The sequence below is a fragment of the Syngnathus scovelli genome, unplaced genomic scaffold, assembly GCF_024217435.2.
Source record: "Syngnathus scovelli strain Florida unplaced genomic scaffold, RoL_Ssco_1.2 HiC_scaffold_23, whole genome shotgun sequence".
Lineage (NCBI taxonomy): Eukaryota > Metazoa > Chordata > Actinopteri > Syngnathiformes > Syngnathidae > Syngnathus > Syngnathus scovelli.
This window is the reverse complement of record NW_026061323.1, coordinates 940,691-1,012,779: the sequence shown is the minus strand read 5'-3', so window position 1 is coordinate 1,012,779 and position 72,089 is coordinate 940,691. Positions and strand designations below refer to the sequence as shown.

The 72,089-nt window shown below is 45.3% G+C and overlaps 1 pseudogene; it reads right to left on the bottom strand.

Moving 5' to 3' along the window:
* Nucleotides 1-42,252: 42,252 nt before the first annotated feature.
* On the bottom strand, nucleotides 42,253-56,625 carry LOC125992669 (DNA (cytosine-5)-methyltransferase 3C-like; annotated as a pseudogene).
* Between the last annotated feature and the right edge of the window lie 15,464 nt (nucleotides 56,626-72,089).

Here is a 72,089-nt window from a genome sequence, read left to right as displayed (position 1 = left end):
CAAATTTACCAATTGTTTATTCCTGACAAAGCACACTAATACAGGCCTGGGTCCCGGGTCCCTCACTCTAAAACTCATGCGTTTTTGTGACCACCAAAAGACGACACATTCTTCCGGGTTGCCCAGTTTTAAAGAAACACAATATGAATATTGAAGCATGCAAAATATTGTGAGATGATTGGTCGTTGGCCATCTCCTCCCCATGTCGGTGTTATCGCTGAGGTCAGGTGGTTGGATTTCCCCGCGAAGCCGGGCCACATAGACGTGCTGTTGTTCTCGTTCCTCAACGACCTTGAGGTGTTCTCGTCCGGTACTCCCTGTCTGGGCCTATCCACAACACTTCAACGAAAACAAGTTCATGCAGTTTGCCTGCACATTCTTCGCCACCCACCAATCCACACGAGCACTCCAATACTAGATATTAATATGATTATAAGTTTAACACAACCTTAAAATATGTTTGCAAACTCCCGAAAGCACATTTCCCTTTATTCCCTCTCATGACCTCATTTATGAGGTCATCACCCGTTACCCTAGCAAACAGCTACCAGTGCGCTGTCGGTCCTTCCTTAGCCCCCCGCTGCTCATGTTGAGTCACCAGGGTATATTGGCCCATCGGTGGCAACGGGCCAACGGTTTTCTCGATCAACCGGACAGTGAGTGACCTAATACATGGAATACAACAACAATCGCATAAAATCATAATTGTAGTAAAAATAGCTACAGCAACAAGCACAGACATGATGAGGCCTTTCCAGCTTCCGAACGTTTTCATCCAATCAGACCAAATATCGGTGTGTAAGCCTGAATGATCTTTCATATTTTTGTTCAGTGTCCTTAGTCCTTCCAACGCCTTGGTCAGTCGGCCTCCTGGTGCCGTGTTGTTTGGGATGAAAGTACAACATGCATCACCAAACATTCCACACACACCATGTTCCTTAGCCAATAGCATGTCCAACACAATTCTATTTTGGAACGCCATTAACGACGTTGCAGCCAATTGTTCATGAACTGCAGCAAATTATTCAGCTGTATAATTACCCAGTCGTTGGACATTGTAATGAACGTAATTAATACGGTCTACATTTTTATTAGGGGTGATCCATAGGAAGATACTTTCGAATCCCGAGGACACTTGATTAATGAGTTTATACTTATCTGGCACACCCCGGGGCACTCCTATAGTGTCAATATATGTTGGATCGTCGTCGCTCAACCACGGGGGCAAAACGTCTCTTTTGGCTCGCTTCAGGAGCCCCGCCAGTGGGGACTCCAGGTTCCAATTGAGATTCTGTATTTCAATGGGGACAACCACCACAGGCATTATCAACGACACGAGGGCACAGATACCTGATGCATTCTTCGGCAAGCGATCCTATAATTTGTCATCGCCACACCACAACCAGATGTCACTGGTCTTCCTCTGCTCCTTCCATCACTGCTGGGTGAATTCTGGCATGTCCTGGCTTGAAAACAAGTGAATTTGGAAAAAAAAACTTTGTATATCACAATTACAAATTGAAACCTACTCACCCATTTCTATTTTACCACTCCCCCCTTTGACACATTCACCCAATGTGTCATTACGTAACAAAAGGAACCTGCAAAGCGTCCCCCCTCATCACCACACTCATTGTAGCCAGGCCCGCAGAACCTCTAGTTACCATCTGGGCCCCGGGACCATCACCCCAAGTCCTTGAAACTTGACTGTCCACCACACACACTCGGCAACACAAACAGAAATCATCGCACTCCTGTCAGTGAGCTTATAGCCCGGCTGACAGCGGACATTTGTACACACAAAAACAGACATCAAGTATCAAAATAAAAACAGTCATAAAATGAATCCTGGCGCCAGCGGATCATGTCCTGAAAACCACGTCATCAACAAGTTCATCATAAAAACCAAAAGGGCAAGGGTTAACATATTCTTGCAAAGCCAACACAAACTTTCCACGAACACAATCGACAACTTGCAAGAAGGAAAACAAGTTATGCAAGCAACGTGCAATCCGCTCCTTGGCTGGTGGATGATGCTGCAAAAAAAAAAAATAAAAAATCAAGTCACACAGAAAAACAAAGCAGAGCGTGCTATTGTCGCAAACACGTTCAAGCGTCAAACAATTGGTCACTGTCCACCTAGTCCGTCACCCCGTCAAAGGGTGAGCTCAAAGTCGTCACACGTCAAATCGTCCAAAGTCTTGCTGTTCGATACTAGTTCTGTCTTGTCTGACCATATCACTGAAATGGGCCTTCTCCATCACACCGTTTTGTTGTCGATGGTGCCCCTGATTGATCATTGAGCCATGGTTCCGGTCAGAACTCATCACTTACCAGTTCCAGACCCTCCAGTCTGTACCACCCCTTCAGGTGAGAGGAATTTTATCCTCAATTGCAAACACATCACCCCAACTTCAGACCTCTCTGGCCAATCATACTGCGCACACACAGTCATAGATGATCACATGCGCACGCACCCATCCACACACTCGCAGACACACACATCCGTCTCTATCCCTCAGCTCTCCTCCCACACTAAGCAAAGTTAGTATGTTAGTGTGCAGGCAAACATTGACTCCTAATAGTAACTCTTCACATTTGGACATACTTGTCAACATGACCTATTGTAAAATCTCCAATTCAATTTTCCATAAACTCGCCCATCAGATTCATCGCAAATTGTCATATATGTCTATCTGGGGGGGGGGGGGGGGGCGACTCTGGGACCCGCGTGTCAGGGGAGCCTCCATAACCTCAGATTGCTCCTACAAACTCGATCTCTATTAATTATCCTAATTAAATTCAATAAAGATGGGTCCGACTATTCCCTCTGGATCTTTACGTCATCACTTGGCTCTCCCCTTTTTTCCCGTTGTCTCGCTCAAATATGTTTCTCAGTCTGCTTCTCTTTATTGCCCCTCTTGGCGAGTCTCACTCCCCCCTTTTTTCTCTTCCTAAAAATCCTGCCTGTCACACCATCCAGCACCTCTCCCTGCTTCCTTAAATCGTCACCTATTTCCACTCCTTTCATCCACTCCCTCGCGCGGTCTGCCCCCCTCTGCAAAGCTGCAGCTCCACACAGGGAGCGCCAAGCCCTCTCCCTAGAATGGGCAGTTTTTAATGTAATTTACGTCATTGCTGTCCAAATCTTCTATCCTCAATCTCCCTTGCTGTCAATCCCTGTTAAAATGCCAAAATGCCCGTTTTCTTACCGTTTTAGCCTATTTGTTTTATCCAACTCTGTTCAATCTCTGGCTATGATGCTTTTCTCTGTAGCTCTACGCATTATTCAATTTTTTATCAAATCTCCTCAGTTCTGTCAAACTCAGTGCACAATGAAGCTCCTGTCCACCTTGACCCAAGCTCCACCCAGTTTGGTAACGCCACAGCAAGGAGTGCGATTTGGCCGTCGGACACTTCTTTTGCAGCACCTCACACTCTCAAGTTGGTGTTCTTTTGTGGTTGCTTCAGAGCCAACCCATCCATCACTTTCGAATGAGTCCATTGTTCAAATGAGTCCATTTTCATCTTTGTGATTTCCTCCGCTTCTCACTGTCTTTTCTCGTCCCCGATGATTTCGTCGTTCCTCCGGGGTGTACTTGCCCCCTCCAAGCACAACAACAGTCTTTCTTTGTCCTTGCCAAAGGTCAAAGGTGCCTCAAAGCCAGGCACCGTTTTGTAGTCGTCCACGGCTGCAGGCGGAGTCTCGGGATCGAGTTTCAGGGATCCTGGCACTGAGAGTGACAGACTGGGACATCAAACTTGTAAGACTATTTCCAAATGTAGCTGCTGCCATCAATTCACTAGTAACGTTTGTTTACCAAATGTCAAATTCTCCTAGTATCAGCGATCTCATCTTTATATTGTAAGTCCTGCAACTCATCCTATTTCCGAGCCACATTTATTCTATAGTTCCAATTTAATGCGACAGTACATTGTGTCTTCAGTATCATTATTCAAAATTAACTCATCGAGGTCTGCGCTCTACATCTTGCCCTGATCTATGTCTTGACCTCTCAAACGTTATTACTTGTGTCATGCTTGCTCAAAAATGTGCCTTAGAATATGGTGCTGTGAATTTCCAATCTCCCCGATCAAATTGGATCCCGCTTCTCAGCTCTTCTTTCTCATGCTCCTGTTAGCCTGCAATTGTCCAAATCAAAAATGTTATTTTCTTTTAACTGTCTTTCTTTTGAACCTCTAAATCGCTCGTTTTGCTAACCTAACCTAACCATAAAGAAAGGACAAACAGATTACTCCCAATAGCTCCTCATTATTTACGAGTTAGCCCCCCTTTCTTGAACATTCTCTGATCCATGCCGTCTTCCTCCTCACACGCCTGCACCCACACAGGGTGTGCACATAAACGCACACACCGAGCGCGCTCACAACCGCACGTACACACACACAGACAAAGGGATTCGAATCCATCCCTCATGTAGCTTCTTTGCCACTTTCTATCGGTCAATACCACTCACAATTTGCGCTTCCACATCAGCATATACATTCCTTCAATCTCACTGCTTCAAACATTCACTGAGAAACTCACACTGTCCCTGCCCCGCCCGGGCCATAGCCGTGCGAGGGGCGGTCGCGGCATCAATGTTGACCGGTTACAGGCTGGCCATTTCCTGCAACAATCATGATGCCGGCCCACCGCCCGCACGAGCATAGCACAGGCCCACGCGCACAGCCCAGACCCGCGACTACGCGCGAGTGCAGGCACGCTCATCAGTCTCAACCTCTCAAAGGGCAGGCCAACTTTGCTGTTGCGCCCTTCATCATGTTCACATTCGACATCTTTCAATGTTTTCTACACATTTGTTGTCTCTTATTCTCATCCTATCAAGCCACCGTTCTAGTAACTTTCTGTCACACGCCTTATTTTCTCTACTGCCGCACCTTGCTCATCTTAGTTTCTCTAACCAACTTAAACACACCATTGTCCACTTCTCAATTTCCCTATTATCGCTCAAAAGCCTCCTAAACATTCTCCATTACTGATTTCTTCCATAGAACATACATCTCATTCACACACACTCATATACACACCCACTCTGCGCGCACACACACTCTCCCCCCAATTTGATTCATTTTGGATATTTTAGCGGTCTGATCTCTCACAGGAGGAACTGTTACCACCGGATATTTTTTGAGGAGGCCTCATTTCCCCTCGGGGATCTCTAAAAAAACCCAGCTATTTGAATACGATCGTCACCGCACCCTTGTCCGCCACGACGAAGCACTAGGTTCCTGACCTATCCGTAGTACGCGTAAGTCCCTGACTTTACCGTACACGTTACACACGTAAGTTCCAAACTTATTCACCGTATGTATCTTAACTTCATGCACACCTTATTTGATCTGAACGACAGTCTCTTAAATTTCCTCTTTCAATTTGCAGCATTTCGACTTATAGTAACAGGTATTCTGCTTACCTTATCGGTGATGAGCTCAGGGTTGAGGAGACGTCGTACCAGCTCAACGTTGTGCGCTTATTCCAAACGGTTCGCCGACCGGGAGACAGTGTCCCTGACACTGTCCGGTGTCTTGGCTAAAGACCACGAGTTGTCAATTACCCTTCTCTTGACATCACGTCCGTGGTCACCAAGAAATTGTTAGGTTACGGATTTTAGTTATTGATCTGACTCCAAATTGCGATCAACACTTAACACATAAATTGCTATGTCCTAATCCATACACTGGCGCACCTAACAATTTTGCGAGTTCGTTCTGTCAAAGAGAAGACCAGTAGATCAATCAGACCAAATTTACCAATTGTTTATTCCTGACAAAGCGCACTAATACAGGCTTGGGTCCCGGGTCCCTCACACTAAAACGCGTGCGTTTTTGTGACCACCCAAAGACGACACATTCTTCCGGGTTGCCCAGTTTTAAAGAAACACAATATGAATATTAAAGCATGCAAAATATTGTGAGATGATTGGTCGATGGCCATCTCCTCCCCATGTCGGTGTTATCGCTGAGGTCAGGTGGTTGGATTTCCCCGCGAAGCCCGACCACATAGACGTGCTGTTGTTCTCGTTTCTCACCGACCTTGAGGTGTTCTCGTCCGGTACTCCCTGTCTGGGCCTATCCACAACACTTCAACGAAAACAAGTTCATGCAGTTTGCCTGCACATTCTTCGCCACCCACCAATCCACACGAGCACTCCAATACTAGATATTAATATGATTATAAGTTTAACACAACCTTAAAATATGTTTGCAAACTCCCGAAAGCACATTTCCCTTTAAAGTCTTGGATAGATGGGAGGTTGATTCCAATTATCTTTTCTGCAGTCCTTATTGTCCGTTGCATTCTGTGCTTGTCTTGTTTGGAGGCCGATCCAAACCAGACAGTGATGGAGGTGCAGAGGACAGACTGGATGATGGCAGTCTTCAGCAGCTCCCGCGGCAGGTTGAACTTCTTGAGCTGTCTCAGGAAGTACAGCCTCTGCTGGGCCTTCTTCCGGACAGAGTCTATGTGGCCGGTCCATTTCAGGTCCCGAGATTGTGGTTCCCAGGAACTTGAAGGTGTCTGATGAGAGAATAGTATTACTGCGGATAGTGAGGGGTGAAAGTGGTGAAGGGCCTCACCTGAAGGCCACTGTCATCTGCACGGTCTTGAGCGGGTTCAGGTCCAGGTGGTTTTGGCTGCACCAGTGGACCAGCCGCTCCACCTCCTGTCTGTACGCAGTCTCATGACCGTTCTGGATCAGTCCGATGAGAGTGGTGTCGTCTGCATACTTCAGGAGCTTCACAGAAGAGTAATTTGCGGAGAAATCATTGGTGTAGAGGGAGAAGAGCAGTGGGGAGAGGACGCACCCCTGAGGGGCTCCAGTATTGGTGGTCAGGGTGTCAGATGTGATGCTCCCCAGCCTCACACGCTGTCTCCTGTTGTCCAGGAAGCTGGTGATCCACTGACAGGTGGAGGCAGGCACCGCGACCTAGATGAGCTTCTGTTGGAGGATGTCAGGAGCGATGGTGTTGAACGCCGAGCTGAAGTCCACAAACAGGATCCTGGCGTACATTCCTGGGGTGTCCAGGTGTTGCAGGATGTAGTGCAGTCCCATGTTGACCGCATCATCCACCAACCTGTTTGCCCGGTAGGCAAACTGGAGGGGGTCCAGCAGGGGGCCCGTGACATCCTTCAGGTGGTTCAGCACTAACCTCTCGAAAGATTTCATGACCACAGATGTCAGTGCAACAGGTCTATTGCGAGTCATTCAGACCTGTGATGGCGGGCTTCTTGGCCACTGGAACGATGGTGGAGCTCTTCAAGATTCAAGAGATTCAAGATTCAAGAGTTTTTTATTCGCCATGTTTGAGCGTGCCAAACAAGGAATTTGACTTCGGTAAATCACAGCCTCTGTTCAACATTTAGGTGACTAACAACAACACTCAGGACATGTGAAAAACGAAATATATTCTCAAACATCCCCTGATCTTAAACTGATCTTAAACTCCCAAGAGGGCAAGGAAAAACTCAAAACTCCAGCTAGGGGAAATGAGAAACTTTGAGAAGAGACCACAGATGGGAGGGTCCCTCACTAGGATGACCAGGCTGCAGTGGATGCAGAGAGTACACATAGTACAAACAGTGTAAACAAAAAAGGTGTGGAAATCGGGATGTTATTGCACAGTAATGACTCTGAGACTCTAAGAGTGGTGTGAGTTCTTCAGAGCGACAGCCTGGGGGAAGAAGCTGTCTCTGTGTCTGCTGGTTTTGAAGCACGAGGGCACCTCACAGAGCTCCAGGGATTGGTTGAAGATCCGTGCAAAGGTGAGCGCCAGCTGCTCAGTGCAGACTTTCAAGCAGGAAGGTGACACGCCGTCTGGGCCCGGTGCCTTCCTGATCTTTTGTCTCCGGAACATCTGGTGCACTTCCTCCTCGCGGCTCTGGAGTGCGGGCGCGACCTCTGCAAGAGAGAGAGTCGGTGACCACGGTGATGGAGGTGTGGACAGAGCAGTTGTGGGGGGAGGTGAGTATGTAGATTGTGCTGCAGGAGGTCCCGTTGTGTGGGAGGACCGATCAAACCTGCATTAGAACCTGTTTAGCTGGTTAGCGAGCCTTGGGCTCTCCACAGGACGGGGTGTTCGTTTCTTGAAGCCCGTGATTCTCTGCAGACCTTTCCACACTGTTGAGGGATCAGGATTGGCAGAGAGGTGTCTCTCCAGGTTCTCCCCGTTACACCTCCTGGCTTTCCTGACCTCTCGGTTCAGTGTGTTTCTGGTCTGCTTGAACAGGTCCCGGTCACCGCTCCTGTAGGCCTCCTCCTTGACTTTGCGCAGCCTCCTAAGGTTCGGTGTAAACCAAGGTTTGTCATTGTTGTACGTGTAGAAGGTCTTAGTCTGCACACACAGATCCTCACAAAAACTGATGTATGATGTGACAGTGTCAGTGAGTTCATGCAGGTCTGAAGTTGCAGCTTCAAAAACTCTCCAATCGGTGCAGTCAAAGCAGGCTTAGAAGTCCTGCCTTGACTCCACTGTCCACTTCCTTACAGTCCTCACCACAGGCTTAGAAGTTTTTAGTTTCTGTCTGTAGGCCGGGATCAGATGAACTAGACAGTGGTCCGAGAGTCCTAAAGCTGCACGAGCCACAGAGTGGTATGCATCCTTAATTACGGTGTAGCAGTGGTCCAGTGTCTGTGCCCCTCTGGTGGGACACGTTATGTGCTGTCTGTATCTGAGGAGTTCGTGTGCGAGGTTCGCCCTGTTAAGATCACCCAGAACAATGATTAGTGAATTTGGTAGAAGTTTCTCCATGTCTGTCACCTGGTCAGCCAGCATCTGCGTGGCTTCACTCGCACGTGCGTGTGGTGGAATGTAAACAGCCGCCATGACGATCGAGGAGAACTCCCGTGGTGAATAGAACGGCCGGCAGTTTATGAAAAGTGTTTCTAGGAGAGTGCTGCAAAACTCTTTCAACACCATGACATCGGTACACCAACGTTCATTGATGTAGAAACAGAGACCACCTCCCTTTGATTTTCCGGAGATTTCCGCGCTGCGATCTGCACGCGTTAGCCGAAACCCAGCTAACTCCACGGCGTGGTGGGGGGTTCGTTCGCTAAGCCACGTCTCAACAAAACACAGCGCGGCGGATCTGCTGAAGTCCGTGTTCCTTGAAGTGAGGAGCAGCAGTTCGTCCATCTTGTTCGCCAGGGAGCGGACATTCGCCAGATGAATTGACGGTAGGGCAGAACGGAACACTCTCTGCCTCAGCTTTACGAGGGCTCCGGCTTGTTTTCCGCGTCGCCGCCGTCGCGCTACCTTGTATAGCACCGCCGCTCCGGCTAAAATCTCCGACAAACAGTCTGAATCAGAGAGAACAGGAGAGAAAATACCAGAAGAAGACTGACCGATGTTTAACAGTCCTTCTCTCGTAAAAGTGATCCGGGATGGACAGCAGAAGACACAGAAAACACACAAAATAAGACAAAGAAACAGAGAGCGACTCACCGTGGCGGCCATCCGCGGCGCCATCAGATGACATATGACATAATATATTGGATTGGGCTCATCACTGGTATAAGTATATTAATAATAGTAGGCTAAATAAAAGAAACATCTATCAATATAATGCTATACAGCTCACTCACATAACACACATAACATATAACATACATACATAAGATTTTTGTCTTTGTCATTTGAATTATTGTGATTATTATTAAAAGTAAACTAATGAAAATTGTTCCTGTGATTTGTTTCTTTTAATAAGTCATGTAACTTGGTATGATCCAAGGTTTTGAACAGGTGTGATGTTTGTGGTCACAGAGTGCACATCTGATGTTGCTCACAGTGGTACTCAGTGTGCTCAGGGACCTTTTGTGTGTGCCCAGACACATGAAAAATTAGAGGGAATATTGGCTACAAGGCAGTTAGTTACAAGGCTTGGCTAGATGTGGTTCAGCCACAGCTGAATACATTTCCGTCCCTTCTCAATAAACTCTGCTAAGTCCGGTGCTGTGCAGGGCGGCTAAGATTGTTCGTTTTGCAGAGGAGAACCCTTCGATGTTCACAGATAGAATTGCCAATGCTGGTCGTGAGGAGGTTCCTCGTTTCCAAGATCGACCTTTGTGTCTATCTCCAGGCATGATGTTGTTTTCTGTTCTGTAGCTTTGTGGCTTGTAGCTTTCGGCTTGTAGCGTAGCTTGCAGCTTTCGGCTTGTAGCGTAGCTTGCAGCGTAGCTTGTAGCGTAGCTTGTAGCGTAGCTTTGTAGCGTAGCTTATAGCTGTGTTGTAGCTTGTAACTTTGCTTAGCTTCATGAATTGGATTGACACCGATGGTTAGATAAACGTGTTATTTATGTAATAGTTATTTGAATAACTCTGAATGTTACGTCAGGCCCGTTCTCAGCTCCTCGTTTGTTAGCATTCCGTATCCTTTAGCCTGTTGTTGCTGGTTCATGTCTGTTCTTGGTGTTGGATTTTAACAAATACATTTGGCCCGAAAGTGCGACTTATACTCCGGTGTGACTTATATATGGTTTTTTTTTTCACTTTATTGTGCATTTTATGGCTGGGGTGACTTATACTCCGGAGCGACTTATAGTCAGAAAAATACGGTACATTAGTGTTTGGCCAAAAAATAACTCCACAAGTGGATCATAATAAAATATAATATCAACTCGCACGAAGGGTGGTTGAGGAAACTCGAGTTTCGGGTTATAAGCAATCACTTTTGTTTACGGTTCCAGTTCGTCTGGTAATAAAATCCAGGAAGAATCGCTGCGAGGATCCTTTTCTTCCAGTTGCATCGAATTGGAAACAGTCGACGCTGCTACAGAAAAAGAACATAACTTACTTTGTTGCGTTTTTCAAGCTGTAGCAGGATTCTTTGTTTCCATTAACTGAAAAAAACAATGCCTTTTTAAAAGTTACAAGCAGGGCCACCAAATGCAGCTTGAACCAGGGTTTATTGAAGGGAAGGGAGGTGGGCGAACAAAGACACAGAGGCTCACGGACAGCAGGCAGGGAACAGAAGTCCACTCGGACACGGAACAGATACGGGGGAACTGATTCTGACGGTGAGCCTCCACACAAGACCTGGGGGGATGGACGAGCAGGACAGGAACAACAACTGTCTCCTCTTCTCTTTACATCAGCAATTTTCATTAGTGTATGTCCCAGTTTAAGTGCGAGGCTTGGTGTTAGGTATGAGTGTTTTTCTTTATCAAAACCTGAAACTTTCTTTACTGCTTGCACAACTCTCTGAAAATTAGCGGGTTGAACAGCCTCCTACAGGTTATGTACTGAGAATTCCATGCGCAGGCATAACAACTACTTCCCGGAGCTTCTGTCGCACATTTTCATATTTTGTTGGGTCTTCTCCATGTTTGTTGTAGAATGACTGTGCAAACTGAATAATGGAGAGGTTGTTTCGTTCAACCGAGGCAACCTCAATTTGTTTTATGACACTTAGGAGCTTACGCACTCCCCTTGAGATCTGCTGAAAGACTGCAGACTCCTGAGTTACAGCCAAGCCCAGTACTTTGGTTCTCCCAGGTTCTTTATCTGAATCTTGGTTTTCTGGCTGATAGGGGCATGTCTCCAAAGCTCCTTACGAATGTACATTCTGTTAGAAAAATTGTATATATATGTTATCATGCGTTCTCTAATGAGTACTTATTCACAATCTTACTGTTCAGTATGCTTGCTGCTTTGCCTTGCTTATTCTTATCTTGTACAACAGAACAGAAGGATTACGGCTGGGTCAGGGGCGAGATGACGGTTGTGTCAAACAAGATGCTGCTGACAGCTCAGCGTCCACCAGAACAGATCGTGAAAACAATACGTCAAACAATGCGTCATGAACCTTCTGATCTTCCTTAAAGAACGTCACTTTCTCTTTTTATCTCTCGGAATATCGCTTAAACTGTTTTGCTGATATAGCCATATCTGCACGCAACAATTTGTGCGTTACTTTTTGTTTCTTTTCTTACGAGACGAAGCCACAATCTCTTCCCCCCCCCCCCCCCCCCCCCCCCCTTAAGGGCTAATCGTCTCACACTGTGGGTAGGGCATTCCAAATAAAAAGAGCGAGGAGTGTAAAACAGATTTTTAGTGTAGTCGGATTGCTGTAAGTCTGAATGCACTCCTCGCGAGAAAAGACTCAATATTCTGCCTCACTGGTTTTGTCTGCTGATCCTTTTGCTGATTTTGAACCTAACAGATTTTTGGGGGCTCGTTCCGGGGTCTCAATAGACCTATTTCGGGATTCCAGCTGACTTTTCGACCCAGGACAAGTCCTTGGCCAAGGCATATAGAGGAAACCCTTTTCACGGGGCTGACTCGATCAGTCAGCTGGACGCCGGAGTGGTTGACGAGATCATCCGAGGAGAAGGCCCAGCAGACTGTGAGTACGAATCTTGATTCTGTTGAAAGTAATGAAAGTGCAGTGACAAGAGGTCACTTAAAACCTTGACAATTCTAGACCCTATCAAGTGCAATTAGAAACAGTAAATTCCGCTGGGATGATGGAGTCCCCTGACTGATAAGTCAGTTAAATTCCATGGGAGAGCGGAGCCATCTGTTTTCTAAAGAAGTACAGGTAATTTGGAGCAGTTAAATTCCGCTGAGGTGTCGTGGGGCCTCCTAACTTAACCTTCCTAATGTGTTAGCTTTCTGCTGCCATCTGTGGTGTTTTTCTTAACTCTTGTTTAGCTGGTTTGGCTTCTTTATCCATGACAGATAGGTTTTATATCTACTTTAAGAATAAGGCAAAAATAAGTTTTTTATTACACAATAGGAAGGTGAAAGAGTTTGTTAAAATCCACGGGAGGGCGGACTCCCCTGCTTGCCTGTGAGACGATAAGAGTGCGCATTGTGTGTGTGTGTGTATGGTTTGACTGAGAGTGATCTCATTTGAGCTCTCCTTTATATAAAACAGGATTGTAGACAGTGGCTTTGTGTGGAAGCAGAGGAAAGGAGACTTACCACTGAATATTTTACCACTGTCCTGTGAATTAAATTGGCTTTCGGACACTGTAGGTGCCATTCGAATTGCCAACTCCGAAATTTAGAGAAATAAACCATGGGAAAATCAAATAGCAAACAAAAGCCGCTGTTAGGGTTTTCCAGGTTATCTTTATCGTAGGATTATGTTGGAATGTAACCTGTAATAATTACCCTCGCCTGTCCTGTCTTAACAAAAGTAGTAGAACAAAGTGCTAAGATCTTTTGAACTGATTGACTAGCTGCAGAGCTATCAAAGTTGTTTTGTTTACACAACATCGTGAAGGACCCCCTGCTGTGCTTTGATCAGCCAGGGGCTTCGGCCATTTGTCTACTCTGACCCCCACTCTCACCCCCACTCTGTTTCTCTCAATAAAAATGGTCCTGCAAGAGGCCTGAGTCAGACCTCCATTTCGATCATCGCTGCACGCACAGCGACGAATGGACTCTCCACCTGCAGGTGTCCAAAAGGACTTACTTGTCTCCTGTGTGGTTCTTGCAAAATAAGTTGGAGTGAGCAAATCTCTAACAGCCGCTACCCTGACATGAATTAAAATGCAAGGGGTCGACACCGAAAATATAAAATATCTTGACAAATGCATATTTTGGACAGAGGTGGTTGCATTATGCGACGTGGCGGTGGCGAGGCTCTCCGCACTTCAGTTGCTCCCCCCACCCTTGTTATCAGCTGGGAAGATTGTCATGTCTATGTTGTGGGCCCGTGTGTTTGTTTCTGTGTATGTTTGTCTTTGTGTATCAGTTCGTTATAAAGGTTGGAATTGCGCTAAATTGGTGCACGAAAACGGTGTGCTAGACAATGGTTTATCAGATTTGCATTGTTAAATGTAAAAATTAGAAATTATAGAATAATATGACGGTTGTGGGCAGAAACTCATCCGACGAGGAGAGTGCCCAACCCTTATAAAAATGTGAGAGTAAGAGAAAACATACATTGTAGAACTGGATAAAATTAGATTAATGATTAGAAATCAATGGTGTTATTATTATTCTCTAATCCCCTGCATTGCAAATGTCTTCTTGATGCAGATAGGTTAACAGGCTAGGACTTTAGTGAGGAGATAATTTATCAATTGATGGGGGTTAGTAATTGTCCAAATTCTAGTCACATGTTTTGAGGGACCACGGCAACAACATTATATTTAATTTGCAGGCCATTATTTAGTACGATATGACAGTGTCTAGCTAAGTAGACTGTTCTATCAAAAAATGTGAGAGTGAAGGAGGAGGTTTGATTTGTAATCTGACATTTGGGTCCCATTTTGAAGAGTCTCTGCAGGAGCATAGATTGTTTTTGTTTAAAGATATGTTTAACAGTTTATCTTGGTGCAGTAAGGATATAGCAATTTTGCAAGACTTAAAATTAAAAATTAAAAAGCAAAATTACATTCTCATTTTCCCAGATGAGAGGAAAATTGAAAGATAAGGAAGACGAAGAAAAGATAAAAAAGAACTTGCTGTTGCACAGACAGGAAGATGATGACACAGTGTCAGTGCGAGCTCGCTTAAGAATCGCAGCTAAGAATGTGATGAATGAAGATGAGAAAAATTATCAAATTACAAAGACAGATGTTGTGGCACGGCAAAGCGAACCATCCTTTCCGTCTTTGTACCCCAAATTAAACAACTCATTGCTTCCTATAATTTGAGAGGTGATGAAGTACAACAGGTTTTCATGGTATCCTTAACCAAACATTGGGCAAGCGTTAAAGGCACCTGGAGTCCTTTTGATCTCCAGGGCCGTCCATTGGAATATAACAGGGTGCCATTACAAATACAAATTGACCAACTATTGGGCAGGATAAAAATAAAATTCCAACGTAGAGCAAATTACACAGACATTGGCCGAACTAAACAAAAACAAGATAAGTTGTTTGAAGACTTTAGACACAGACCAGAAAGTGTTCAACTGATGTCTATGATCAACAACTCAAAAATGCTCTACATGCAAATTTGCGACCAGTATTATGTCGACAACGAATAAATTCGACAAATTTTTCCCTATAAAATGGTGCCGTTTGGGTTTGAAGTACATAGTCGCTTCAAAGGAGGAAAAGCATGATTTAAGATACGCGATTGATCAATGAGAAGGCTATCCCTTGTGCCAGGGGTGTCAAACTCATTTGTTCAAGGGCCGCGGTGTAGTCATGGCTTCTTTTGGAGGGCCGGTATGACTGTCATACCCGAGTAGATGTGTGAGCGCCTCATATTGTGGGAGTTGCAAAACAAGCTGACGAGTAACTCGCTTTCAAATCAGACAAATACAAACTGGTCTAATATTTAAACTTACAACATTATTAAGAGGGAAGATAATTTGCAATTCGAGTAATGACATGAATATGAAGCACAATTTGACACCTGTGCCTTATACAAAGGTAAAGTAGGATTAGGAATTGCTTGCAATATAATTACAAATTAGTTAACACCTGTGTGATTGATTGATTGATTAATTGATTGTCAGATTGAGTGAGTGAGTGAGTGAGTGAGTGAGTGAGTGAGTGAGTGAGTGAGTGAGTGAGTGAGTGAGTGAGTGAGTGAGTGAGTGAGTGAGTGAGTGAGTGAGTGAGTGAGTGAGTGAGTGAGTGAGTGAGTGAGTGAGTGAGTGAGTGAGTGAGTGAGTGAGTGAGTTTTCTGTCGCCTGCACGTCATCTTTCTTGCATGGCTACGTTGCTGTCTCAGCTGCTCTCAATCCTGCCACTCTCATTCCCCTTCCTGACGACGGCGGATTCCATGATTGTGTCGATGCTGCCCAACAGATTGCAAAGGCTCGGCCTGATTTGGAAGATACGCCTCTGCCAGATGGTCATGTGGGTTTTGTTGATGGGTCTTCTAAGAAAATGAATCTGGTGTGACCCTTACTGGGTATGCCATTGTTACTGCCGATGAAGTCTTGGAGGCTGCTAAACTGCCATCCTATATGTCAGCACAGGGCGCTGAGCTCATTGCTTTGACTGGGGCCTGCAAATTGTTTGCAAACAAGTCCGTCACTATCTGGACTGATAGTCAGTATGCTTTTGCTACAGTGCACGTTTTTGCTCAGCAGTGGAGCAACCGTGGCATGATAACTTCTACAGGGAAGCCCGTCACCCATTCCACATTACTAACTCAACTTTTGGACGCTGTCCAGCTACCTATAAAGGTGGCGGTTTGCAAATGTGCTGCTCACACTGCAAGATCTGATCCTGTTTCTCTTGGTAACGCTTTTGCTGACAAATCCGCTAAGGCCGCTGCAGAAGGCCTGCTCCATGTCCTCTCGTCTCTCACTGATCATGATTCGATGTCACACATCTCCCCTGATGTGTTGCTTGACATGCAGTCTCAGAGCCCCTCCCAGGAACGACTCTCTTGGAAAAAACGGGGTGCAACTAAAAAGACTGATGGTCTTTTTGTGTGACCTTTGGGCAAACCTGTCTTGCCTCGTAACTTGTTCAAATGGGCTGCTATTTCGAGTCATGGGGTCACCCATGTCTCGACGGGGGGTATGGTGAAACAAGTTGAAGCTATTTATACGACATACGGTTTTGCAGCTTTTTCACGAGGCAATTTAAGACCTCAGAGAGGAAAGCTCCCGACTCCATTGTATCCGCTTCAGACAATACATATTGTTTATATCCAATTACATAAATGTGAAGGGAAAAAATATTGTTTTTTTCTGCATTTATTTGTTTTCTGCATTTATCTTATTGTAAAAAGGTGATCTCCGCAGACCCAACCTAAGTACGGAAGGTGAGCAAAGTCTGGTAATAGTGCCTGATCCTGGTGCCAAGATCCAGGGTTGACACGAAAGCTAGCAGAAGCCAATTTCCAAGACACCAACCCGAAGCTCAGGGTGTTGACTCTGAGGAGATCCAAAAACATGAGCATTAGAGTCATTTGGTGAGTACTTTAATCCGGCTGTGGCCTGCGCAAAGTCTGCCATGTGTTTTTGGTTGCTTTTGCTGGTTTGTGTTACCATTGTATTTTTTTTTCGGGGGTTATTTTATTTGGAGGGATGGAGTACCATGAGCCTCGAACATTCTTCTCTCGGGCAACTACCAACGCTGATTCTAATCAATATGGCTCATGGGGAAAAATTGCTAGACATAAGCGCAATACAAAATCCCCTTTTGATCATGTTGTTTGTACACCAGAAACCGTCCGCGTTCCAACTTGCGTACCATGGCTTTTGTCTTGGACTTACAATAACTCATTAATGTTTACTGTGGCTCCTAATACATCTTCTTCTATTATTTTACCTATGAAAAGTTTGAAAGGTTTCGAAATGGTCACCCCGCTCTCTGGTTCCAGTGAAGAGGCTGTGTTCTTTGCTAAACGAGTGACTTTGAAGAATCAGGGCACAAGCCTCCTTTTGACTCTTACACTCCCTGATGGTCAAATTCGTCCTCCAAATGCCACCTTGTTTGACACTTCTTGTTGGGGTTTTCAACTGCGGGCCTGGTCGTCTGGAATCGATCCTCACTTTCCTATTGCTATTTGCCTTAATAAAACAATGTCGATCGCAGACCGTCCCGTTACAAATAATTACACCTTGTCAGCAGGAGCAAAAATCACAAGTATGCTCCTCACTGATATAGACAGCTATTTTGTAGCTTCCACAGGAATAAGCGGTCAAACCAACAACTGGCTTCTTATGGCTGAGCAAGCCGCAAAAATGGCTAACACCAGTTGCATTGCATGTATGGGTCCAAGACCTCTTTTGAAAATACTTGCAAATATAGTTCCTAAGTGTGCTGTTGTTTTAATGTTAAACTCATCCATTTCACCCACTCATGATTGTTTTAAATGGGATAAGGTTTACCCTGTTGCCTCTATGTCAAAATATAAACCCCTTTTTTCCGATGTAGATAAGGGTAATTTTACATGCATTAGATTACCTGGTACCGGTGAGAAGCTCGGCGCCCTACCTACTCCATGGTGTGGGTCCATGACCAATGTCACTGCCCCTTTTTGCCCATTGCTCGTAGTGATATTTGGTTTTGGTGTAATAGTAAAAAACATTATGATAGGTTGCCTTTAAACAGCTCTGGAATTTGCGCTTTGTTAGGCCTATTGTTTCCTGTTCATTTGATACCAATGTCTTATGATCTAACATCTTTTGCTAAGTCCGTAGTGCCCGAATACTGGCCGAGAACGAAGCGAAACGCCGAATGGCAGGGCGCAGTTAATCCAATTTACATAGACGCCATTGGTGTTCCTAGAGGAGTACCGGATGAATATAAGCTGGTGAATCAGATAGCAGCTGGTTTTGAATCCGCCCTGTGTTGGTGGTGTACTCTTAACAAAAATGTTGACAGGATTAACTACATCCACTACAACGTGCAGAGGCTTGGAAACTGGACCGAGGCGAGTTTCAAGGCGGTCTACTCCCAACTGGCCGCTACTTCCCTCATGGCTTTCCAGAATCGAATGGCCCTTGACATGCTACTCTCAAAAGAGGGCGGTGTCTGCGCCATGTTTGGTGAGCGATGTTGCACATTTATTCCAAATAATACTGCAGCCGACGGAAGCCTGTCCCGGGCCCTTGAGGGTCTGAGGACCTTGAATGGGAGGATGAAGGAACACAGTGGGGTGAACACGGAGGTTTGGACCGACTGGTTGAATGTGTTCGGAAAGTACCGCACCCTGGTTTCCTCGGTCCTGGTCTCCATTGCCGTTTTCTCTGCCATTTTGACCCTGTGTGGATGTTGCTGCATTCCTTGTCTCCGATCCTTAATTATTAAGCTAATTACAACTGCTATCTCTCCACCAGCTGAGACTTTTCCGTTACTCCAAAGGGATGACCTTTCGATCGACGGGAGCTCTTTCTCTAGTGACGACTCTGTCAGCGAATCCATTGTGGTAAACCTGTCCGATTTGTTTCGTGACTCTGGCTTTGACGATTAAGACTCAATTTCCTCCCAAGTGTAAGTTAGTTCTTGCGAAATGTGATCCCTTGGCTGAAAATCTTTTGAAGTGGCCATATGGGTGATAAGTTAGTCCCCGAGAACTTATGATAAACAGGGGGGAATTGTTAGAAAAATTGTATATATATGTTATCATGCGTTCTCTAATGAGTACTTATTCACAATATTACTGTTCAGTATGCTTGCTGCTTTGCCTTGCTTATTCTTATCTTGTACAACAGAACAGAAGGATTACGGCTGGGTCAGGGGCGAGATGACGGTTGTGTCAAACAAGATGCTACTGACAGCTCAGCGTCCACCAGAACAGATCGTGAAAACAACACGTCAAACAATGCGTCATGAACCTTCTGATCTTCCTTAAAGAACGTCACTTTCTCTTTTTATCTCTCGGAATATCGCTTAAACTGTTTTGCTGATATAGCCATATCTGCACGCAACAATTTGTGCGTTACTTTTTGTTTCTTTTCTTACGAGACGAAGCCACAATCTCTTTCCCCCCCCCCCTTAAGGGCTAATCGTCTCACACTGTGGGTAGGGCATTCCAAATAAAAAGAGCGAGGAGTGTAAAACAGATTTTTAGTGTAGTCGGATTGCTGTAAGTCTGAATGCACTCCTCGCGAGAAAAGACTCAATATTCTGCCTCACTGGTTTTGTCTGCTGATCCTTTTGCTGATTTTGAACCTAACACATTCCTTGACAGTACATACCGTAAAGAAACCTTCCTGGTGGAACTTTAGCCTTTGTTTTTCTCTTTACTTTCAGTGGTCCGGACCAACCCTGTAAAACTGAAGTATTATGTTTGAAATTTCCCTTACTCCTCATTTTTTCCAATAATATCTTGCGCTTTTGTGAGCTCTCAGGGAGGCAAAATGCATGTACAATTTCAGCATTTGTCTTGTGTGTTTTCAAGTGGCGGGAAATTTTGCTTTGTGGCTTACCACACACAGAACAGTAATTTTTTTTACACATAGTCAGATTTGTTAAATCTTGCTCGTCTGGCTTGTCCATTGATGAACCTTTTGCTGAATTAGATGTTTCAGCAGTATTGTTGGGGTTTTTCAGATTATCCTTATCGTATGATTATGTTGGAATGCAACCGGTAATAAATAACCTACCTTGTCCCATCCTCCACAAGGTCGTAAAACTTCCCCTGATATGTTTTGACTAGAGCACAAGGGCCTCCTATTCAGCCTACTCTTCCCCCCACTCTGTTTCTCTTAATAAATATGTCCTTGCAGTTGGGAGAGTTTAGACCTCCATTCGAACATCGCTGCACACACAGCGACGAATGGACTCTCCACCTGCAGGTGTCTAAAAGGACTTACTTGTCTCCCGTGTGGTTCTTGCAAAATAAGTTGGAGTGAGCGAATCTCTAACATTTTGGTGCCGAAACCCGGGATCCCTCATACCCGCTATCTGTCTGACGAAGAAGGACGTGCTGCATTGTCGACAAGCGAGCGTCCATTAGGAGGACCTGGAGAAGAAAGTCCTGGGAAGAGAATTCTTCGCTGGGCCAGCATCTTAGGTCTGCCTTCGTCTGACAGAGGTGGATTGACGGGACCCGGCAGTGCAACAAACCAGGAGACAAGTAAGTTAAAGGCCTGAAGTTGTGTGATTGTGTTGTGAAACGCGTAAAACGTAGAGGTGCACGAGAGCCAGCTTGGGTTCAAGTCCCAGTGGAATGAACAGGCTAAGAAAAGCAGAGCTTCTTTTTTGTTCATCGAAGAGGTGCGTAGACTCTTCTTTGTCTGTTCTTCCGAGCTGAGGGATCTGGCTTGGGTTAGAGTCCCAGTGTAAGGAACGTGCTAAGAAACACAGAGCTTCTTTTTTGTTAATCAAAGAAGGGCGTAGATTTTTCTTTGTATGTTTTTCCAAGCCAAAGAACAGCTTGGGTTCAAGTCCCAGTGGAAGAAACGGGCTAAGAAAAACAGAGCTTCTTTTTCTTAATTGAAGAAGGACGTAGATCTTTTCTTTTGTCCGTTTTTCCAAAGCTGTTTGGGAGGGTTTTACACCCATCCCTGGATAGGCCTAAAAAAGCGCTGGAGTTTGTGTGATTGAGTATGTGACTGGTAGGATAAATTGACTAAAAAGCAGTTCTAGCGTTGATCCACGGCAATAAAACAGGCTAGTAATCTGTTGAAAGGTCAATTTAAACCTGCATTGAGGATCCTCAAAGAAAAACAATTGGAAAAAAAAATAAAAATTGTAAAACCTTAAACTACTAAAATTAAGATGGGAAATAAGAACGGTAAATCTCTTGCTCTGCTCTTCTTTGAGATGAGAAGTTCACGGCAAGTAGATTTCTTAATTGTATGCAATACATGCTGAAGTGGAAGAAAATGTATGGAGTACAAGGAAATTTGAAATGTGGAAGAAGTGGTAGAAGTGCTAGAGTGTGGTTGAAATCTTCACAAAGAGATGAGAACGAATTCAAGAGACAAAAGCTAGAAAGATGAAAACTGATGCGGTCACAAGTGTTTGTCAGACCAGGAGACAATAAGGCCCCTGTGAGCAGGTGCAAGGCCGCAGCTCAAGCCGCGGCTCAAGCAAAGGGCAAGAGGAGTTTCCGGTCCTATGCAAATCATGTATCGAAATTTAAAAGATCTGTAACCTCTCCCATATGACAGCAAAACATGTCATTGTCAGGTTATCAAAAATCTTTTTAGATTGTTAGAGCCCCTGTCCATACAAGAAGTATGACAATGCTGTTTGTATGCCCAATTACAAATGAATAGGGATCAAATTGTGTTACACTGGAGTTAAAATATGCAAATTAAGTGGTAAAGAAATGCAACTTGCTTCTAGAAGATAAATAAATAAAATTAGAACGTGCTGTCCTTGTGTGCATGGGAGGGACCAGCTCATGATCGACCACAGGAAATGGCCACCCTGTGACGAATCATTGGTGCTGGGACCTACCTTCCGCACGCGAGAGCTGTGCATGTGTGTGCGTATGTGTTAAATTGATGAAAATTGGCTAAACCTTTAGTATAAAGAAATGTGCTAGACTGTTGTCTATTCAATTTACACCGCAGAACAGAAACAATTTTGACAGATAAAAATGAGAGGAAAAGAGAGAAACCTGTTTGCGAGCAGAAACTAATCCACACTAGTGCATGTTAAGTGTCGAGCCCACATGAGAAATTCGAAGAAGAAAAAAAAACGACAGAATATGCTTTCAGGAATTGGAAGAAGCTAAATTGTGAATTTAAGATTTTGCAGTGCTTCATTTAATAGGAATTATTGATTGATTATGTTATAAGATTATACAAAATTCTAAATGCAAGCTAAATCTGAGAGATTGAGTTTTTCAAATTTAAAAACAAAGAAAAAATTCAGATTAATTTGCCAGTTGTTTGTTTTAGTTAAGTTTTTTTGAATTGGTGGATTGTTCTACCAGGAAACTTGAGTTGAAAATGATATATGAATGTTGTGTGGTGAGCTTGGATGAATTGGGACCAATGTGATAGGAAGACTCCTTTTTGGAGACTGTGTGAGATGCATATGATGAGCATTGATGAATGATTGCCTGAATGAAAGGTTGAATGGTTGAAGTCGTTGGCGACTACTATAGAAAATTAGTAGAGCGACTTTGATGAGTGATTTTGAGCAGGTTGAATGCTAAAAAGAAAACTTAGCTTTTGGATTGATAATTAACTACAGAAAAAACTGGAGAACCAGTAACACATGTAGAAGATGTGCGAACTGAGGAATTAAAAAACTTTTTGGAAAGAAAGTCAAATTAAATGATGATATAGTATATGTAGTAATACAACACTTTACTACATATGGATTCTCCAAATCATACAATTGAGTAAAATAAAACATACATTTTGATTTGTATTCAAGTTTCTAAGATTCTTGTGATAAACAATGAGAAAACGATTGAAAAGTAACTAAAGAAACTACAAGAAAGTGAAAATGTCTAATCATTTGCTAGCTGAGTCGCTCCCGATTCCATTTACTTGCTAAGCTAGTTGTGAAAACAGTCCAATTGCCACGAAAAGTAGCTGTGTGCACGTGTGCAGTACACACACACACGAGACTGATAAGGTGTCAAGAGGTAACAAGCTTGCAGACAGAACCACAAAGCTGCAGCGCAAAAGACACTTCAAATTTTATACACACAAGAGGCAGATTAAATCACTGAAACATTTTTAAAGATGTGCAGCGACAAAGTCCATAGAATGAAATTCAATTATGGACGAAAAGAGGGGCAAGATTAGAGAATGGCATCTATAAATGACCAGAAGACAGACCTATCCTACCAAAGAACATATGCAAATGGGCAGCAATATTGAGCCATGGTGCGTGTCACATGGCTCAAGAGGAGGGATAGTGGGGCAGGTCAGTCAGCTTTATACAACATATGGATTTGATTCATATTCAAAACATTTTCAAAACAAAACAATTTTTTTGTAGAGCTTGTTTCAACAAAAACAAAAACACTGAATGCCTCCAATTTAAAAGATCAATTTGACCTTTGCAGGATGATCTGCTGTGTCGGATCTGGACTGCCATAAAAGTATGATGTTTATATGTGTACTTTGTCAACAACCTCTGTAGATGTTAAAGAATGGGATGAATATCTAGAATGAATGTGGATAATTTGTTTCAGGTAACTAACTATAAGAGTAACTGAAAAAAGAAACAATTGATTGCTTATGGCAAAACAAGCTGCAAAGACAGAAAAAAATTGAATATGTCATATGTATGGATTTGCGACCGATTATTTATGTTGTACCGTTGCCATTGACCAAAGATTGTGTGAAATCTGTCACGTCTACTGGATTGTGAAGTGTGTGACAGAGCAGTCTATATAATATCCATTGAGAGAAAAAAGAAAAAAAAAAGAAGCCATTGCTTTCAGACAATGTAGTCAAGCGAAATTGTATATACATCAACATGCCAAGATCTGGAGAAAAAAGCTGGTAAAAACCAAAATATCTTTAAATTTGAGAGGCGGCGATGATTTGACCGAAATTGATGCAATTGGAGTCCCTAGAGGAGTTCCTGATTAATAAGAATTAAATGACCAAATTGCAGCGGGATGGAAGTCCTCCATTTGCTGCTGGTGAACGATGAACAAGAGCGTAGACAGGATAAATTACATCCATTACAACATGCAGAAATTGGGCAAACGGACACAAGCGGGGCTCGAGGCAGTGCATGAACAGCTAGCCACGCCTTCCCTAATGTCGATCCAGAACCACAATGCTCATGATATGTTGTTGTCTGAGAAAGGAGGCGTCTGCGCAATGTTTGGAGAACAATGCTGCACCTTCATCCCCAACAACACCGCCCCTGATGGGAGCCTGACGGATAGCAGGCCTGCGATCCCTCAAAACGAGGATGAAAGAGCACTACAAGTGGATGACGGCTTTTGGGAAGTATAACGCCATTGTGTCCTTAATTTTACCATCAGTTGCAGTATTGCTGCTATGCTCACCTTGTATGGATGTTGCATACCGTGTCTTCGTGCTCTGTTTAATTGTCTCGCCACTACAGTAATATCGCCCATGGAGGACGAGATTGCTCAGATATACCTAATGTCTGAGCGGCAACATGATGATGTTGATGGCAAAATTCCTGCATCTGTGTTACCAGACTTTTCCCAGATCCGTGGGATTCTGAATGATGACATCGCAACGTTTATCCTTTGGTGTAAACATATTTGTCCTCATGAATGTGATCCGACGACTGAGAGTCGAGAAAAGGGGTTGTTTACGGTGATGTGTGAATTTGAGCAAATATGTGATAAACAGTGGGGAAATGTCAGGATAATTAGTTTTGTAGACGCGCTGGCCGGCCTGAACCGGAGGTCTCATACCTTCGCTCAAGGCCAACACATCTGCCAGGTTTTAGGGAGTTCTTATACTCCCTTCCTTGTCTTATCTGTGAGAGGCCCTCACTAGTTATGAACAGGACACCTTTGTTCCTTGTTTAGCTAAAGAGAAGTTCTTTATTATACCTTGTAGTTTCTATTTACGAATTGTTGTTGACCGGGATAGTTTTTAAGTTATCCCATATTTACTCAATGTTTGGTTAAGTAGACTTCATGCAAGTTATCTCACATCTACTTAACGTTTTTTGGAGTGTATGCACGAGAGGTATCTGATGATTTACTCATCGTTATTATTGTGTGAAACGTAGCAAGAAAGTCTAGAGCATTGTTTTACAGGGACACGGCATCCAAGAGTTGGATATCAACACCGTGCTGTCACAGTCAAGGATGCCGACCTTTACCGCCCTGGACTTGCGGACGGTGCCTGTGATCAGCTATTCTGGGCAAATCTCAATGTTACTGTTAAAGGACGAACAATACCGCAAGTGGCCTACACAGAGAGACCAGCTGGAGTGAATTACACATGTTACATCCAAGGTAACGTGACCCATGTCTGCGTTAACGATGACTGCTCTCCAGGAGGAGACTGGATGGGAGCTTTGGACATCGCCACTGTGTGCCAGGATGAGAGAGCCGTTTTCAAGGTGTAAGGGCTCTACTACCAACATGGCCGCACCATCGGACGGGACCTACTTTGTCCAGAAGTTCGGAAGCACTGCCTCACCTGCATCCTATGAATGCACGTGCCAGTTCAGAACGGATCGTGGAGTTGTCCGATGTTGCCTGCCAACTGGATACAAGTGTGTGCGCCAGTGTGTGTGACAGACCACACCTACAGACTAGAACATCATCAGCTGACGAAAACACGAGCACATATACAACTTCTTAGACGTGACAGATGTGATAATGATAATGAGACGTGGATTGCGTAGATGCTGTTCTGTTGAGCATGTTTTACGGAAACTTGTTGATTTGACCATCAAATATGCTTCGCAAGTAATGGATACACTGATGTACTGTTTCTGTGTTTTTATTTTTATTTTTTTTATTGATAGCATTCTGGTCGCCTAAGGCAGAGGGAGCGTGTGAGAATTTTCCTGCTAATAACATCTGGCCAGCAGGTTTTTCGCTTACACAATAAGTTTGATCTGGGGTATTAAGGTAATACCTCATCTTCGCTGGAAAGTGTTGCTATCATTGTTTGTTGCTTTTTTTATTTTTACTATTCTTCTTTCTTCATTATACATGTATATATGTTTTTTTACTTGTCTTTGTTGTTTGGGGTGGCATAATCATTTGATAAAACAGGAGGGAGATGTTAGGGTTTTTCAGATTATCCTTATCGTATGATTATGTTGGAATGCAACCGGTAATAAATAACCTACCTTGTCCCATCCTCCGCAAGGTCGTAAAACATCCCGTGATATGTTTTGACTAGAGCACAAGGGCTTCCTATTCAGCCTGCTCTTCCCCCCACTCTGTTTCTCTTAATAAATATGTCCTTGCAGTTGGGGGAGTTTAGACCTCCATTCGAACATCGCTGCACGCACAGCGACGAATGGACTCTCCACCTGCAGGTGTCTAAAAGGACCATGTGGTTCTTGCAAAATAAGTTGGAGTGAGCGAATCTCTAACAAGTATCAGGAACAATGTGATTTTCAAGAGGTGGCCATTCTTTTGATGTGCTGGGCTCAGCTGGGATGCTTGTGTCTGACCCATAAGATGTTCCAACATCAGGTATTAATGGTTTGACTTGAAAGTGTGGGCATGTAGTCCTTGTCAGGCTCATCAACATCTAAACTTTGGTCTGGTGGCCGGGTCTTCGCCCATGGAAAAGGAAACATGGGTCCCCCTTCCCACGGGCTCACCATCTGTGGGAGGGGCCAGAGGGGTCGGGTGCAAAGAGAGCTGGGCGGCAGCCAAAGAAGGAGACCTTGGCGGTCCAATCCCCGGCTGCAGAAGCTGGCTCTTGGGACATCCTTTCTCTGGCTGGAAAGGAGCCCAAGCTGGTGTGCGAGGCAGAAAAGTTCTGACTAGACATAGTCGATTTTCTTGTAAATCAAGCAAAAAAGTAGCTGAAAAGTCAGTAACTTTGGCAGTACAGCAATTAAACCAAACAAAACCCTACAGGTTCTATTTGAGAGCTATCAAGAGTGTGTGTGTGTGGGAGGGGGGGGACAACCAAAAATTTGACTAACCGATTCTAAGCTCAATCATTTTGTCATTCAGTCTTGCATCCTGTTTGTCATTCATTTCCTTGGACATCATGTCAAAGGTCTCCAGATCAGTCATGGGCGCCGCGTCACGTTCTGAACGAGAGTTGAGGCTCCTCAGCCCTGGGATTGCCAAAGGGGGCTCCACGATGACCTTCAGAAACTCTGAGAATAAAGAGAAATAGAAATAAAATACTCACTTAAATTACTGCAGTTGTGACCTCATTTTAAATGACTAATGCCTACAAAAAAAAAACCTCTTAATTTTCCCTGTCATGGGCGTTTCACACTCACTTCCTAGCTGTTGAAGAATGAAGCAAATGTTAGCTGCTGTCATGCGGTCGCGTTTATTTTTTCAGTTTTTTGTCTCGTCAATTGTCGTAACTTTACTTCCGGTTTTATTTTGTCATTCCTTCCGTTTCAGTTCGTGTTTCCTTCCTCGGTGTTGGTTGTCTTGTCTTCCCTGATCCCGATTGTGTGCACCCGCGTAATCGATACTAATTGTCATCACCTGTGTCCCCGCCCGTTTGTGTGTATTTAGTCCGTGTCTTCCCCTTGTCTTGTGCCAGTGTGTCAAGCCTCGTCCCGACCACCAGCGATTCCTTGATGTCCGATCTCTCTGAAAGAACTCTCCTTTTTGTCTCGCCGCCGAGCGACGCTTTTGGTTGTGCCTGGGTCTCCAGCGCCTTTTTGTCTCGTTCCAGTGCGACTCCTTTTGTTGGTACTTTTTGCTACACGTTTTCCCTCGAAAGAGGCGTTTTGATTTGTACTTTTAGCCTTTTGACTCGCCACCGTGCGACGCCTTTTGTTTGTACTTTTTGCCCCGTGTTTTCCCTCGCAAGAGGCGCTTTGTTTTGTACTTTTGCTCTGAGTGCTTGCTGGAATAAATCCCAGATAGATACGACTCTGCATCCGAGTCCTTCGCCTTGTCCCCTGCCTGACAGTACACACTGGCCAGACATGGACTCGGCAGAGTCGGAGCACCTGTGCGCCACAGTGCGCTCCCATGCCTCACTGCTCGCCCAGCACCAGAGGGAGGTGGGCGACTTGGGAGAAGAGATCCGAGGACTCGCTAGGAATCAAGAAGATTTCAGAGGAGCGGTCGCCACCCAAGTAGCAAAGCTGGGTCAGCAAATGCAGGAAGTGCTCTCGCTCTTGAACGCGGGACCAGCAGCGACCTCCAGTACACCCGTCGCTTCCCCCGTTCCTTCCCTTGCAAGAGGTCCCATGACTGGCAGTGCCAGACTGGCTCCTCCAGAGCGCTACTCCGGAGAACCCGGCCTTAGCCGGGCTTTTATTACAGAATGCGAGATGAACTTTGAGAGTTCCCCAGCAGAATTCCCCACCGAGCGCTCCAAGGTGGCCTACATGGTATCCTACCTGACGGGAAGGGCCCGCACATGGGCCACCGCGGAATGGGCCAGGGATTCCATCTCCTGTCACTCTCTCCCCGCTTTCATCCAGGCCCTGCGAACGGTGTTCGATCCCATTTCCGCTGACCGAGACAAGGCTCGCCAACTCTGTCAGATAGACCAGGGACAAGACACCGTCGGAGACTACGCCATCCGGTTCCGCATGCTGGCCGCGGCGAGCGGGTGGAATGCGGCGGCACTATATGACATCTTCCTCCGGGGCCTGTCAGGACCCATCCAAGATCAGCTAATCCCCTTAGATCTTCCCACCGACCTCGACGCCCTCATCGCTCTGGCTATCCGCACTGACAACCGGCTGCAAGAGTGGAGAAAGCACCGACGCAGCAACGCTCCCGCCTTCGTTCCAGTAGCCGGCCCTGACGCTCACCACTCCAGGCCGTACGGGGATCGGCAGCGCCAGGAGCCAGAACTGATGCAGTTGGGCAGAGCCAAGTTAACAGAGGAGGAGAAGTTACGGCGGCGCCGAGAGGGAAGATGCTACTACTGCGGCGAGCTCGGACACCTCCTTCTCTCCTGTCCAGTGAGGAGGACCCTGAAGGTAAGCGCCTTCTCGGCGGCTCTGTCCCCGGGGCGAGTGCTTCCCAAGGGCAGGATCACCCAGTCGGGAAGAGAGATAGAACTCGAAGTATTAATAGACTCAGGAGCAGACGAAAGCTTGATAGACTGGGCACTTGCTCGCCGGTGCGGGGTAAAGACTGAGCTACTGAACACTCCCGTGAAAGCTAAGGCACTCAATGGACAGGCACTCTTTGAGATAACTCACATAACCGAACCAGTCTCGTTGTCAATTGGCCTCCACCAGGAGAACATACGTCTACATGTCGTGACCTCATCAATGAACCCTCTCGTTCTCGGGTATCCATGGCTTCAACGCCACAACCCCGCTATAGACTGGGGATCAGGGGAAATAACGGGATGGGGGTCCGACTGTCATGATTCCTGTATCAAGTCTAACCCGCGCCCTGTGCCTTCCGCTCCAGACGCGCCAACCCCAGACTTAACCGGGGTCCCTGCGTGTTACCACCAATGGGCCGAGGTATTCAGCAAGGCCAAGGCTACCTCTCTGCCTCCCCACCGTCCGTATGATTGCGCCATTGACCTGCTGCCGGGATCAACGATACCCAAGGGGAGGCTGTATTCTCTCTCGGGACCTGAGAAGCAAGCCTTGAATGAATATATAGACTCCTCCTTGCAAGCAGGGCTGATTCGACCGTCGTCGTCGCCTGCGGGGGCGGGGTTCTTTTTCGTGGGCAAGAAGGACGGCACCCTACGTCCCTGCATTGATTATAGTCCCCTCAATCAGATCACCATCAAGAATCGGTATCCGCTCCCACTGATGTCGACCGTGTTCGACCAATTACAGCAAGCCCGGGTGTTCACCAAGTTAGATCTGCGCAACGCCTACCATCTGGTGCGCATCCGGGAAGGGGACGAATGGAAGACAGGGTTCAACACGCATCGAGGACATTTTGAATACCGCGTCATGCCATTTGGCCTCACCAATGCTCCCGCTGTGTTTCAGGCCATGATAAACGATGTTTTGAGAGACTGTTTGGACCGGTTTGTGTACGTATATTTGGACGATATTTTGATTTACTCCCCAGATCTGAAGACCCATAGGGTTCACGTCGAGACGGTGTTGCAACGACTCCTGGAACACCAACTATACGTAAAGGCCGAGAAAAGTGAATTTCACAAGAGCACCGTTTCTTTCCTCGGCTTCATCGTAGCCCCGGGCAAAGTAGAGATGGACCCGGCGAAAGTAAGCGCGGTAACGGAATGGCCTACCCCTGACTCACGCAAGAAGGTGCAACAATTCCTGGGCTTTGCCAATTTTTATCGGCGATTCATTAAGGGCTTCAGTGCCACAGCGGCTCCCTTGCACGCGCTCACGTCTCCTAAAGTCCCCTTCCGCTGGTCAGCAGAGGCGGAGGCGGCCTTCCAGGAGCTAAAGAACCGTTTCAGCACCGCTCCCATCCTCACGCTCCCTGATCCGTCGCGGCAGTTTGTGGTGGAGGTGGACGCCTCCAATCAAGGAGTAGGTGCCATCCTTTCGCAGAGGGCCAAGAGCGACAACAAGCTCCATCCGTGCGCGTTCCTGTCTCGACGGCTGACGCCCGCCGAACAGAATTATGACGTGGGGGATCGCGAACTGTTGGCAGTCAAGCTGGCATTAGAAGAATGGAGACATTGGTTAGAGGGAGCACAGCAGCCTTTTTTGGTCTGGACAGACCATAAAAATTTAGAATACATTAAGTCAGCTAAGAGACTGAATTCACGCCAAGCCCGCTGGTCACTTTTTTTCAATCGTTTTAACTTCACTTTGTCCTACAGACCGGGAACCAAGAACACCAAGCCTGACGCCCTCTCCCGTGTTTTTAACTCGGACCCAGAAATTAAGAAGCCTGAGACTATCCTGCCTTCTCATTGCCTGGTTAGAGCCGTGACCTGGCCTATCGAAGGCCGGGTACAGCAGGCCAATGGTAACGAACCACCCCCTAGTGGTTGCCCTGAGAACCGACTATTCGTCCCTGCTCAATTACGATCCCAAGTCATCCATTGGGCTCACACCTCCAGACTCTCCTGCCATCCGGGCATGCGCCGAACGCTGTTCGTAATCCAGCAGCGATTCTGGTGGCCCTCCATGAGGGCAGACGTCAAGGAATACGTTGCCGCCTGTCCCGTCTGCGCCCGGAATAAGAACGCCCACGGCGCCCGCATGGGGTTGCTGCATCCCCTACCCATTCCTTCGCGCCCATGGGCGGAGATATCTATGGACTTCGTCACCGGGCTTCCGACCTCGCATGGGCGAACCACCATACTCACAGTGGTGGATAGATTCTCAAAGATGGCTCATTTTATCGCCTTGCCCAAGCTCCCGTCCGCTAAACGAACGGCCACCGTGATGATGGACCACATATTCCGGGTTCATGGGTTCCCGAAAGACATAGTTTCCGATAGAGGGCCCCAATTCGTATCCAGGTTTTGGCGGGAGTTTTGCAAGCTCATAGGGGCAACCGTGAGTCTCACGTCAGGCTATCACCCGGAGGCAAACGGACAGACAGAACGTATTAATCAACAGTTGGAGACGAGTCTCCGCTGCCTGGTCTCCCAGAACCCCTCCTCGTGGAGCAAGAACCTCTCCTGGGTGGAGTATGCCCACAACTCCCTGCCCACCACGGCTACAGGTATGTCCCCCTTCAAGTGTGTGTTTGGCTACCAGCCCCCTGTCTTCCCTGACAGTGAGCCGGAGGTGACGGTGTCTTCGGCCCATGCCTTGGTGCGCCGCTGTCATCGCGTCTGGTCGGCGGCTCGGGCCACGCTGGTCCGACAGGGGGACCGGGTAAAGCGGATGGCTGACCGGAGGAGACGTCCGGCGCCCGTGTACCAGAGAGGTCAACGTGTCTGGCTATCCACCAAGGATCTTCCCCACCGGGGGGACTCCAGGAAACTGGCGCCTCGCTTCGTGGGTCCGTTCCCCATCGCCAAGGTCGTGCACCCGGCCGCGGTGCGTCTACGCTTGCCCAGGTCCCTTGCAGTCCACCCCACCTTTCACGTTGGGAAGGTCAAGCCGGTGGTGGACAGCCCGTTGGTGCCGGATCCGGCGCCCCCTCCGCCTCCGCGGACTGTGGACGGTGGGACGGCCTACACCGTCAAAGAACTATTGGATGTGCGCAGAAGAGGCCGGGGCTGGCAGTACCTGGTGGACTGGGAGGGTTATGGACCGGAGGAGCGGCAATGGGTGCCGCCTAGTTATATTTTGGACCCGGGACTTTTTGAGGACTTCTATGCGGCTCACCCTGGGGCTCCTGGGCCGTCTGGGATCCGGCCCTAGGGGGGGGGTTCTGTCATGCGGTCGCGTTTATTTTTTCAGTTTTTTGTCTCGTCAATTGTCGTAACTTTACTTCCGGTTTTATTTTGTCATTCCTTCCGTTTCAGTTCGTGTTTCCTTCCTCGGTGTTGGTTGTCTTGTCTTCCCTGATCCCGATTGTGTGCACCCGCGTAATCGATACTAATTGTCATCACCTGTGTCCCCGCCCGTTTGTGTGTATTTAGTCCGTGTCTTCCCCTTGTCTTGTGCCAGTGTGTCAAGCCTCGTCCCGACCACCAGCGATTCCTTGATGTCCGATCTCTCTGAAAGAACTCTCCTTTTTGTCTCGCCGCCGAGCGACGCTTTTGGTTGTGCCTGGGTCTCCAGCGCCTTTTTGTCTCGTTCCAGTGCGACTCCTTTTGTTGGTACTTTTTGCTACACGTTTTCCCTCGAAAGAGGCGTTTTGATTTGTACTTTTAGCCTTTTGACTCGCCACCGTGCGACGCCTTTTGTTTGTACTTTTTGCCCCGTGTTTTCCCTCGCAAGAGGCGCTTTGTTTTGTACTTTTGCTCTGAGTGCTTGCTGGAATAAATCCCAGATAGATACGACTCTGCATCCGAGTCCTTCGCCTTGTCCCCTGCCTGACAGTTGCAAGATTCAAATGTACCATTCTCCAATGATAAACTTTGCCCTCTGTTAGGGTTGATAGATTAGTTTGATCCTATGCTTATGTTGGAATGTAACCTGTAATAATTAACCAAACGTGTCCTGTCTTAACAAAGTAGTAAAACAAAGTGCTAAGATCCCTTGAACTGATTGACCAGCTGCAGAGGAAGCAATCAAAGTTGTTCGGTTCGGGTAAAGCACCCCCTGCTGTGATTCCCTGAGAGGCCAGGGGTTCGCCCCCACCTTGGCCACTCTCACCCCCACCCTACTTCTCTCAATAAATATGCTTTTGCAAGAGGCCTAAGTCAGACTTCGTTCGATCATCGCTGCACGCACAGTGACGAATGACTTCTCCACTTGCAAGTGCTTAAAGGGCATACTGTCTCCCGTGTGGTTCTTGCAAAATAAGTTAGAGTGAGCACCACTCTAACATTTTGGTGCCGTGACCCAGATCCCAAACATACCCGTTGCTGACCGACAGAGGACGACGTGCTGCCTTCCGTCGACGGGCCAGCGTCCATTAGCCGGACCTGGTAAAGAAAGACTTGGGAAGGAAATTCTTCGCTGGGCCAGCATCTTAGGTCTGCCTTCGTCTGACAGCGGCGGATTGACGGGATCCGGCAGTGCAACGAACCAGGGGACACACCCAACACCTGCCACTGACCATCGCCGGTGCTGTGGTGGAGAGAGTGAGCAGCACCAGATTCCTGGGGGTGCACATCAGTGAGGACCTCTCCTGGTCCACCAACACCGCATCACTGGCAAAGAAAGCTCAGCGCCGCCTGTACTTCCTGCGGAAACTCAGGCGAGCAAGTGCTCCTCCGGCCGTCATGACTACATTGTACCGTGGCACCATTGAGAGCGTCCTCTCCAGTTGTATCGCTGTTTGGGGTGGTAGCTGCACTGAATACAACATGAAGGCCCTGCAGCGCATAGTGAACACGGCTGGTAAGATTTTGGTGCTTCACTTCCCTCCCTGAAGGACATTTACACCTCCCATCTCACCCGCAAGGCGACCACGATTGTGAGTGATGTGTGTCACCCCGCTCACTCTTTGTTTGGTCTTCTGCCGTCTGGGAAGAGGTACAGGAGCCTGCGCTCCCGCACCACCAGACTCACCAACAGCTTCAAACTCCAGGCTGTTAGGATCCTGAACTCTCTCCCCCCTTCTGCGTAGCGTCCTGTACTTTTGCGCTATATTCTTGCTCCATTTTTGCTCCTCTTATTTATGTTATTTGTTTATTTATTATTTATTAATCACTCTTATTTATTCATTGTTTGATCCTTCTTGTTTTGATTTTTTGTGTTGTTTACTTGTATGTATATTGTGTACTATGTCTTGTCACCGTGGGATAGTGGGAACGTAATTTTGATCTCTTTGTGTGTCTTGGCATGTGAAGAAATTGACAATAAAGCAGACTTTGACTTTGACAAGTAAGTTAAAGCCCTAAAGTTGTGTGATTGTGCTGTTCTGAAACGCGTAAGAGTGAAAAGTGCACGAAATATAGCTTGGGTTCAAGTCCCAGTGGAAGGAACAGGCTAAGAAAAGCAGAGCTTCTTTTTCATTCATCGAAGAAGTGTGTAGATTCTTCTTTGTCTGTTTTTCCGAGCTATGGGATCTGGCTTGGGTTAGAGTCACAGCGGAAGGAACGTGCTAAGAAACAGAGCTTCTTTTTTGTTAATCAAAGAAGAGCGTAGATTTTTTTTCTTTTCCGAGCCAAAGAACAGCTTGGGTCCAAGACCCAGTGGAAGGAACGGGTTAGAAAAAACAGAGCTTCTTTTTTTTAATTGAAGAATGGCGTAGATTCTTTTTTGTCCGTTTTTCCAAGCTGTTTGGGAGGGTTTTACACCCATCCTGGATAGGCCTGAAAGTAAAAAAGCAATAGAGTCTGTGTGGTTGAGTGTGACGAGTGAAAAATTGACTAAAAGGCAATTTTGTTGAAAGGTCGATTTAAACCTGCATTGAGGATCCTCAAAAGGAAAAAAAAAAGAAATGTTGAAAAAAAAATGTCATATATGCATAATGCCCTACTGCGAGGTTGGCGTGAAGCCTAGGAACGCAACCATGTCAAGTTGGTTCCGAGGAGCAAGTTAACATGGGCGGGTATACACTAGGCATCAGGTTAACTCGTACCCTCGCTGGGTAATTTGGTTTTGGCTATATTCAACATAATTTTGCCTAGTTGCAGTGGGCGTCCGATAGTATAGCGGTTAAGCCGATCCCGAGTGAGTCTTTTCTTCATTACTTTGCGTCACAGGTTCAAATCCCGCTTATGACGGTTCCATTTTTATTTTTTTGTGTTTGTTAATTCTTGCAGCCAATCGGAAATGTAAACGAGACATTTAGTTCAACGTTTTTATTGAGGATTTGAACAGTTTTGTAGTTAAGCCTGGGAACGCGACCATGTCAAGTTGGTTCCGAGGAGCAAGTTTACATCCCTGTCAGCCATAGATTAGACGTCTGGTCAATGTATAGACCTAATTTAGAAATCTAAAATTTGTCTCGGCATAGACCTAAAAATAGATGTCTAAATTAGAAACATCAAATATGATCTTATTTCAAAATTTCAAAGTCTCAACAGGCTGTAAATTCTCTGGGCTTGGAGTCTGAAAAAGAGGGAAAGGGAAAAAGAAGATGTCTGATTTGACAAATCACCCATTAACTGCTGTTAATAACATGACACAACACAATTTTAACTTTTGAAGTGATTTGCCTTGCAGTTCCAAGCCCTCTGTGACACAAAAGTACTTCACTTCTAAAAGTGCCATTCACACTCTAAAAGTGTCATTCTTGACAAAGAATATTATATTAATGGCGCTGATTGCCTTAAACTTCTTCCCCTGCAGTAATTGCAGATTGCTGAGATGCCTTGTGAGAGTTGTTCTATGGTTGTATGTCAAAAAAAAAGAGAGAGAGAGACTACAAGAGTACCAGAGACATCAGGTGCGCATACAGAAAGGACGTAGACAGAACTGGCACGGAGGGAAACAAACAACTTATAGCTGGATGCCCCCCGCCAGGAACGTGCTGTCAGAGGGGGCAAGAGGGGCTACGCCTCCCCTGCCATCATGAAAAGGGGAAAAACAAATTATTATTTTTTTATTTTATAGTAATTTTCCTTTTATTCTCAATAATTTTGTATCATTTTGAACCAAAATCACTGAATTGTTATAGTTATTTTAAAACCCGAGACGATTCACTCGGAGGAGCCAACGTCGGGTCGAGCCTCCTCTGAGGGTTGCATAATCACACGGCTGTTAGGGTTGATAGATTAGTTTGATCCTATGTTTATGTTGGAATGTAACCTGTAATAATTAACCAAACGTGTCCTGTCTTAACAAAGCAGTAAAACAAAGTGCTAAGATCCCTTGAACTGATTGACCAACTGCAGAGGAAGCAATCAGAGTTGTTCTGTTTACACAACATCGTAAATCACCCCCTGCTGTGATTCCCTGAGAGGCCAGGGGTTCACCCCCACCTGGCCACTTTCACCCCCACCCTTCTTTCTCTCAATAAATACTTTCTTGCAAGAATCCAAAGTCAGACTTCATTCGAACATCGCTGTATTCACAGCGACGAACGACCTCTCCATTTGCAAGTGTTCAAAAGGCATACTGTCTCTCGTGTGGTTCTTGCAAATAAGTTAGAGTGAGCGCCACTCTAACAACGGCCGCGTATGTTGACAGGCTATGCATCCATCCATCCATCCATCCATCCATCTTCTTCCGCTTATCCGGGGTCGGGTCGCGGGGGCAACAGCTTCAGGAGGGACTCCCAGACTTCCCTCTCCCCAGCCACTTCATCCAGCTCATCCCGGGGGATCCCAAGGCGTTCCCAGGCCAGCTGAGAGACATAGTCTCTCCAGCGCGTCCTGGGTCGTCCCCGGGGTCTCCTACCGGTGGGACATGCCCGGAACACCTCCCCAGGGAGGCGTCCAGGAGGCATCCTGATAAGATGCCCGAGCCACCTCATCTGGCTCCTCTCAACGTGGAGGAGTAGCGACTCTACTCCGAGTCTCTCCCGGATGACCGAGCTTCTCACCCTATCTCTAAGGGAGAGCCCGGACATCCTGCGGAGAAAACTCATTTCGGCCGCTTGTATCCGAGATCTCGTTCTTTCGGTCACGACCCATAGCTCGTGACCATAGGTGAGGGTAGGAGCGTAAATCGACCGGTAAATTGAGAGCTTTGCCTTTTGGCTCAGCTCTCTCTTCACCACAACGGACCGGTACAGGGTCCGCATTACTGCCGACGCTGCACCGATCCGCCTGTCGATCTCACGCTCCATCCTCCCCTCACTCGTGAACAAGACTCCAAGATACTTGAACTCCTCCACTTGGGGCAGGATCTCATCCCCGATCCGGAGAGGGCATTCCACCCTTTTCCGATCGAGGACCATGGACTCGGATTTGGAGGTGCTGACCCTCATCCCGACCGCTTCACACTCGGCTGCGAACCGTTCCAGCGAGAGCTGGAGATCACGGCCTGAAGAAGCCAACAGCACCACGTCATCTGCAAAAAGCAGAGACGCGATGCTGAGGTCCCCAAACCGGACCCCCTCAACGCCTCGGCTGCGCCTAGAAATTCTGTCCATAAAAATTATGAACAGAATCGGTGACAAAGGGCAGCCTTGGCGGAGTCCAACCCTCACTGGGAACGAATCCGACTTACTGCCGGAAATGCGGACCAGACTCTGGCATCGGTGATACAGGGACCGAACCGCCCTTATCAGTTGGCTCGGCACCCCGTACTCCCGAAGCACCCTCCACAGAACCTCCCGAGGGACACGGTCGAACGCCTTCTCCAAGTCCACAAAACACATGTGGACTGGTTGGGCAAACTCCCATGCACCCTCGAGGATCCTGCCGAGGGTGTAGAGCTGGTCCACTGTTCCACGGCCAGGACGAAAGCCACACTGCTCCTCCTGAATCCGAGGTTCGACCTCCCGACGGACCCTCCTCTCCAGCACCCCTGAATAGACCTTACCAGGGAGGCTGAGGAGTGTGATTCCCCTGTAATTGGAACACACCCTCCGGTCCCCCTTCTTAAAGAGGGGAACCACCACCCCAGTCTGCCAATCCAGAGGCACTGTCCCCGATGTCCACGCAACGTTGTAGAGGCGTGTCAGCCATGACAGCCCCACAACATCCAGAGCCTTTAAGAACTCCGGGCGGATCTCATCCACCCCCGGGGCCTTGCCACCGAGGAGTTTTTTAACTACCTCAGTGACTTCGACCCCAGAGATTGGAGAATCCGCCTCAGAGTCTCTAGGCCCTGCTTCCTCAATGGAAGGCGTGTAGGTGGAATTGAGGAGGTCTTCGAAGTATTCTCCCCACCGACTCACGACGTCCCGAGTCGAGGTCAGCAGCACGCCATCCCCACTGTAAACAGTGTTGACGTTGCACTGCTTCCCCCTCCTGAGACGCCGGATGGTGGACCAGAATTTCCTCGAAGCCGTCCGAAAGTCATTCTCCATGGCCTCACCGAACTCCTCCCACGCCCGGGTTTTTGCCTCAGCAACCGCCGAAGCCGCGTTCCGCTTGGCCATCCGGTACCTGTCAGCTGCCTCCGGAGTCCCGCAGGCCAAAACGGCCCGATAGGACTCCTTCTTCAGCTTGACGGCATCCCTTACCGCCGGTGTCCACCAGCGGGTTCGGGGGTTGCCGCCACGACAGGCACCAACGACCTTACGGCCACAGCTCCGATCGGCCGCCTCAACAATGGAGGCGCGGAACATGGTCCACTCAGACTCAATGTCCCCCGCCTCCCCCGGGACGTGGGAAAAGCTCTGCCGGAGGTGGGAGTTGAAGCTCTTCCTGACAGGAGATTCTGCCAGACGTTCCCAGCAGACCCTCACAGAGCGTTTGGGTCTGCCAGGTCGGACCGGCATCTTCCCCCACCATCGGAGCCAACCCACCACCAGGTGGTGATCAGTTGACAGCTCCGCCCCTCTCTTCACCCGAGTGTCCAAAACATGCGGCTGCAAATCCGATGACACGACTACAAAGTCGATCATCGAACTGCGGCCTAGGGTGTCTAGGCTATGCAGTTAGACAGAACTGCTCTCTGTCTTTATGTCGCTGTTTAAGTGGTCAAACACTGTGGCTATATTAACTAATTTCCGTAGTTAAGCTGGTTTATATAATATCTTGTGTTTTTTTTTTTTTCATCTGTCTGTAACGTCGTGTTTCTTTAGATTAACAAAACGGCTTTGAAAAGAGACCTTACGGAGGCTACAAAAAAAGGTTCTCCAGCCTTATGGCAGGGGGTGCAAGTGATCCCGGGATGCTTCATGCGCCTACCTGTAGAGATCTCCAGTTCACATTTACAGTGAACTGAGGAACAGTCGTCCATTTGTTTCGTTTTACATTTGATTTTTTTTTTTTTTCGTTTTTACATTTCGTTTTACAATGGAGGATTACATATCCAAACGATTTTCAACGATGGATTTTCGGTCGAAGCAGGAGGTCATCAGTAAAGGAAGAGCAACTCCAGAGTTAAAAGGTTTGATTCGGACAACGGGACTTGGAGACAGAGTGGTACGCGCGATCGAAAACAAGTTTTTGATTCCATGTGCTTTATTGAGTGTTTTTATGTGTGAGTGCTGATATGAGATTTTAATTAAAATAGTTCAAATTAAATAATGAATAAGCCACACTAAAGCAGCGGTCCCCAACCTTTTTTGTAGCATTGTTAGGTGCCGGACAAATTTTACTGGGGGGGCGGGGGGGGTGATGTCAGTGCCTCCCCAGTCATGAACCTCACTGCATGTCACTGCCCCCCGCCTACTGCCCGATGACTGCTGGGATAGGCTCCAGCACGCCCGCGACCCCCATGAGGGCAAGCAGCATAGAAAATGGATTGATGGATTTAATTTTGTCGTCTATTTTAGGTTATTCCATAGCCCTAATATCAGGTTACAGAAATAACCACACTTCACACGGATAAATGATTGTTTAAAGCAAAGCATCACAACTCCTGTACATTATTTATACAACTTACAGAATGGTTTTGGGTTTAATATTTTATATTTGATGGATTTAATTTTGTCATCTATTTTAGGTTATTCCATAGTCCCAATGACACTGGTTGTTTAAAACAAAGCAACACAACTTGTTTTGGGTTTAATATGATCATATTTGATGGAGTTAATTTGGTCATGTATTTTAGGTTATTCCATAGACCTAAAAACAGGTCACAGAAATAACCACACTTCACACGGTACAATGGTTGTTTTAAAACAAAGCAACACGACTTCTGTACATTATGTATACAACTTACGGAATGGTTTTGGGTTTAATATTTCATATTTGATTATTTAAGTTTGTCGTCTATTTTAGGTCTATGTGTAGATCTAAAATAGACATCTAAATTAGGTCGTGTGGGTTTATTCACGGGGTGGGGGGGGAGTGGGTTGAAATCAAGAACAACAAATAAGGGGTGGTGTCCTTTTTACTGGGATGTTTTACGGTCTACCTCGTCCACAGCGATCAAAGATTATGGGTATTTGGGGAATCACAAAGGTTTTCGGCTCGGGGCGATACAGGAATCCTCGTCTATTATGCGTGGGCAGGTTGATTCAAATAACCCCTTAAAATTTAACCCGATATTGTTAACCATTACTAATTTGACAAAGAACCCTTTTGACAGGTTGCCAACACTTGAGGCTCACTCATGTGCGAATCTAACTGGGCGGTCGTTTTATCTGATTATTGGGGCAGATATGGTTGGGAGGGACCCCCTGAAATGACTAAAAATTGCATTGTACCAGTAAAAATTTAAAAATGTGAAAGGAGATGCCCACATGAGCGACATATGTAATTTCACCGGGTTACAGAACTACACTGGAAACGGGCCTTCTACAGAAAAAATTATGGCTGGAATCGATGAGGTCCACTGGGCACGATGCTTGTAAGTCTAATTGCGTTGTGTGTTCAACAAGCAGGCCCACACTTGTGTTAGTTCCATCAGCTATGAAAGAGAAAAAACTGTTTCTAAATCGGTCTAATGCTAGGGTATGTATGGTGGACGTTATGAGTTGAATTACACCTAAAGATGAGTGTATTGGGTGGGATATGATCTCTCCCATGTCACCGATGAATGACAATCCGCCAGTCTTCGCTCCAGGACTCCAGCGAGAGGTGACCTGTGTGATGAGGAGTAGGGGGGCTAAACGTCGGCCGATGGGTGACCTTCCCCTTCAGGTTTGTAAACACACAATCAATATGACAGGTAATGAGGATGCCACCGAATTATCAGTGGCAAGGAGTGACATATGGTGGTATTGTGGGGGAAGGACACTCTGTGGGTATCTGTCTTCTGATTGGTGTGGGACATGTGGTCTGGTTTCATTGCTATCACCAATAAAGACTTATGAAGTGGGGGCCAAGGAAATTGTTGTCAATTGTTGTCAATGTTTGCATCGGGTTCAAACCATTTGTTGAAGAGAGTTTCAAGGGCTCTTATGACCCATGTTATGGTAGTCCTCTTTATATTGATGCTATTGGAATACGGAGGGGTGTCTCTAATGAATACAACTGCTAGATTTAGTCCCAGTTTTTTATCTTTAATGCTTGCTATGCTAACAGTTATTACCAAGAGGCAGCCTTCACAGTTTAAATATTTCATGTATGCCAGAAAGATCAATACACAGCTATGAATCCTTCTCTGCGAGATTTCGGAAGAAGGTCTGCTTTCCTGTTTGTGACATCATACAGTAGAGTGTGGCACCATTTAAATTGGGAGTTTGAAATTTAAAAAGGCAAAAAAAAAAAACATGTTTGTCCTATTTTTCCGCTAGTAAACAACCAATGTGAAACAGAAAGTGTGACTTACGTTGCACACATCGCGGGCACACCGGACAGATGGTCGACAGCTCACTGTCACGCCTTCCGTTTCTGATTGGAAAGTACTACAGGCAGACCATGACGGCAGCTTTGCAATTGAATAAAAAAACTGATATTTTTTTTTACTACACGCTTCCCTTTAACCAACGTAACCATACGTTATGACATTAAAACATTTATTTTCAAAAAGTACATCAATTTATCTTTTTTCTTTAGTAGGGTTGCAAGTGGCAGAGAACACCCTGGACCAGTGGGCAGCCAATTGCAAAGCACGTTGAAAACACATTCTCACCCAAGGCCAATTTACACACATGTTTTTTGACTTGTGGGAGGACACCAATATGCAGTGGCAAACATTTGGTGTTCCGGGAAGAGCTCTCATGCTCATGCATAAAGGAATTGTATTTTCTGGACAATAAACTGCTACTTTTTGCACAAGCTTTGAACCCTGCATTTTATAGTCCAGTTTATATCGATGGATTTTTCATGACTTTGATCATTCTGTATGATTTGTGCATATATATGGAAATGAGACATTAAAACACCTCCAGCTTATTATCCAGACTTTCCCCTAATTTTATCTGGCGTGGGTTTTATTCAGGTGCGGTTTTTAGTCCAGAAACGGTATTCATGCATCTACGGCCTTACAGACTTGGCTGGTGCGATTCACATTCGAAATAATCCTTGAGTGGCGCTATCAGGTTGCAAATGACGGCGACGCTCTAGGAACGCCCCGGGACCCTCTGGCGCTGCAGGCGGCCCATGTTCTTCACATCCGTGTAGTGTTTGGGGAAACCAAAACGCTGCTCCATTTGGGTACACCACATGATGACGCCTTTCATGATGACAGGAAGTCCCAATTTCCCTTGAACCATGGAGTTTTTCTTGTGATGGTTCACACCTTGTCCAGCTTTGCTGCACGGCCAACTTCTAAACAATCCTGAAGATTCACTTTTTAATCCAGGGATGGGGCCGCCGGCCAATTCATACCTAGGAGGTTTCCCCAGAAGTAGCAAGCTCGATGTGCAGGGCTGACAGTCACGGCATCGATGATAATTGGAATGCACTCCAGGAATCTGCAGATGTCCGTCTTGTCTCTGCTGGACACGAACACCACATTTTCAAAGAGCCAGAAAAAAGGCCGGTCGTCACCCTCCTTCGGCTTCAGCAACGTCAAAATGCGGTAGAATTCCAAGAAGAGTCTTCCGGTGCCCTCAAACAATCCTTTCCGTAGGATATTTGCCCATGGAAAGGTCGTTGTTGCTAGGACTTCCTCCAATCAGCAGGTCAAAAGGGCCCCATTCAGCAAGGTATTTCCTTGTGATGGTGCGGACGTCGTTGACATATTCAGTCTTGCCAGCGTGCTTGATCATACCCACCGCGATGGAATCCTCACAAATCTCTGATGCAATGTAGCGTTCCACTTTGAAGCCAAGGTCTTTGAGCACCAGGTATCCTGTTGCGATGCCGTCAAAGAGCGACAGAACTTTCAAAGGCTTGCGGCAATGGCCGGGTAAACTCTGTGAGGCTCAAACTCCATGGCATTGTTGTTGGCAAAGAAGTCTTGGACCTTAACACTCCCGTCTGGCCTGAGTTTGAGCTTTCCCTCGCACTGCGTTGGGCGGCAAATGTATCAGTTCCATGGATCAATATCTTTCAGGTCACGAAAGGTTCCCACCAGGATCTCCACACACTTCTTACAGAAACATTTGCAACAGCTGGCGTTACCACAAAGAATGACTTCTGTTCCGCCACAGCAAACGGTGCAGTACGACTGATCTTCATCGTAGCGATACAGTATTTCTGTAAAATTTCTTTGCATTTGAAACAAAGACCGCCTTCAAGCAATGGGTGGTGCACGACCACGTCAGGCGACCCGCAAGCCAAACAACAATCTTCGATTTTTGTGCCTTTGTCTCTAAGCCTCTCAATTAAAGTGTCTCTTGTGAAGCTGTAGTTGCAGGTGCTTGCCCGACTCTTAAAAGCATGTTTCCTTTTCACAGACGGCTGGTAGTCAGACTCAGTCGAATCCTAATTGGACAATTGGCCAGCTTCGTGAATGGCAGGTGGCACAAATCCCTGCGGCCCTGATAGTAGAAATCCTTTCACTGCCCAGTCCAGCATCAGATTCATTTCTTTTTCTTCATCTCCTTCTTCAAAGGACTTCTCAGAGCGTTCACTTGCCAGCTCTATGACTTAGAACAGGGATGTCAAAGTCAAACACACCGAGGGCCAAAAAAACAAATTTGCTACAAGCCGAGGGCCGGACTGGTTCAATGTTTATTAAAATATATCGGAATGATTGCACATAGCCTATTGAACTAAGACCTAACACAGTGTACATTATTTAATGATTAAATGAATATGGCAATATTTTGTTATGGCTCTGTCAGTAACTTCAAGGGAAAATATTTTCAACAGCCAAACAGCAAAAAATTGAATTGTTTTAAAAACAAAATGTGTTTCTTAATATCAAGATAAATGCATAAATAAAACTGCATGCATTATAAACTGAAAGTTTATTATTGTGCTGCTCTATGATCTACCGATCATTGCTTTCAAATCGTAAAATAAAAAATTAATCAAATCAGTTGTATTCTTTCTCATGGCTCTTATCTGCAATTTTCCCTTGGTCCATTCAACTGAAAAATAAATATAAATAAATAAAATTCAAAAATTTACGGCACACAGACAAAACAATACTTTCTTCAAAGAAAAATGTCTTGTAGAAACAAATGTAAAAATGTAACCGAATTAAAAAACGGAAAATACGTTACTGTTCTGTGATGCTCACTTGTCTGAGGCTGAGCCTGATACTTAGAGGTGTCTCATCTTTTGTACAAGTTCATCAATGTTCGGGGTTAGGCTCTGAGGCTCAAAACCCGTTTTTGATCAACTCTCCTTCTGCAAAGGGCCAGGCTGATTTTGCGATCTCTTTTGCCACAATAAAGCTAGCCTTGGCAGCAGCGTCGCTTTGCGATTTAGCATTCGTGAACATAGCCTGTCTGGACTTAAGGCCTCGTTTTAATTTTTCCACCTTCTGTAGCTTTTGTTCATATTCTATTTTCTTGTCTTTGTCTGTGTGTTTCTTAGACGTTTGATAGTGCCTTCTTAAATTAAATTCTTTCATTACAGCCACATTTTCTCCACACAGAAGACACACAGGTTTGCCTCTTACCTCCGTAAACATGTACTCTGCCTCCCACCTGGCCTGAAAACCCCTGTTCTTAGCGTCCACCTTACGTTCAGCCATTTTTGAGGAGGGGGGTATCAGAAAGTTGAACTCTGCTCTGACTACTGATGAATAATGAAGCCGCTTGTGCGAGCTGCAGGGACATCGCGGGCTACCGTTGCATTGTGGGAAATGTAGTGTTGGTGCGTGCAAAACACCAGCGGGCGGCTGTGGCCTGCGGGCCGGTTCTAATAGTAATTCAATATCATCCAGGGGGCCATAGATAATCAATTCGCGGGCCGGATCTGGCCCGCGGGCCGTAACTCTGACATATGTGCTATAGATGGTGTCGCCATAATCAAAAATGGGCAGGATGGTAATTTTGACAAGAGAGTTGAAGGAATGAGGTCGAAATACAAAAAGTCCTGCCTAGCTACAAAAACAGATATTCTCAAACCTCATTGAATAAAGTACATAAGCAGACAAGTATATTAACATATTAAATAAATAAAAGAAACATTTTAAGCATATAATTATACCTACACACCAAATCAGTAAAGAAGACATAACTAGACATTTTTGATACATGGTAATGAGAAAGGTTTTTATAACTTTATGATCTGATCTACACTACCGTTCAAAAGTTTGGGGTCACCCAAACAATTTTGTGTTTTCCATGAAAAGTCACACTTATTCACCACCGAATGTTGTGAAATGAATAGAAAATAGAGTCAAGACATTGACAAGGTTAGAAATAATGATTTGTATTTAAAATAAGATTTTTTTATATCAAACTTTGCTTTCGTCAAAGAATCCTCCATTTGCAGCAATTACGGCATTGCAGACCGTTGGCATTCTAGCTGTTAATTTGTTGAGGTAATCTGGAGAAATTGCACCCCACGCTTCCAGAAGCAGCTCCCACAAGTTGGATCGGTTGGATGGGCACTTCCAGCATCTTTTCATTTGTACATTAGAGTCTCTAGTTTGAGAAACAGACGCCTCACAGGTCCCCAACTGGCATCTTCATTAAATAGTACTCGCAAAACACCAGTGTCAACATCTACAGTGAAGAGGCGGCTGCGGGATTCTGGGCTTCAGGTCAGAGTGGCAAAGAAAAAGCCATATCTGAGACTGGCCAACAAAAGAAAAAGATTAAGATGGGCAAAAGAACAAAGACATTGGACAGAGGAAGACTGGAAAAAAGTGTTGTGGACGGATGAATCCAACTTTGAGGTGTTTGGATCACAAAGAAGAACATTTGTGAGACGCAGAACAAATGAAAAGATGCTGGAAGAATGCCTGACACCATCTGTTAAGCATGGAGGAGGTAATGTGATGGTCTGGGGTTGCTTTGGTGCTGGTAAGGTGGGAGATTTGTACAGGGTAAAAGGGATTCTGAATAAGGAAGGCTATCACTCCATTTTGCAACGCCATGCCATACCCAGTGGACAGCGCTTGATTGGAGCCAATATCATCCTACAACAGGACAATGACCCCAAACACACCTCCAAATTGTGCGAGAATTATTTAGAGCAGAAGCAGGCAGCTGGTATTCTATCGGTAATGGAGTGGCCAGCGCAGTCACCAGATCTGAACCCCATTGAGCTGTTGTGGGAGCAGCTTGACCGTATGGTACGCAAGAAGTGCCCATCCAACCGATCCAACTTGTGGGAGCTGCTTCTGGAAGCGTGGGGTCCAATTTCTCCAGATTACCTCAACAAATTAACAGCTAGAATGCCAAAGGTCTGCAATGCCGTAATTGCTGCAAATGGAGGATTCTTTGACGAAAGCAAAGTTTGATGTAAAAAAAATCTTATTTCAAATACAAATCATTATTTCTAACCTTGTCAATGTCTTGACTCTATTTTCTATTCATTTCACAACGTTTGGTGGTGAATAAGTGTGACTTTTCATGGAAAACACAAAATTGTTTGGGTGACCCCAAACTTTTGAACGGTAGTGTATATTTCTGAGCAATTTGAAATAACAAATGACTTTTGATATATTGCCTGAATAACTTAATGACCCTTAAGGAACTGTGTGATGCATGCCTGATGTTTTTTCTCTAAATCATGGACACGGCCAGAGTCGTCTAGACCGTTCAGTACTTGATTGTATCTTATGTTTTGACTAATGCTATACGCCAGTTTTTGATTACTACTGAACGCTCTGCACAGAGGGAAATATTTTGGCCTAACAAAGAAAAGATACGGTTGGAAACATGATTAAACTAAGACTATAATGACGTAAGCAAAGACATGAAGTATCAAAAGCACAAACTTTACATAGTCAGGTAACAGCAATAGATTAATGATGTCACAGCCAAAAGCTAACATAATTTCGTACAAGATGACAAAATTGAAAGAATGAGGTACGATAGTGTATGTCCAAGATTGGAGAAGAATGTTCACAGGAAGGTCACGTGGAGATAAAACCAGCAGGTGCCAGAAGGAGCCACCCAAAGACTCGGCCAAAGATGATCGCCAAGGCCGAAAGACGGGAGGGAAGACAACAGCCCCCACTCGAGAACTCGGCCAAAGATGATCGCCAAGGCCGAAAGATGGGATGGAAGACAACAGCACACACACACCAACAGCCCCCACCTACACCCCGAATCGCCCATAACCAGCACCACTCCCATGGAAGCAGACTCTCCTTCGAACTTGCCCCACCCCGAAGACTCGTCACCCATCAAACTCAGCCCACACTGGCATGTGCAGCTGATATGAGCTAACCAAAGAACCTTGAACGTTGCCTTTTCTGAATGGAGACTTTCCGCTCTTGAAGGGCCCAGCGCTGTATTGTACTTTCCTGAAAACAGAGCTTTTTGAACAAGAATTGTGATTGAACTCAACCAACCTGTGTAAGTCTAATTCGTGCTTCAATGTCTTAGCATTTTCCTAAATCTGAAGAAATCAAACGAGCACGCAGTGAGTAAATTGGATAACAGGTGATTGGCAATGGCTTTTGCCGTGAGGCGCAGATAACGCGCTCCCTAAATTGTGGACAGAATCCAGCAGAGTATCTAGCTGTACGGGTGAAGGAGGCCTTATTGCGATAGAGGAAGCTAAAACGAGATTTGACTTTTGACTGTAGGTGTTTTATGTGGGTAGTGAAGGAGAGTGACGAGTCCAACCATAGGCCAAGATATTTGTAACAATTTACCAACTCGAGTTCAATGGAATCTGTGCAAATGATTTTAGAGGCAGTGGTGGGAGCAAAAATGATGCATTTTGTTTTCTTAGTGTTGAGAAGGAGATGGAGATTATGGATACGGCTTTGGTTTATCCGAGCTATGAGATACGGCTTTGGTTTATCCGAGCTATGAGATACGGCTTTGGTTTGTCCGAGCTATGAGATACGGCTTTGGTTTGTCCGAGCTATGAGATACGGCTTTGGTTTGTCCGAGCTATGAGATACGGCTTTGGTTTGTCCGAGCTATGAGGCCTAAAAAAAAAAAAAAAAAAAAGCGCTGGAGTTTGTGTGATTGAGTGTGTGACTGGTAGGATAGATTGACTAAGAAGCAGTTCTAGCGTTGATCCACGGCAATAAAACAGGCTAGTAATCTGTCGAAAGGTCAATTTAAACCTGCATTGAGGATCCTCAAAGAAAAAAAAAAAATTGAAAAAAAATTGTAAAACCTTAAACTACTAAAATTAAGATGGGAAATAAGAACGGTAAATCTCTTGCTCTGCTCTTCTTTAAAACGAGAAGTTCATGGGAAGTAGATTTCTTAATTGTATGCAATACATGCACTTCATCATGATGGAAGTGAGTGCTATGGGTCTGTAGTCATTCAGTGATGATGCTGGTGACTTCTTGGGTAGTGGTACGATGGTGGTAGCTTTGAAAATTGCTGGTATGATGGCTTGGTTCAGAGAGGTGTTGTAGATGTCTGTGAGGACGTCAGTGAGTGAGTCTGCACAGTCTCTGAGCACGCTCCCGGGTATGTTGTCTGGACCTGCAGCTTTCCTGGGGTTCACCTTGAGTAGGGTCCTCTTCACGTCCGCTGGGTCCAGTTGAAGTGTTGTGCTGTCTGGGTGTACTGGGGTTTTTGTGGGTCTTGTGGTGTTGTTTTCTTCAAACCGGCTGAAGAAGGTGTTGAGAGAGTTGAGGAAGTCTATGTTGTCCTCACACGGTGGGGGGGATGGTTTGTAGTCTGTGACTGACTGGATGCCTTGCCACAGGCGTCTTGGGTCTTTTGTGTCTGTGAAGTGTGAGTTGATTTTTTGACCATATGCACGCTTGGCTACTCTCACGCCCCGGTGCAAGTTGGCCCTAGCAGTCTTGAGGGCCTCCTTGTCCCCAGACTTGAAAGCAGCGTTGCGTGCCCTCAGGAGCTCACGTACCTCCCTGGTGAACCAGGGTTTTTCATTTGCTCTCACTGTAATGTCTTTGGTGACGGTTACATCTTCCATGCACTTCGTTATGTATCCAGTTACAGAGTCTGTGTATTCGGTGAGGTTGACGTCCTGGTTGGTGGTGGCCGCCTCCCTGAAGACAGACCAGTCTGTGCGTTCAAGACAGTCCTGTAGAGCTGCCGTGGAGCCCTCTGGCCAGGCCCTGATCTGCTTCACAGTTGGTTTGCTTCTCGTCAACAGAGGTCTGTAGGCCGGAATTAGCATAACAGAGAGATGGTCTGATGAACCCAGGTGGGGGTGGGGAACCGCTCTGAAGGCCTGTCTGATGTTTGTGTAGACCTGGTCAAGTGTGTTTTCTCCCCTTGTTGCAAAGTTCACACACTTGTGGAAGTGTGGCATTACTGTTTTCAATTTGGCCTGGTTGAAATCGCCAGCGATTATGCAGACCAAGTCCGGGTGTGTGTTCTGTAGTGTACTCACAGACTTGTACAGTATGGAGAGTGCGTCCTTTGTGTTAGCGCTGGGGGGGACGTAAACAGCTGTGATGTTGACGGTATTGAATTCACGCGGTAGGTAGAATGGACGGCAGTTGAGGGTTAAAAACTCAATGTTCTCTGAGCAGTGACTTGTAGTAACTACAGCGTTTGTACACCAGTTGTTGTTAATGTAAATGCACACACCACCTCCTCGAGATTTACCCGTGCTGGCGTGGTTTCTGTCCGCGCGGAAAGTTGTAAACCCATCCAGTTTAATGGCAATGTCCGGAACGTTGTTGTGAAGCCACGTCTCTGTGAGGATGATCGTGTTGCATTCTCTCACCTTTCGTTCTGTAGTTAAGTCCAGCTTGAGATAGTCCATTTTATTTTCCAACGACCGCACGTTTGAAAGGAGAATAGATGGAAGTGCTGTTTTGTGAGGGTTTCTCTTCAGTCGGTGTGTGATGCCGGCTCGGAAACCTCGCCTTCTCCTCCGGCGTGTGCTCAGACTCCACCGCCGCTTCAGCTGCTTCCAGTGTCGGCTGGTGGGGGAGGGGGAGCCCGCTGCCTCGGAGGTTCCTTTGTCTCGGGACATTATTCCAAGACCGCGAAGAGTTTCGCGATCCATGGCAAAGTTAACTCTGGATATATCCTTTGTGCAGTTGTTGCTTCTAAGTCCCAATAGTGTACTTCTGTCGTATGCGATTCTCGGAGACGATTTGGACGGTACATTTAACACAAAACACACATTTTTATCGGGAGCCGGCTTGGCCGCAGCCTCACAGGGCGCCGCCATCTTGGAAAATTACGTTTGGGCACATGTTGAAGGTATGTGCGCAAGTCTTCCTGGGAGCTATTGAGCAAAAACGCTATTAACAGTATTAATTCATTGAAAAGAATTTAAGCATTCATCACATAGAGCCTATTTGGAACTATCATCCTTCACAGTTTGGGGTCAAAAAGTCACATGACCTGGAGCTATTGAGCTAAAGCGCTAACATTTATAGTCATAAATTCACAAAAAATATTTGAAGCATTCGAATTATATTATGAGGTGTATCTCAACCAGCCTATGTGGACTATCATCCTGCACAGTTGGGGGTTAATAGGTCACATGACCTGAGAGCTATTGAGCTACACCGCTAATATTTACAGTCATGAATTCACTCAAAATATTCGTAGCTTTGGAATGAAATTCTAAGAGGTGCATCTCAACCAGACCATGTGGGGCTATTATCCTTCAGTTTGAAGTCAATAGGTCACATGACCTGGGAGCTATTCAGCCTCTTAGAATTTCATTCCAATGGTTCAAATATTTTTAATGAATTTATTACTGTAAATATTAGAATTTTAGCTCAATAGCTTCCAGGTCATGTTACCTATTGACCCAAAACAGTGGAGGACGATAGTCCCAAATGGGCTGGTTGAGATACACCTCCTAGAATTTCATTTGAATGCCTGCTTGTTTTAAAATTGAATTTATTACTGGAAATAGAATTTTACCTCAATAGCTCCCAGATCATGTGACCTATTGACCCCAAACTGTTGGATGATAGTCCCACATGGGCTGGTTGTGATACACCACTTAGAACTTTATTCCAATGCTTCAAATATTTTAAATGAATTTATAACTGTAAATATTTGCATTTTTCCTCAATAGCTCCTGAGTCATGTGACCTAATGGCCCGTGACATTGCAGGATGGTCGTCCCACATGGCCTGGTTGAGATATACATATTTTCAGTTGAATGCTTATTATTTTATCCGATTTATTACTGTAAATGAGCATTTTAACTCAATAGCTCACAGGTCATGTAACATTTTGACCGCAAAAATTGCAGGATGATAGTCCCATGTTGAATGCTCCTCAGATTTTTTTAAGAATTTGTTAATTTGATATACACGGATGAGATTTACACATTTATCATTTGGAAAAAAAACGGACGCGTTTACATGTTATCACACTATGCTTTCCCTTCGATCTCTTTAACGGCATTTACATGCTATCGTAATGCAATGCTTTCCCTTCGCTCTCTATACCGGCGCTTACATACTATAGCACTGCCCTGCTTTTCCTTCGCTCTCTTTTAACGTAAAGCCTATAATATGGGCACGCTTCCCGTGCGACTGGCTTGATCGCAGTGTTACCTGGAAGCGAGTCGAACCGTTAAAGCCAGAATTAAACCCAGAACGTCTGCACTGCGAGACGGACGTGCTAACTAGTGCGTCACCGTGCCACCCCAACCCCTTTCTCGGCTAAATCGCAATCTCGCGGAATGCAATGTGCCAATGCGTGGGGGTGTAAAACTGACCAGAAGACTCTTAGCATAGCAACTAACATGTGGAACGTCCACGCGTACCGGCGTGGAAACTGCCAATTAAACTGCATTTTAACTTTTTGTCCTCTAAACAAACACACACAGTAACGCTATCTGTTTAACGACGATAAACGTTGGTAAAATACACGGTAATATCACCGCATGTGCTCGTTTAAGGCGGTTCCAGAAAGAGAGCAACGCAGAGACTCACCGTAACCGACAAAAGGACGACGAAAAGGACAGGCCACCCCTTCTTCTTCTCTGATGGTATGACGGTTGACGGCAGTTAGCATCCGTTGCGGCCACACATCAAAAACGTAGTCTAAAATTTCAAGAAGCATGGCAGTCATATACAAAGCAAAAGAATTACTGGATTATCATTCACTTCGTACACTTTATTGTTCTCTTGTCTTGCCCTGTGCTGAGGTTTGGGGGAATACTTATAAAACTTCACTACAGCCACTTATCATTCTGCAGAAAAGAGCAATAAGGACTATTCATAAAGTCAACTACTTGGAACACACAAATCCACTTTTCATACAATCCAAACTATTGAAATCCACTGACATAGTATCTTACCAAACAGCAATCATCATGTATAGCAAGTAAGCAAAACAACTACCAGAAAATATCCAAAACTTATTTAGGAATCGGGAGGGAGGTTATAAGTTAAGGGGGAATCACAACTTCAAAATCTTAAACATAAGAACAACCTTAAAACGTTTCTGCATCACTATAACTGGGGTCAAACTATGGAACAATCTAAGTGAGGAACTCAAGCAAAGTCCAAATATCCACCAGTTTAAAAGAATGTACAAAAATATGTTGTTTAGCGGGTACAAAGGCTAAAAGTGCCAAAGGGCTACACACAAGTTAAAATGAAACAGAAAAATAAGTGTGAAAGTGTATCTACTTGTGGTCTGTTGTAGAATTACAGTATATGTTGAATCATTGGTTTAATGCACAGGTGTCAAACTCAAGGCCCGGGGGCCAGATACGGCCCGCCACATCATTCTATGTGGCCCGTGAAGACAAATTGTGCATCAAATTCATGTGTCATTACTAGAATTGCAAATTGTCTTCACTTGTAATATCTTTTTAAAAAAATATTTGACCAGTTTTTACTCGTCTGATTTGAAAACGTCACGACTGACGCCATCTTGATGCCCCCAACCCCGCCACAAATCAAAAGAGGGTGATTTATGACCCCCAATAAAAAAAAAAAAAGCCATAAATCTTAACATCAATAGGTCATAAAATTTTATTACCCCCTAACTCATTTGCATATGAATAGACATCAAAGCCTGCCGCCTTATAAACCTCTCTGAAGTGTGCACGCGAGTTATTAACAAAGAAATACTGGACACAGAAAGCTTTTTTAAAGTTTTAATAACATACCTTAACATTTCTTTCCAAACACTGCCTGTGATGCGGCAGTAATACCGCAGCAACACGGAAGTAACACAGCACTAATGGGGTTTGATTAAATCAAACATACCGGTAAAAGTCACTGAGACGCGGCGGTAACATAGCAGCAACACGATAGCACAGCACTCACAGGGCTGGTTAAAGTAAAAGTAAAAAAAAGAGCTTCATCGTCTTCATCTTCCTCCTGTGCACTGAAACCATCAAAGTCTTCCTCCTCAATTTCCGATTGGAATAGCGTTAGCTATCCTTCGCCACACACTTTCTCAGTATCTCTTTCATCATCGTTTTTATCCATTTCTTCTAGCGTTTTCCATGATGAGGGTCTGTTCATGCTAATCTTATTCATGCACGAAGCGCTAAATTACATTAAACTAGCGAGCGACACGTATAGCTCCAGAGTAGACGGGACCACGAAATAAAGAAAAGGGTGCCGCAACACAATGTCATCAACATCGACTGCCTTTAGCTTAAAAGCGGCATCATATGCATTTCTTTTGTCCCCCATAATGACGGTTTGCGTATAAAAGCTTCCTTTCAGTAATGTCCGTCTGGATCGCGTTCTGCGTGATGCGCGGAATGTTGTAAACACAAACTAGCAAGTGTTAGGGTTTTCAGGTTAGTTTGATCCTATGATTATGTTGGAATGTAGACTGTAATGATTAAATCAATCTTGTCTTGCCCTCACAATGTAATGATTAAATCAATCACGTCTGGCCCTCACAATGCAGAGTAAGATGAAGTGGTTGCTTCCTCTGCTTGATTGACCAGCTGCAGGGGAAGCAATCAAAGTTGTTCTGTTTCCCACAATAGTGTAAAACACCCCCTGCTCTGATCTTATCAGAGGCCGGGGGTTCACCAAACCTGTCCACTCCCACCCCCACTCTGTTCCTCCTAATAAATATGCCCTTGCAGGGAGGAGACTTTTAGACTTCATTCGATAATCGCTGTTCAGACAGCGACGAATGGACTCTCCACCTGCAGGTGTCTAAAAGAACTTGCTTGTCTTCTGTTTGGTTCTTGCAAAATAAGTTGGAGTGAGCAAATCTCTAACAGCAAGTGTTCTTCGGCGCATTATCTCTTCTTCGTCTGTCTCGCTCTTGCTTCCTGCTAGAGCGCCCCCTGGAGGCCGGAGGCCGTAAAACTCCATAAGTACGCCGCGCCGCCATTTAAGCCTCAGGGTTCAAAGTAACCTTCTGAATAAAATGCATTAAAAGTTCACATTCATTACAACTTGTTTTTGATGAGCAAAATATCATAAGAATTGAATTTAAATGCTGATTGATTAGGTTTTAATACAATGCAGATGGTCCAAACAGCGCCACTGTTTTGTGTAATCTCTGAGTCACATGGCAGAGTAAGAGAAAGGGTTCAGAGCACAGGTGTCAAACTCAAGGCCCGGGGGCCAGATACGGCCCGCCACATCATTCTATGTGGCCCGCGAAGACAAATTGTGCATCAAATTCATGTGTCATTACTAGAATTGCAAATTGTCTTCACTTTTAATATCTTTTTAAAAAAATATTTGACCAGTTTTTACTCGTCTGATTTGAAAACGACTTATTTGTCAGTTTGTTTTGTAGCTTTTACTGTATATAATAGTGTTAAGAGTAAAAGTGATCAAGTCATCACAAAAATCACGAAAAAAATCTTATATAAGACGCACCTGACTATAAGCCGCAGGGTTCAAAATTTTGGAAAAAAGTCGCGGCTTGTACACCAGAAATTACGGTATGTGTTGGAAATGATATACTTTTTTATCATTGGATTCTATGTATCTACTTTTGTGTGCAAGATTCTCCGCAGTATGTGACCATCTAGCCTTGTGAAAATGACTTGGGGGCATATGGCCGGCTAATGACTGGAGTCATTCGCCGCGCTATACAATAAGCCCCATAGTTAGCTAGACATGTTCAGATCATGATTGTCATGGGATGGGTGAAGCAGACAGAGGTCTTATTTAAGTTGAAGTCATGAGTACGGCACAGGGATGTATTCCCAGGGCCACTAAGACTAGGTCTTTGTTAAGCTAATAGTCATGAGACGTCCATACTGCTCCGTCCATAAGAGTATCCCATTTGTTCTGTGGTAATGAGATAACTATGGAATGTACTTCCTGCCTGGGAACCTACCCGATCATGTACACTTGCCCCTTTGTTTCTCTCTCAATAAAAGGCACGGCTAAATTCGAGCAGAGCGCGGATCTCAGCCACACTTGTTGCGTGTGTTTGGGGTGCGCCCTTCTGCGCAGAAGAAAACGCTAAGCCAAAAAGACCTACCGCCTCTGAGATTGATTTCAGATAAATGTTGTCAACCCAACAGTATGTACTACAATTAACCCAGTAAAACTTTTTATTTGGCAGCATGGTGGAGCACTGGTTAGCATGTTTGCCTTACAATGCAAAGGTTGTGGGTCCGATTTCGGCTACGGACTTTCTGAGTGGAGCTCGCATGCTCTCCCCATGCCTGCCTGGGTTTCCTCCTGGTATTCCAATGTTCTCCAATGTTGAATAGACGTGCATGGTAGGCCGACTGACGACTATAAATTGTCTGTAGGTTAATGGTTATTCGTCTATGTGTGTCCCGCGATTTGGTGACAACCAGTTCAGGGTGTCCATGACTACTGCCCAGAGTGCGAGGATGTGCTCCAGCAAAGTAGCACTACTCTGTGAGTAGGCATGTTCAGAGAGCAAGAGTGCGCTCCACTCCTATTAAAGGGTAACTCAACCCAACATTTTCTTTAAAATATGTTATATATGCCCACAGGAGCCGAACTACATCATTCTTATTAATATTGCGTCCTTGGAATGAGATAAGTAACAAAATTCACTCGTTCTTATCCATCACAGGGGGGCAACCATATTGCCACTCGCTGCCGACTAAAAATGACATCACAGTTGCCAGGTCTCAAGTCAAAAACAATCGCAGTTCAGCTTTAGAAAACTGGTGAGCAAAATAGCCACCCGTTCAGATGGTGAAAAACAGGTGGATTTTAACTGTTACGTTCATATTCAACAAGTGAAAAAACATCCCTGCGTTTCAACTACTTGGGCAGCTGAGTCACGCCGAAAGTTACGTCATGCATCCTAAAAAACGGCCTTCGGAGAACGCACCCTGTGAATTTGGACACAGCTCCCGACACCCAGCTGGCCTGGGAACTCCTTGGGATACATCGGGAAGAGCTAGAAGAAGTGGCTGGAGATAAGGAAGTCTGGGCTTTCTTGCTGAAAATGCTGCCTCTACGGCCCAACCTCCAGATAATCGGTAGATGATGTATGTACGGATGACAGGACAAAAATTCAGTATTTTTACTGGGATAATTATTCACTTTGTAATTGTAATCTAATGGACTTTAAAAAACAAACAAAACAAATGTGCTCTATGCGCTAAAAAAAAATAAAATAAAATAAAAACCAGGACCAATAAAGCATTTGGATTTTGTTACATTTTATTTTAAAGATATCACTCAGATGTTCCTATGGAGAGAAAAATGCACATTATAACACAAGATACGTGCTGATGACAAAAATGTCATCTTACTTGGCAACAACACCATCATTCTTTGCCAGCCTGAGGATGGAATCATCAGACTCCCCCTGTTTTGCATTTAGGAGAGAACACGCACATGTAAAAAACCACAAGCATTTGAACCATTGAACACAATCCAGGATGACTCACCATTCTGCGGATGGCGCCACAGATGGCATAGGTCTTGAACTGACCGTTGAAACGACCCGTGACATTGTCCACCTGTAGCAGACATAGTTGAATGAATGACTTTATTTCATACATAGAAATACGTCCACATTACATATAATACAGAACGTACATAGAGCTTGAACAAGGACAAACTATATACAGTGTCTGACAGAAGTTCTGTCGCTTGTCCATGTTGTAGAAACAATGGCTTATAACCTGACTTTGACTCACCCAAATGAGGTGTAATGTATGAAAATAAATTTGCTTCACTGCAGAAATATTGATCTTTTAATGAACACAGAAAGGTCAGAGTTTGGCAAAACAAGTTTTGTCGGCTTGTCATACAATACACCCAATCCTAGCAAAACCTTTGCAAGTTAGAAGGCAATATCAACATACTAAAATGTCAAGAAATATTAGCTACCTCTTCCCAATTGTTAGGGTTTTTCAGATTATCCTTATCGGATGATTATGTTGGAATGCAACCGGTAATAAATAACCTACCTTGTCTCATCCTACACAAGGTCGTAAAAGTTCCCCCTGATATGTTTTGGGCTTCCTATTCAGTCTACACCAGCCCCCACTCTTAATAAATATGTCCTTGAAGTTGGGAGGGTTTTCAGACTTCATTCCTGAGCGAGTGAACTCTCCACCTGCAGGTGTCTAAAAGGACTTGCTTGTCTCCCGTGTGGTTCTTGCAAAATAAGTTAGAGTGAGCACAACTCTAACACCTTTTATGATTGGTGTTAGAGATTTGCTCACTCACACTTATTTTGCAAGAACACCACGGGAGACAAGCAAGTTTTTAGACACCTGCAGGTGGAGATTTCACCCATTGAAGGAATGAAGTCTGAACCCTCCTTCCTGCAAGGGCATATTTATTAAGAGAAACAGAGTGGGGGTATGAGTAGGCTGAATAGAACGCCCTTGTTCTAGATCAAGGTGCTCCAGTACTGGCCAGCCCAGTCACCAGACACGAACATCATTGAGCATGTTTGGGGTAGAATGATGGCGGACGCTAGGAAGACAAAACCAAAAAATCTTGAACTCTTGAGAGGCACGCAAGACTGCATTCTTTCCTGATGATTTCATCAATATGAATCATTGTCGAACCGCATGGATGCAGTCTTTCAAGCTCAAGGACATCAATTCAGCTACAGCTTTTTCAATTGCCTGTGATGGGTGAGTCGAGTGACGCGACCGATATCGAACAGACACCGCTGCTATGCAAGTACGTGAACTCTAATGGGCCGCAAGAAGAAGTGATCAAATTGACACCACTATTTTTCTTTAGATTATTTTAATAGTAGGCATACAACTTATGTATTGACACTATGTTGCATTATAAAAGGCTTTTAGATTTTTAAGGCTCCAGACAGGTATGTTTTTTGGTTTTTTTTGGGCCAATATGGCCCTTTGAACATTTTGGGTTGCCGAACCCTGGCATAGACAAAGAGACGTGCTTACGAGCAGTGTTCCCTCTAAGCTGCGCAATTGCGGACTGGTCGTGCAGTCTTGGCGCACATGAAATTACATGCTGCGCACAAAATACAATTCAGCATAAACTGATTGATTAAGATCTACTGTTAGACGTACTCTAATCTAATTAAGTGGATGAATGATTTTCTTTCTGTGCCTTTTTGTAGTGTAAATCAGTAATTGACAGTTGTCCAGCCAATGATATGTTTCACTTAGGCTACATAGTATATGTATGACACATATGTGTCCTGCCTATCCATGCAGTGCGGCGGAGTCAAGCGATGCAAATGCTAAATTAGCTAATCATGGCGAAACGAATGAGCAGCGACACATCCACTCGCCAAGCCAAAATAAATAAGAGATGCTTCTTTTAAGTTTGGATGGCTGTCGGAGTGTGTGCAACTACAAGAGGAAACAGTGAAACTGGGTGAGATTTTCTCTTTTTGAATGAGAAAGGTCTCCTCTGCAAAACATGCAGTGAAGCCAAAGTGGCGGGCGAGTTTACAGAGGGAAAAATACGGAAGAAATGGAAGTTGGACTACCTCGCGCGTCACATTCAGCAGAAATGTCATTTGAAAGCTGTTGGAATTGTACAAAGACTCAAGATGGGAGAGCGGATCGGTACGTTATTGCAAAGAACGCAAAAGATCGACAGAAAAGGAACGAGCTGTCACACAAAACAAAATCCGACCCCGAGCAAGTTAAAGTTCTCATTGACAATATTTATTTATTTATTTATTTATTTGTTCATTCATTCATTCATTCATTCTGGTGTTGCACACAGTGGTCCACAGTGTGCACAGGGAGCTTGTGTGTTTGCACAGTCACTTGAAAAATTAGAGGGAACACTGCTTACAAGGCACAATTAGAGATTTCTGGAAAGCCAGGATCATTGCAGAAGAGCAACGTCAAAGTCAAAGTCAAAGTCAAAGTCAGCTTTATTGTCAATTTCTCCACATGCCAAAGACACACAAAGAAACCGAAATTTCGTTCCCCCCTATCCCACGGTGACAAGACATGGCTCACAACAGACAAACAAGTAAACAAGTATAACAAAAGTGTGCTGAATAAATAATGATAAATAACACAACAATAAATAAATAAATAAGAGGAGCAGAAAAAAAAGAAAAAAAAAAAAAAAAAAAAAGGAGCAAGTGCGCGTACAGCAGACATTCCCGAAAATAGCGCAACAGTGCCACACGCTACGCAGAAGGGGGTAGCGAGTTCAGGGCCCTAACAACCTGGAGAAAGAAGCTGTTGGCGAGTCTGGTGGTGCGGGAGCGCAGGCTCCTGTACCTCTTCCCAGAGGGCAGAAGGTCAAACAAAGAGTGAGCCGGGTGACTCACATCTCTGGCAATCGAGGTTGCCTTGCGGGTGAGATGGGAGGTGTAAATGTCTTTCAGGGAGGGGAGCGAAGCACCAATAATCTTACCAGCCGTATTCACTATGCGCTGCAGGGCCTTCAAGTTCTGTTCAGTGCAGTTACCACCCCACACAGCGATGCAACTGGTGAGGACGCTCTCAATGGTCCCACGGTAGAATGTAGACAGGACTGCCTGAGGAGCACATGCACGCCTGAGCTTCCGCAGGAAGTACAGGCGGCGCTGTGCTTTCTTTGCCAGTGACGAGGTGTTTGCGGACCAGGAGAGGTCCTCACTGATGTGCACCCCCAGGAACTTGGTGCAGCTCACCCTCTCCACCACAGCACCGTCAATGATCAGCGGCAGGTGTGTTGTGTGACCCTTCCGGAAGTCAACAATGATTTCCTTGGTCTTCTTGACGTTCAGCAGGAGGTTGTTGTCCCTGCACCACGTGGTCAGAAGGTCAACTTCCGACCTGTACCGAGTCTCGTCGCCATTCGTGATGAGACCCACCAGAGTGGTGTCGTCAGCAAACTTCACTATGCGGTTGTCGCTGTAGGTCGCAGTGCAGTCATGCGTCAGCAGGGTGAAGAGCAATGGACTGAGCACGCAGCCCTGGGGGGCCCCCGTGCTCAGCGTGATGCTGGCGGAGATTTTGTCGCCAACACGCACCACCTGAGGCCTCTGACAGAGGAAGTCCAGTATCCAGTTGCAGAGGGAGGTACTGAGGCCCAGCTCGTCGAGTTTGCGGATGAGTCGCTGCAGCACAATGGTGTTGAATGCAGAGCTGAAGTCCACAAACAGCAACCTCACATATGAGTCCTTTCTCTCCAGGTGGGTGAGGGCCGAGTGGAGGGCAGAGCAGATGGCATCCTCAGAGGACCGCTTGGCACGGTACGCAAACTGGAAAGGGTCAATGGTGGGGGGGAGAAGAACGTGACGACAAGACAATATGGAACTTGGCATGTTTCATGGCAAACTTGCCCAATTGTTTAATTTGGATACAGAAGTCATGGACTTGGACGGATTTGCATATAAATATCTATTAACAATAATGTGAGTACATAGAGTACATGGTTAAACAGTAGAATAAAGTACAACCAATCTCAGTGTCTTGGTCCTATAACTTTTTGTTTACCATAAGTCATGCCATAAATAGGCCCGATAATGCGCTCTATGTGTGGATTAAATACAAAACAGACCCTGCAATTGTGCCTTTTAACCCCAAGTGCCTTATTGTGCCAAAAATACGGTAAGTTGGAAAAAGATTACCTCTGCTATGTTGATCTGCACGGAAGCGTGGTCCTTGGCTCCGATGATCCGGTTGCTCGCTAACCGCTACAAGACGTCTACTCGTCCTCCGGCCGGGCTGCTTCAACCCTTGCCGGTTCCCCAGCGTCCCTGGTCTCACCTGTCAATCGACTTTGTCACGGGCCTCCCCCCCTCAGAGGGAAACACGGTGGTCCTCACGGTGGTAGACCGTTTTAGCAAGATGACGCATTTCATCCCTCTGCCTAAGCTCCCATCTGCGAAGCAGACGGCGTCCATCATGGTGCGAGAGGTGTTTCGTCACCACGGTCTCCCACAAGACATCGTGTCAGACCGAAGACCTCAATTCGCTTCCACCTTCTGGACGGAGTTCTGCCGACTCCTCGGCGCCACGGCCAGCCTCTCCTCGGGGTTTCACCCTCAGTCCAACGGTCAAGCGGAGCGCCTGAACCAGGAACTGGGCAGGTCTCTCCGATGCATGGCCGCCGGGGACCAGCGCGGGTGGGTCCAACAGCTTCCCTGGGTAGAGTATGCTCACAATTCCCTTCCCAGCTCGGCCACGGGACTTTCGCCTTTCCACTGCGTCTTCAGGTACCAGCCACCCTTGTTCGCCCACCAGGAGCGTGGTGCGGCGTGCCCGTCGGCCCAGGCTTGTGTCCGCCGTTGTCATCGTGCCTGGGCGAGGGGCCGGGTCACTCTTCTCCGCTCTGTTTCAGGCTACGCCCGCCAGGCGAACAAGCACCGGACGCCGGCTCCGGAGTACAGAGTGGGGCAGCGTGTGTGGCTCTCGACGCGGGATTTGCCGCTGCGAGCGGGATCCCGGAAACTGGCGCCCCGCTTTGTTGGACCGTTCCCTATCCAGAAGGTGATTGGCCCGGCCGCAGTCCGTCTGCTCCTTCCAGACTCCATGAAGGTTCATCCCACGTTCCACGTGTCCCGTGTGCGGCCCATACATGAGAGCGCGTTGGCGCCGGCGCCCGTTCCGCCAGCTCCTCGATGGGGGCCCGGCTTACGCTGTCCGCTCCCTGCTCCGATCGCGGCGGCGTGGTCGGGGCCTACAATACCTCGTGGATTGGGAGGGTTTTGACGACGCGCACCGCTCCTGGGTTCCGAGCCGCTGGATACTCGACCGTTCGCTCATCACGGAGTTCCATCGCTGTCATCCGGACCAACCGGGTCCTCGGCGCGGGCGCCCGATGAGGGACGAGGGGACCCGGGGTGAGGGTCCGGGGAGGTCTTGCCCACCGGTACCGGGGTCTTCTGCCCCCGCGTCCGTCGATCCTGCGTCTGGCGAGGTGTCGGACGTTTCAGCGGTGTGCTGACCCCTCCACCTGGCCGCCCGGGGTATTGCCTTCCCTTTTTTTTGTTTTGTTGTTTTCGGTTCCTGGGGACGTCGGGAGCCGTCCCTTGTGGGGGGGGTTCTGTCACGTGCTGGTGCCACCTGCGACGGGACCACGCCCCCCTGTCAGTGGACTCACCGTCACCTGCCACGGGTTCATGGACAGCGCTATATCAGCGCCGCCAGCGCAGACCCGAGTGCCAGTCTGTCCCTTGATGCTGCTTCGCTCATCAGTCCCGGAGAAACTTGACTCGCTTGACTATTTGAAAACCCCGCAGCATCGTTTGTCCTCTCCAGCCCGATCGCCGCTCCAGCGCCAGCTGTTCCCATCATCCCCTTCCAATAAAGTCCGTCGCTACGCACTTGGCGGTACTGTCCGATCCTTAACAGACAGAGCCTCCACTGCGGAGGTCCAAACACACCTGATTTATTGTGTAAATTCATGATGACGCATATCTGAACTGGTATCATAAAGGCAACAGCAGAAGTCGCACTGATTTGCAGGTATGTAATTTGATTTGAGTTCATGCATTGTGTCGGTTTTGTTCTTTGAACAAGGTGATGTTCATGCACGGCTCATTTTGTGCACCAGTGAAAAGAACATTGGTGTGTTTGAAAAAAATGTGTTGCTTTTTTCACTAAAGAGGGGTTCGGTGAATGTGCATATGTAACTGGTGGGGTTCGGTACCTCCAACAAGGTTAAGAACCACTGCATTAGAGATTTTTTAAGTAATTTAACTATGCTTAGACAAGAAAATGAAGTATGCTGCTGTACACAATGTAAATTTTAGAAATAAAATGTGTTGATTCTATTTAAAAAAAAGAACGATTGTCCATTCATTTTATTGTCATATTTTTTATTGTTTAATAAAGCCTTTGTTTTACTTCTTTGCGATTATTCTGTGGTGGCAAAAAAGGTAATTCTTCATTTATCATGAATGATCTTATGCACTGTACAGTACTTTGATACAGCTGCAGCTGTTTTTTTTGTGCTGTAGAAGAAAATAGTGTTGAGAGACAGTTGACTGTGTTCACTACTAGTGTGTGTGTGTGTGTGTGTGTGTGTGTGTGTGTGTGTGTGTGTGTGTGTGTGTGTGTGTGTGTGTGTGTGTGTGTGTGTGTGTGTGTGTGTGTGTGTGTGTGTGTGTGTTGTGTCCAACAAAGTGGTGTGAATGTCATGTGAAGTGCTTTGATTTATCTTATTAGCAACATCACTTCTTCAAATCACCCATAGGGGCAGTAAAATCAATATTACGTCACCGCCATCCCCCAGTTGACAGAAACACCACCCCACTTGGCTGCAATCCTGCTTCCAGGGGACAACACAACCAGCAGAGGAGGCGGGGCGCCAGTTGGGATAATCCCGCCAGACAAGCATGGACGAATACGCTTCAAATGTCCGACACGGGTCATGTTAGGGTTTTCCAGGTTATCTTTATCGTAGGATTATGTTGGAATGTAGACTGTAATGATTAAATCAATCTTGTCTTGCCCTCACAATGTAATGATTAAATCAATCTTGTCTTGCCCTCACAATGCAGAGTAAGATGAAGTGGTTGCTTCCTCTGCTTGATTGACCAGCTGCAGGGGAAGCAATCAAAGTTGTTCTGTTTCCCACAACAGTGTAAAACACCCCCTGCTCTGATCTTATCAGAGGCCGGGGGTTCACCAAACCTGTCCACTCACCCCCACTCTGTTCCTCCTAATAAATATGCCCTTGCAGGGAGGAGACTTTGAGACTTCATTCGATAATCGCTGTTCAGACAGCGACGAATGGACTCTCCACCTGCAGGTGTCTAAAAGAACTTGCTTGTCTCCTGTTTGGTTCTTGCAAAATAAGTTGGAGTGAGCAAATCTCTAACATTTTGGTGCCGAAACCCGGGACCCTCATACCCATCATCTGGCTGACGGAGGACGACGCGCTGTACACCGTCGACGGGCCAGCGTCCATTAGCCGGACCTGGTAAAGAAAGACCTGGGAAGGAAATTCTTCGCTGGGCCAGCATCTTAGGTCTGCCTTCGTCTGACAGAGGTGGATTGACGGGACCCGGCAGTGCAACGAACCAGGGGACAAGTAAGTTCCTGAAATCGTGTTGTGTTGTTAAACGCGTAACACGTAGAGGTGCACGAGAGCCAGCTTGGGTTCAAGTCCCAGTGGAATGAACAGGCTAAGAAAAGCAGAGCTTCTTTTTTGTTCATCGAAGAGGTGCGTAGACTCTTCTTTGTCTGTTCTTCCGAGCTGAGGGATCTGGCTTGGGTTAAAGTCCCAGTGGAAGGAACGTGCTAAGAAACACGGAGCTTCTTTTTTGTTAATCAAAGAAGGGTGTAGATTTTTCTTTGTATGTTTTTCCAAGCCAAAGAACAGCTTGGGTTCAAGTCCCAGTGGAAGAAACGGGCTAAGAAAAACAGAGCTTCTTTTTCTTGATTGAAGAAGGGCGTAGATTTTTTCTTTTGTCCGTTTTTCCAAAGCTGTTTGGGAGGGTTTTACACCCATCCCTGGATAGGCCTAAAAAAGCGCTGGAGTTAGTGTGATTGAGTGTGTGACTGGTAGGATAAATTGACAAAAAAGCAGTTCTAGCATTGATCCACGGCAATAATACAGGCTAGTAATTTGTTGAAAGGTCAATTTAAACCTGCATTGAGGATCCTCAAAGCAATAGTTAAATAAATAAATAAGTAATAATAGTAATAATAATAATAATAATATTTTTGAGACAAAGAGATTGTATAACCTAAAACTACTAGAATTAATATGGGAAATAAAAACGGTAAATCTCTTGCTCTGCTCTTCTTTAAAACGAGAAGTTCATGGCAAGTAGATTTCTTAATTGTATGCAATATATGCCGAAGTGGAAGAAAAAGTATGGAGTAGAAAGGAAGTTGAGAGTTCAAGTGGTAAAGAAATGCAACTTGCTTCTAGAAGATAAATAAATAAAATTAGAATGTGCTGTCCTCGTGTGCATGGGAGGGACCAGCTCATGATCGACCACAGGAAATGGCCAGCCTGTGACGAATCATTGGTGCTGGGAACTACCTTTTGCGTGCGAGAGCTGTGCATCTGTGTGCGTATATGTTAAAATGATGAACATTGGCTAAAGTTTTAGTATAAAATTTTTTTTGCTAGACCGTGGTCTATCCAATTTGCACCACAGAACAGAAATGATTTTGAAAGATAAAAATGAGAGGAAAAAGAGAGAAATCTGTTTGCAAGCAGAAACTAATCCACACTAGTGCATGTTAAGTGTCGAGCCCACATGAGAAATTCGAAAAAAAAAAAAAAAAGACAGAACATGCTTTCAGGAATTGGAAGAAGCTAAATTGTGAATTTAAGATTTTGCAATGCTACATTTAATAGGAATAATTGATTGGTTGTGTTATAAGATTATGCAAAATTCTAATTGCAAGCTAAATCTGAGCGATTGAGTTCTTCAAATTTAAAAACAGAGAAAAATTCAGATTAATTTGCCAATTGTTTGTTTTAGTTGAGTTTTTTTTTTTTTGAATTGGTGGATTGTTCTACCAGGAAACCTGAGTTGAAAGTGATATATGAGTGTTGTGTGGTGAGCTTGGATGAATTGGGACCGATGTGATAGGAAGACTCCTTTTTGGAGACTGTGTGAGATACATATGATGAGCATTGATGAATGATTGCCTGAATGAAAGGTTGAATGGTTGAAGTCGTTGGCGACTACTATGGAAAATTAGTAGAGCGACTTTGATGAAAGAATGATTTTGAGCAGGTTGAATGTTAGAAAGAAACACGTAACTTTTGGATTGATAATTAACTAGAAAAAAAATGGAGAACCAGTAACACATGTAGAAGATGTGTGAACTGAGAAATTAAGAAGCGTTTTGGAAAGAAAGTCAAACTAAATGATGATGAAATCATATGTAGTACTACAAAACTTTACTACATATGGATTCTCTAAATCATACAATTGAGTAAAATAAAACATACGTTTTGATTTGTATTCAAATTTCTAAGATTCTTGTGATAAACAATGAGAAAACGATTGAAAAGTAACTAAAGAAACTACAACAAAGTGAAAATGTCTAATCATTTGCTAGCTGAGTCGCTCCCCATTCGGGGAGGCCATCCATTTACTTGCTAAGCTAGTTGTCAAAACAGGGGCAAGATTAGAGAATGGCATCTATAAATGACCTACCCTACCAAAGAACCTATGCAAATGGGCAGCAATATTGAGCCATGGTGCGCGTCACATGGCTCAAGAGGAGGGATAGTGGGGCAGGTCAGTCAGCTTTATACAACATATGGATTTGATTCATATTCAAAACATTTTCAAAACAAAACAAACATTTTTTTTTTTTTGTAGAGCTTCTTTCAAAAAAAAAAAAAAAAAAAAACCTCCTATTTGCCAGTTAAATGGGCACTACAATTGACTACGAGAGTTGCAAGCAACAGATGAAGAGCAGTCCTGGGCAGATTATCTAATCAGGACGCTCAAACTGAAAGATGTGTCCAATGCAAATTTACTGCCGCCTGATCTCTCCCCCTCACAGGTGGACAACCCTCAGGTTCACTGTGAGAGCTCACACACAGGAGGCGTGCTATGTGTGTTCGAAACTCCCGCCTTCCTCCACGCAAGTTCGCTTGGAGGCCAGAGCAATGAATGTCACTGAAGCGAAACGTATGGCATCCATGGGAGGCGTTGGATATCAACGCCGAGCAGTCACAATCAGTGATGCCGACCCATCCCACTCTGGACTTGCAGACGGTGCCTATGATGAACACTTCTGGGCAAATCTCAATGTGACTGTTAGAGGATGAACAATACCACAAGTGGCCTACACGGAGAGACCAGCTGGAGTGAATTACACGTTACATCCAAGGTAACAAGACCCACGTCTGCATTAACGACGACTGCTCTCAAGGAGGAAACTGGATGGGAGCTTTGGACATCACCGCTGTGTGCCAGGATGAGAGAGCCGTTTTCAAGGTGTAAGGGCTCTACTACCGACATGGCTGCACCATCGGACGGGACCTACTTCATCCAGAGTTTCAGAAGCACTGCCTCACCTGCATCCTATGAGTGCACGTGCCTGTTCAGTACGGATCATGGTTTTGTGGTCACAGGAGTTGTCCGATGCTGCCTGCCAACTGGACACGAGTGTGTGCGCCGGTGTGTGTGACAGACCTCACCTACAGACTAGAACATCATCAGCTGACGAAAACACGGGCACATATACAACTTCTTAGACGTGACAGTTGTGATAATGATAATGAGACGTGGATTGCGTAGATGCTGTTCTGTTGAGCATGTATTACGGAAACTTGTTGATTTGACCATCGAAAATGCTTCACAAGTGATGGATACAATGATGTACTGTTTCTGTGTTTTTCTTTTTATTTTTTATTGATAGCATTCTGGTCGCCTGTGGCAACGGGGCCGTGTAAGAATTTTCCTGCTAATAACATCTGGCCAGCAGGTTTTTCGCTTACACAATAAGTTTGATCTGGGGTATTGAGGTAATGCCTCATCTTCACTGGAAAGTGTTGCTATCATTGTTTGTTGTTTTTATTTTTACTATTCTTCTTTCTTCATTATACATATATATATATGTTTTTTTTCTTACTTGTCTTTGTTGTTTGGGGTGACATAATCATATGATAAAACAGGAGGGAGATGTTAGGGTTTTCCAGGTTATCTTTATCGTAGGATTATGTTGGAATGTAGACTGTAATGATTAAATCAATCTTGTCTTGCCCTCACAATGTAATGATTAAATCAATCTTGTCTTGCCCTCACAATGCAGAGTAAGATGAAGTGGTTGCTTCCTCTGCTTGATTGACCAGCTGCAGGGGAAGCAATCAAAGTTGTTCTGTTTCCCACAACAGTGTAAAACACCCCCTGCTCTGATCTTATCAGAGGCCGGGGGTTCACCAAACCTGTCCACTCACCCCCACTCTGTTCCTCCTAATAAATATGCCCTTGCAGGGAGGAGACTTTGAGACTTCATTCGATAATCGCTGTTCAGACAGCGACGAATGGACTCTCCACCTGCAGGTGTCTAAAAGAACTTGCTTGTCTCCTGTTTGGTTCTTGCAAAATAAGTTGGAGTGAGCAAATCTCTAACAGGTCAGTTGCCAAGAGGAATGTGAAGAAGAGAGGGGAAGCTCATTGGCCTTCATCGTTGACTTGTTATGACGAAGCACAAGCCTTCATCTTTCTAAATGGTATCTACAATAACGCAATAAGTCAATTAATGTTAACATGCTATGATGCTAAGATGCTAAGTCATTAGACAGTATTCAGGAAGTTCATTTTCTAAGCCAATTTCTTCAGTCCAGTTCAGTTCTCATATTTTTTTAGGAACTTGTTCATTTCATAGTTCATTCTTCTCTTTCTAAAGTCGGAGGAGTCCTGGAGGAGACAATGAACCCGCTCGTTAATCCATCGACCAGCTCGAGGTTAGGGCAAAGCTCGTGCGAGTTACCACGACACGTCGTCAGACCGCGATGGTAAACACTGAACTCGCTTTTGCCACCGAGTATAGGAACTCACATGCAAATAAACTAGGGGTGGAATGGCTTTTGAAATCGAATCAAACGGTTTGGTTCAACTGTATAAATTCCGTTTGTGTGGATTTATTAATGAGGTGCAGCAGTGGAGTAACACTAATAGCCAAGTAATGCTAATGCGTTTCCCTTATATGCTTTGTCCTGTTATGTCATTGTTTTTATGCCAGTTGTGTCATTTTATTTTGTTGTATGTATTCGCCACACCTCAAAGATCGGTCAATGAAAATATTGTCTGACATGAATGAATGAATCTTTATTTCGAACATGATTTAAAGAATAAAAACAATAAAAAACAAACAAAAAAAACAAACAACAAACAATAGATATCACTGTTCAAAAAGGAGTAGGAAGAAGCCTAGGCTTATCATGTCCTACCCCTATCCATCACTTATTATTATTATCCGGTCTTTGGTGCTAAAAAGGTTGGGGACCGCTGTGTTAGGGTTTTCCAGGTTATCTTTATCGTAGGATTATGTTGGAATGTAGACTATAATGATTAACCAATCTTGTCTTGCTCTCACAACGCAGTAAAATAAAGTGGTTGCTTCCTCTGCTTGATTGACCAGCTGCAGAGGAAGCAATCAAAGTTGTTCTGTTTCCCACAACATCGTAAAACACCCCCTGCTCAGATTTGACCAGAGGCAGGGGGTTCACCAAAGCTGTCCACTCTCACCCCCACTCTGCTTCTCCTAATATATATGCCCTTACAGGAGGGAGAGTTTCAGACCTCCATTCGATCATCGCTGCACACACAGCGACGAATGGACTCTCCACCTGCAGATGTCTAAAAGGACTTACTTGTCTCCCGTGTGGTTCTTGCAAAATAAGTTGGAGTGAGCGAATCTCTAACACGCTGTCTTACAGTATATTAGTTTGGATTATTCTGTGAGAAGTTGTCAGTGCGTCGAGCTTTCTTCCAGGTGGAATGTCTCGTTTTCTTGAGTGCCCAGCCCTGCTTTCTGTTGATACTTTATAAAGACTTACTTTTCAAATTTTGTGTCATGTCTGCTTCTGGGTCTATACATGACACAACATAAAGTCACGTTTTTGTTTTTTTTAGAAATAAAACAAATATGTTGAGGTTTAATTATCAAAGTCAAAGTCAAAGTCAGCTTTATTGTCAATTTCTCCACATGCCAAAGACATACAAAGAAACCGAAATTTCGTTCCCCCCTATCCCACGGTGACAAGACATGGCTCACAACAGACAAACAAGTATAACAAAAGCGTGCTGAATAAATAATGAATAAATAACACAACAATAAATAAATAAATAAATAAATAAATAGGAGGAGCAGAAAAAAAAGGAGCAAGTGCGCGTACAGCAGACATTCCCGAAAATAGCGCAACAGTGCCGCACGCTACGCAGAAGGGGGTAGCGAGTTCAGGGTCCTAACAGCCTGGAGAAAGAAGCTGTTGGCGAGTCTGGTGGTGCGGGAGCGCAGGCTCCTGTACCTCTTCCCAGAGGGCAGAAGGTCAAACAAAGAGTGAGCCGGGTGACTCACATCTCTCCCAATCGAGGTTGCCTTGCGGGCGAGATGGGAAGTGTAAATGTCCTTCAGGGAGGGGAGCGAAGCACCAATAATCTTACCAGCTGTATTCACTATGCGCTGCAGGGCCTTCAAGTTCTGTTCAGTGCAGTTACCACCCCAGACAGCGATGCAACTGGTGAGGACGCTCTCAATGGTGCCACGGTAGAATGTAGACAGGACTGCCTGAGGAGCACATGCACGCCTGAGCTTATATAATAGTTATTTGATATATACTTTATATACATCGTTATATAGGCCTGTGGAATATTTTGAAGTGCAAGCGCCGTCAGCGGCGCGCACCCATTGTTGACATAAAGGACGATCGATGGATTTAATGAATTGGAGTGACACAGATGGTTTTATAAACGTGTTATTTATGTAATAGTTATTTGAATAACTCTGAATGTTACGTCAGGACCGTTCTCAGCTCTTCGTTTGTGTTTATGTCACACTAGCATACCTATCGTTTAGCCTGTTGTTGCTCGTTCATGTCTGTTCTTGGTGTTGGATTTTGTTGAATAAAATAACGAAAATACAATAACAATAATAACAGTCGGCATCCAGGCCGCGCGTTCGGGTTTTCTCAGGTCCTTTCGGCTCATCTCGCAAGGTTCAACCTCCGAATTTTGTTCGACAACCGAAGCAAAACTTTTTTGTTCGAATTACAATTTGTTCGAGAACCGAGACGTTCGAAAACCGAGGTTTGACTGTATTTAATATGTTCTTTCCAATGCACTATATGTTCATCTATAATTACACCAAGAAATTAAATTTTTTGGATTCTTTCAATTATGGCTCCATCTATTTGTATTTGAACATCAGTTGGTTTGCGACGATTACTGAAAATCATGAATTTAGTTTTGCTCAAGTTTAGTGTTAATTTATTGGAATCAAACCATGTTTTCACTTTTTTCATTTCCGTATTCATCAAATTTAAAATTTCCTCCAGATTTTCCCCTGAGCAAAACATATTTGTATCGTCAGCAAAAAATACAATTTTTAAAAAATTTGAATTACATAGGTAATTGATATAAAGTTAAACCACTTGGGGCTCAAAACCGACGCCCGGGGGACACCACAGGGAATGTTTAAACATGAAGATGTGTATTGACCCTGTTGCGTTTTGTTCAAGATGTCCGTCGTTGAGAAAGGAAAACAAAGATGTGGAGTAATAGTTGGTTCTTTATTTGCAAGATCTTGGGTTGTCTCACGGCACTCAGTACACAATGCACTTCAGCAGATGAAAACAACAAGGTCAGATTCCAGATCAGAAGGTTTCATACTGTCCGCAAGCAGGAATACGGAAGGGAAGAAAAGGGAGGGGAAAAGAAGGAAAAACATATCCTAATAAGAATGTCTTATCTACTGAATGTTTTGTGTCAATGTGTCATGACGTTTATGAGCTCTGCCTTATGTG